Consider the following 54,674-nt stretch of genomic DNA (forward strand, 5'->3'; position numbering starts at 1 on the left):
CCGAGGCTTCAACGGATTGAGGCGTGTTCTGTTCGAGGAGATTAGTGACCGCTAATAGGAGACAACAAAAATAAGTAGTCGACATTGCAACAAAAAGAGAGCGCGATTGCGCGTAAAGTAGTTGATGAGACTTTTCTACCTTATGGCGAGAAGAGCACGTGTTGCCATGCATAGGATTTGTGCCTCCTTAGGGTATAGCTGCTACGAGCCTCCAGGACTCAGTGCACCAAACCCATGGCCATAGCCTCCATAATTCGATGTACCAATCCCGTGGTGGTCGATCAAATAATTGGCAAAGTGTAGCTCTAGTGGGTAATTCCTGTTGAGAGGCGTACACAAATAAGTACTCAGCACTTTGCCCATCATGTGAAAAACAAGTTAGAAAAAATATGTGAAATAATTAAAAAAGTGACTTAGCTTGATTTCGTAGACGTTTGTCGACGAAGACGTGGCGGTTGTCATGAAGCTGCGATGGTTGTTGATGAAGCAGACTAGTCGGAGTCGATTCCGACTAGTTGTTGATCATGTGGAACCTGCCCTCGACAGTTTGTCGTCAAGACGGGAAGTTTTAGGTAGTCGCTATTGTGTCACCAAGCGTTCTGGTGAAGCCAGCGCAAAGTCCCATGTGCATCTTGAGTACGTGTAGTGAAGAGGAACAGATCTCCTAGCGGCCTTGCGGGTACGTGTACTGAAACCCCAAAAATAGCCTTGCATGGAGAGTACTCAAGCTGATAGTTTTCTCGATCCGCGTACAAGCAGTAGATGGAATATTGATTGGCCTTCATTGCTTCAGTATAGGATTCGGCACCTGGAGGCAATTAGCTTAAGATGCATCGTTGGTGACTTCGACTCAAAGATGGAAAAATAATTCTGCCGGTATTTTTCCTTCTCACGAGCGTGGAGCAGTAGCAGATCATCAGCCTTGAGCGACGCATGGAGCCATGGAGGATGATCAGCTATAGCAGTGGAGCAGTAGCAGATCATCAGCCTTGAGTGACGCATGGATCCATGGAGGATGATCAGCTATAGCAGCGTGACCAGTCTACAGCTTTTTGCATGCAGACGAGCTGACAACCGATTGATCTCCTGCAAGCTTCTTGTATCCGCTTCGAATTGGAACTCGGCAACTTGCTTCTCATCAAGTAGATTGATTTTGAAGATGAGGTACTTCAAGCTCGCCCAATGATCTTGATGATCACCCCTACCTAACGCGTTAGATGTCGGTGTTTTATACGTGACAACCTACCAGAGGTATCCCGAGGTAGTAGATTAGTTGGTGGGGAATCGCCGGATCTGGAACTTGATGGTAAAAGTGAGGATACAAGACGGATTTATTGGACGAGATTATGGCGATGCGGGTGGAGATATTGGCAACAGATCAAAACTGAACGCCGCACTGGACATCTTCTGTGGCCTAATTCTGTTCCAGAGTTTATTCGCCTTCTACTACATAGTCATTTTCTGGGTGGATGTTGTATTGGAATCACGAACGGAAAAACATTGTGGGCTTGAAGAAGGCGTGAAGAAATCGTTCGCATCTACTCTTCAGAAACAGCTAGGAAGTTCAAGAAGGACGGGGAGCTGCCTGGCAATTGGAACTTGATCTGATCGCATACGGTGTAGAGCTGCTCCAGTCTGCAACTCGGGATGACCATCTATGGGGAGCAAGGGTGTTAGACCAGTTGTTCAGTAAGGATAAGTCTGTAAGACAGGAGCTGTTATCTTCCAGGAGCTGTATCCAGAATCTGATCGGCATGATTGGTCTGAGAGGCACAGCTGAAAACACCAAGAACAGAGAGCGTGCCGCAAGGATTGTAGCACACCTTGCCAGTGACCTCAATATAGCTCACTTTCCGGGTACACTGCAATGCACCTGTTCCCTACTTGAAAGATGTAATAAGCAATCTTGTGAGCCACAAGCTACCGGTCCGTCGGAGAACCCTGATAAAAAGGATCGAAATGCTGCTGACACAGTACTGCAGATCAAGGACCAAACTGAACATGAATCTGGAGGAGCCAGAGGGATGGTTTCTCAAGGCCTGCTGATTCTCGAGGGGCTCACACAGAACGAAGAGAACTGTGCAGAGATAAGCAAACACCCAAGGCTGCTCTCTAAGATCACATCACCACTGCTGATTTCTCAAGGCCTGCAGATCCTTGAGAGGCTGACACAAGATGAAGAAAACTGTACTGAGATAACCAAACACCCAAGGCTGCTCTCTAAGATCACATCACATAACTTCCTCAGCAATACGGGGGACAACACAATGGTTGAAATGCTAAGCAGGTCACTCACTGTGGTGAACAGGCTACTTTCAGTCCTGGTGATGGCGCCACAAGGCTGCGCCAGGAGATGGCAGGTAACAAGGAAGCTGTCAGCAATCTGGTGGCTATTTTGGGGACTGACAGTGAAGGTGCCCAAAAACTGCATGAACAAGCCCTGGAGATCCTGGCAGAGTTAGCCTTTGATGGTTCTTTCACAAAACCAGCTTTTGGTGAGTCTGAATGCATGCTCGACAAGCTTTTCAAGACCCTGCAACGCATCTTCCTTGAGGAGAAGGATGGCAATGCTGTGGTGGGAGAAGCAGACAGAGAGAAAGACACCAGACTGAGGGGAAAAGCAGGGGAAAGACTCGCCAGATTGCTTCCCGTTCGCGCTGCAAGAGATGCTAATAATGTTGCTGGTATTTTTTCCAAGCAAGATGAGATCAACCTATTGACCAAGGTAACGAGTAATTCGTTAACTCCTTTCGATAATTTACATACAGATAAAAATGGTGGCTAGAGATGAATTACATCAATCTGTATCATGTATGATACAGTTATAACTTGCCGATCCTCTATATATGTTGTTGCAGGTGTTCGATCAAATATTATCTAGTAAAATAGGAACAGCTACAGGTGCAACCATAGGGTCTTGTGCAAGCAATGAAAGGCAATCTGATAAAAGAAAATTGTTGGCAGCCATGTTATCCCTCGTCGTGGTGATATGCAACGAACACATTATCAGTACAGAAGATTTTGTTCGTGCCATCCATGAAGATGCAGCACTGGTGAAGAAGCTCGCGGAGGTACTGAAAGTAAACAAGCAATGCACGGCTGAGTGTTTGAGAGTAGCGAAGCTTACCTGCCAGGTGGTGATAGCTATGGTTCAAGCCAAGCCCAGCTTCGTCCAACATTTCAATGAACATAACTTCAAGGAAGAACTGACCGAGGCTTTGGAAATCATGTCGGAGGTTGATGGCTGCATGCTCTTTGCTTCTCTTGTGAAGGAAGCACATAAACTCCTAAACAGCGCACAAGAACATGGTAAATGATATATCTTCCTTGAACAGACTCATTTCTTCAAATTGAGACCACAAAGGGAAGCTCTTGACAAATGGAACTTTGATAGAGCTTTGTGTACTGTGTAGGCGGTAGCACGTTGACTTTCTGATTACTTATAGTTACTACTATTGATTGTTGCTGTCAGGTGTTCGTCCAACAGAATTTCATTAATTAAGCTACCACGGCCTTCAGGTTGTGTTTGTGATCAACAATCACACTGAAAAACTGAGTAACCTTCAAGAAATTGAAATCCATGAGTTGACAGGATCTGAACATGAAGTTTCTTTTGTGAAGCGACTATTTGATCGGGCAACAGCAGTGAACAAGGTGATAAACTTCAGAGTCATCAACCACTGAAAGCAAGGCCAGGAATATGCATGGAGAATGATGCATCGTAACCACAAGAATGTACGTGTTATATGCACATGAATACTTCTAGTAGTAGAATATGAACCATGGACTCATATGTGTATCAGAATTTCGTAATTTCTATTTTGATGCCTGCTGCAGTGCATGACAACATGAAAATGCTAGCACGCAGCTCATTGAAAAATGTGGAATCCATTTACCTTATGGTTTATTCTTATTAATGTTGTGTTTCTTACGCATGGAACTTTTAAGTGTTCTTTTGACAAACCTTGATGTGTAAAAGATTGTAATGTTCGGATACTAAGACTGGAAATACTGTTTCTTGTTGCCCATCCATAATAAGCATTTTATTCAATTTTTCAATTGTAATCAAGATTTTTCAAATAGAGCATGTTGTATGGATTGCCTCCGGGATAGCTCGTGCAATCAAATATTTTTTTAAAGAGAAATGACATCGTATTTCTCATTTATGGATCACTGCGAATTCATTTGCCCCTTACCATAAATCTTGACAGGTGCCTTCATGTGATGCCATTTTACAAAATCCTGGTTGTGCATATCCATCTTATGTGCTATGTGTCATATTACAGAAGTGCTGATTCAAATCCATATTTTGAACTTCCGATAATTCTTAGTGCAAAAGCATTTTGATCTTCAAGAAAATTTCAGAAATTACCATTAAATCCGTGATTCACTATCAGGTTGCACACCTTTCACAACTCTCCACTCCGCGCCTAGAATGTAATGTGCCATTCTTATATTTTTTAAAAAAGAAAATATTTTTCATGTGGACCAAAATTCGCCATAGTTATGTTATTATGGGTCACTTTGTCAATACCACAGCCCTTCTCCACCAATAATGGCATCTTCGAGAGGCTGGGATGTGGTCAAGGTTTCCAATTTCATACATCATGTCATCAAATCCACTTAGCAATCCTTCTTAGGATGTTAAATACAAGGATGAAGGATTAGACAAGTTAAAGTTCGGTATTGATGATTTCTTAGTTAAGGTGAAATTTGATGATCCAAAGCAAAGTTTAGGGGTGATTTTGTGACACCCGGTCCAATTTGGTTGGCCCAATGTGGCCCATTAGCGCATATGCGCATGTTTAGTACCACATTGCTAGTTTAGCAAGGGTGGAGCCAACTTATAAGTCTTTGTCAACCAGCCATAGCACCTTCAGATTAACCCTTTTACACTAAGCGAGGATGAAAGTGTAAGCAGGGTGCTATGTGTACGCGTGCTTGCCCCTCGGAAGGGCTGGACGGTGCGGCTTTGGAGGACGGGATGTGACAAATGGTATCAGAGCCGACCCTCGCGGTTGCGCGCACGAGTCAGTGTGCGGGTATGGCACATGACGCGTGTGGACCTGCGATGGGACACACGGCATGGCATATAGCGTCGGCACTGAACGTACGGTCGTGCGCTTGAGGGAACGTTTCTGGACATTTGCCCATGCGTGGGTGAGTTGGACCAACGAGGACATCGGGTTCTTTGAGGGGGGTGAATGTGACACCCGATCCAATTTGATTGGTCTAGTGTGGCCCATTAGCGCAGATGCGCATATTTAGTACAATATTGCTAGTTTAGCAAGGGTGGAGCCAACTTATAAGCCTTTGTCAACCAGCCATAGCACCTTCGGGTTAACCCTTTTACACGTAGCGAAGACGAAAGTGTAAGTAGGGTGTTATGTGTACGTGTGCCCGCCCCTCGAAAGGGCTGGGTGGTGCGACTTTGGAGGACGGGGTGTGATAGATTTGGAGTTTTCCAAAGAAGAAAGGGTTAAAAAGGGAATACCAAATTCTACAGCGAAATGCTAAAAATTCCATTCCGTTCCCCACTCTCGAATCTCGATGGAGCTGAGCGGCGGAGACAGCGAGGGCGCCCCCAAGCGTGTGAAGCTCTCCTCCGGCGATGCCGGTGGCGGCGAGGACTGCCTCAGCGTGCTCCCCGACGACGTCCTCGTCCTCATCCTCCTCCGCCTCGACACCACCGTCGCCGCCCGAACCAGCGTCCTCTCCCGCCGCTGGCGCCGCGTCTGGGCTCTCCTCCCGAAGCTCTGCTTCCCCGTCGCCCCCGAGCCCCACCGCTTCCGCGACACCCTCGACACCCACGAGGTGCCCCTCAGCAACCTCCTCGTCGGGGCCGGGGACGCCACCCCCGAATCCCTGGCGATCTGGCTACCCGCCACCGCGCGCCGCGTCTCCGGCGACCTAACCCTTCTCAACTTTGATCCAGGGAAAGATGCCAGGGAGGAGGAGGGGGAGGCCGCGCAAAGAGGCGCCTTTGAGCTCCCCTGCTTCGAGAAGGCCACCTCGATCTCCCTCATCCTGGGGTTCCACGGCCTCGCCATCGCCATGCCACCCACCGGCGTCTTCGCCCAGCTCACAGGGATCTACCTGAGCTGCGTCCGGTTCCACGGCCCGTGCGCGCTCGGCGACGCCATGTCCTCGCCACGGTGCCCGTGCCTGCAGAGGCTCACCGTCGACGACTCCCGTGGACTGGGCGATCTCACCATCAACTCGGTGTCGCTGCTGCAAATGGAGCTCAGGAACCTGCGCGGGTTGTGGCAGGTCACTGTTGTGGCGCCGGCGCTCACGGAGCTAACTGTGATATACTGCTTTCGCAACGATGACACTCAACCGGTTGCAAACATCTCAGCCCCTCAGCTGGTGAGCCTCGAGTGGAAAGATGCGTATGATCCAAGCTCCGTCCATCTTGGCAAGATGGCACATCTCCGATGGCTGGGCACCTTTTATCTTGTATATGGACAAGATCGCCTTAGTCATAACCACTCTTGTTCAACGCTCTTGCAGAGCTTTGAGGCCATTGAAACCCTTTTTCTCACACTGGCATATATGCGAGTGAGATTGCTTATTCTCTTATCTGAAATTATGCCATCGTACATAGTATCATACTGATATGTCATCGTAACATCTTTGATTACCAGCTGGGTACAGTTTGAAATTGGATAGCAAGATCCGTCCATTTTTCTGTGACATGCCCAGCAAGAATGGTCCTAGGACCTAGGCTACCACACTGTAGAATTCGCTCAGCCATGCGTATGATTCTTTGTTTAGAAAAACTTTACATTGAAGCAAACTTTACTGTTTTCTGAATGCGATATATATGTAGAGTTATGTATGTCACTTGTCCTCGTGGTATTCATGTTGAAATATTCTCACTTGTTTTGCTTTGCGACTTTACTGATCACACTCAATTATCCTTCTTTTCCAATATAAACCGGTTGCTTGTACTGGGAAGCTAATCAAGGAATTGATGTAATCCACTTCAAATACTGTCAACGCGTCTAACGAGGGCGACACTCTCCGCCTCTTGCTTACCTCTCTTCCAATTCCAAGCTCATATATCAGTATAGATTACTAAGTTGGTCTACGGCCAAGTTGAGACAAACAATCATGTCCGCCAACCGGGATGAACAATGAAGCTTGCTTAATTAATTAGCACATTAGTCCTATTCATAGATAACAATATGCCAAGTGGTTAGAGCACGTACGGAAGCAGCTGGTCCGGATTCAACTTCCCGCAGGAGCGAATTACGACTTCACGTGGGAGTGAATTATACGAGTCTAAAATTTAAAAAATAGGTAGGAGTTTCCCCTGTTGATTTCATTAAAAAAACAATCTGCCACCTGGATCACTTGTTATTACTAGTTTGTGTATCTATATTTATTATATTTGAAAAAAAAATACCGTCTTGCGTATGTGTACTGTGCTACGGTTGGCAACTTCCATTAAATAATAAGATTTGTTTGTTCCTCGAGGATACATGTGTATAGCCCACAAAGTCAAATGCAACGCTAGCTTCCCTCGTCATTTGCGTCCATGTACTTTTCGTCGGTGCCTGGACGAAGAGATGAGGCGAAAGTATCTGAAACCCTCAAGTACTTTTCAGATCCTCATTGAGTATCTATCCCAAACAAGCCTCCGAGCGCTTCATACAGCAACCCTCAAGTACTTTTCAAATCCTCACTGAGTAGTTCTAGTACTCTTCGAGTATTTTATCTGGCTAAATCTTCAAAGTGCTTCAAAGATGCCATAAGGCTTTGGTGTGCTCAAGCCCTTCATCATCTTGATCTGTAATTTTCATCTTTGGAATGTGATACGAGCCATGCCAGCCCCCCTCATGATCTATAAGTCAAATGCAACGCCTCTCTCTCGGAAAACAATTACAACGCTAGCTTCTCTCTCTCTACGTGATAAGTTACTATAAATCTCTAATTAACCCGTCGCACCTCTAGAACGTTCTTGTCTATTAAAAAACAATCCGCTGGCTGGAGTATTTGTTTATTGCATCCAAAACTTTATTAATCCACTTGTGCTCCCTCCATTAATTTGGGGACGAAGAGATGAGGCGAAAGTGGGGAGCAGTTTGACCAGCACCACACGGTATCAATAGCGTGTGCTTGGGGGGAAAATCGCGTTGACCCCCGACAGCTCCCACTCCGATTCCCCAATCCCATGGCGATGCCCGCCGGAGCCAAGAGGGAGAGGAGGGCAAGGCTTGACGAGGATGGAAAGGAAGAGCTCGTCGACCGCATCAGCCGCCTCCCGGACGACGTCCTCGGCAACATCGTCTCCTTCCTTCCCACCAAGGATGGCGCCCGCACGCAGGTACTCTCCTCCCGCTGGCGCCCCATCTGGCGCTCGGCTCCTCTCAACCTCGAAATCAGCATCGCCTCCGTCTCGCGCATCCTCTCCGCGCATCAGGGCCCCGGCCGCCGCTTCTGCACTCAGTTCCCCTACCTCGACCCCAGCGACCGCTCCGCGACCCTGGACCGGTGGCTCCGGTCCCCCGCCCTCAACAGCCTCCAGGTGCTCGAGTTCCACCTCGGCAGTCCGCTTCAAAATCCGCCGCTGCCGGCATCAGTACACCGCTTCTCGTCCACCCTTCGCGCCGCCAGCTTCGGCTGCTGCGCTTTCCCGGAAGGAAACAGCGCCAGCCCGCTTCACTTGCCACTTCTCAAGCAGCTAAGCCTTTTTGATGTCAGAATCTCGGAAACTTCTTTCAATGCCTTGCTCGCGGCCTGCCCTACCCTTCAAAGCTTGCTGCTAACTAACATCTCGGGCTGCTCTCGCGTCCAAATTGTGTCCCAGAACCTTAGAAGCATTGGTTTTCTTCGTACTTTTTATCGTGATGGACACACCAGTTTGCAACAACTCATCATCAAGGATGCCCCATATCTAGAAAGGTTGCTTTGTTTTGAAAATGGTTCTGGCATGGAAGTCACCGTTGTCTCGGCACCACAATTGCATGTTTTGGCACTACATAGTGTTTACAACCTCAGACACTACGTTGGCAGCACAACTTTTCTGTTTGGTAGAACAGCTTTTCAGGTATCACCTCCCTTGTCACTTTAATATTCGTGACGGATCCAAGACCCTTTTTTCGAACAAACAATCAAAGTCCCCTTGTCTGATCATGATGTTAAACTTTGTATTATGTACGTGCTTTACTCAGAGATCATGCATTCCTAGCTCGACGACGGTGGTTCACAGCATGAAGGTCTTAGCTTTAACCCAGCCGGATCTTTGTTTGGATATGGTTATTAACTTGTTGAAATGCTTCCCCTGCTTAGAGAAGTTGTACATCGAGGTGATTAAACTTTTCCTCCATAATAGGGAGGTGTCCTCTGCATTCTTTTTCCTCCATTCTAATGCTAGGTCATTACTATTGTCATGTTCATTTTGCCTTTTCAGACACAGAAAGCAGGGAAGAAAAATACTTGGTGTCATAAATACAAGAATCTTATTGGTACCCTTGAAATTCATCTGAAGAAAATTGTGTTGACAAACTATCGGGGCAACACATCACATGTTAACTTTGCCAAGTTCTTTGTTTTGAATGCGAGAATGCTACAGTCAATGAGGTTTGAGTTATTTGATCAAAATCCCAGCACCGCATGGATTGAGAAACAGCATGGACTGCTCCAAATAAAAAAAGCTTCAAGGGTCATACAGTTTGATTTTGTGGCTAAAAACAGCTGCTCTTTGATGCTTTCCATTGAGTTTGCGGGGCAAGTACATGATTTGTTAACAGCTGACCCCTTTGTAAAGCTTCATAATTGGACATGATTCCTTACGACGACCATAAAAACCCTCTTCTCCTGACTTGGAGGTAATGCTATCCTTTTCTTTTCTAAGACTTGAGTCAACATGGAAGTGATGGAATGCAATCTACATATGCATTTCTTGGCACACCAACTCCTGGTCTGCTAGTTGCCCTACCGACCTGAAGTTTATAGCTTCTCTATATGAGCTATTGATAGAACCACGCATAACCAAAATGGTTTATGCCTGAAGATTCAGTTGTAATTTTAGCCAACGTTCTTTGCGGTAAACCAGATAGTAAAACAAGAAGTCATTCTAGCAATAACAGTCATAGTTCTGCAATTTGTTAGAGCAACTCCAGCAATAGTCTATACTTGAGATCCCTACTTTTCTAAGTAGGAGCAGGGGCTCTTCCAACTTTTTGGGGCTGTAATTTTCACCATCAACTCCAGCAACAACCCCTACTGCTCAGCCCCTACTATTGGTCTTATAGGTAGGGTCCATCTGTCGGTGTCCTTTCATCTATCTTCTTCCTCTGCTCTCTCTCTCTCTCTCTGGCACTCTTCCTCTCTACCTAAATTGACGAGCTCAGGGTGTTGCTTGCCTCTACGCCGGCCAAAACGGCTCGGTCGGGCCATGGGCGAGCTTTGCTGGCGGTGGGAGCAGATGTGCTTGGAGCCGGCGCAGTCGGCCCGCTCGCGATAGGAGCATGAGCTCCGCCGCTGCCAAGAGCTCTCCCTCCATTGCTTCGGCCTCGAGCTCTCCATTGGCTACCTGAAGCTCGAGTTCTCCCACCAACCCGTCCTCGTGGGATCTGGGGCACGCACGCTAAAGGACGAACTAGGAGGAGCTCCATCGCGAGCTTGAGGGAGAGTGGCACGGGCGGCTTGACTGGATTCGGCTGGGCTGTGCCGGCGACCACATAGGCCAAGGTCCGTTAAGGAAGAGGCGCGCGTGATGGTGGCGTTCATGGGAAGGTAGATCTAGAGGAGGGGGAGGGGAGATGACTGCCGATTGCGATTTGGAAAGTGGCGGAGCTCTCGAGCGGCGGCGGTGCTCCAGCCGTACGAGCGAAGGCAAGACAGGCGGGAGGAAAACGACTGCAACAGAAAAGTAGGGGCCTCCCTAGCCACCCGTGGGAGGAGGGGAGGGGAAAAGTAGGGTCCTCTCTAGAGTAAGGACCCAAGTAGGGATCCTTTTGGAGTGGGTTTTTTCGCCCTCGGCCTCTACTTTTGAGCAGGGGTTTGAGTAGGACCCTTGCTGGAATTGCTCTTAGCTTTTGCCAACATATCTGAAAAGTAGAAATTCATGAGTTCAAAGGATCTGACAATGATGTTTTATTTGTTAATTTTACTAAGATTTGGTCCTCTTTGCAGGAACTGCATTCTCATCAGCTTTCGTATTTGTGGCCAGTCATGAAAACCATGGAACTCATCTCCTCGATGAAGAGAAATCCACGAGGGATCTGAACAAGATGTTTCTTTTGTAATTTGACTCTTCAGTCGGTTGGGACTGCTGCAAAAGTTGGCGGTTAGCATTGTCAAGGAACTAACCGCTACTAGTACCTTGTGATCTAAAGCCCCTCTGAGCTTGGTGCGGTATGCTGTGACTGTGTGCCAACGTACTGAAACCTTGCAATGATATGATAGCCCATGTACCTACAACTCTTTATCCCCTTTGGGGCTTTGCAAAACGAATTGAGTTGCATTCTGTAACACTAATGGCAATAGTTTTGGGTTTTAACTGAGTGTTTCACTATTTGGATTGCAAATTTGTGTTATTTTTAAGTTACTGTCAGCCTTTTTGAAATATACGTCAGCCTTTCATTAAAAATAATACATTGCAGCGATCGAGCATGAAGTTAACAGCATTGTTGCATGTGAGGCTTGATCTTGATAACAGAATTAGGAGTTAGGAAATAATAGCATATATGCGTTGGTACATAAAAAAACACTGGCAATAATTTCTCAAATGCCCCTAACTTGTTGAAGTTTCTGTACTTCCATCGGATAACCTAAACCCTATGGTGGATTGAAAATCTTCTTTAATATTATTGACAGCATAATCATACCCCCTATACCATTTTCTCTTAGATAGGGCAATCGTATTATATTCTGCAAACTGACTGCTTCAAACTGATGTCCAGGAGGGATCCTTTTGCAAATATTGTTGGCTTTGGTTGCATATTTGGGCAACCCGATATTGGTCAAATTTCCTGTCTTTATATTCCAATCCAACAGTATCAGTTAATCTCAAAAGGTTAATACCTTGTTCCAGGCACAAACTACATGCCCATCAGGTTGCATATGTGGCGAGCAACAAAACTGGAGAGCCGAGCAACTCTTGTTGAATCGCCTCCAAGAAGTAGAAATCACTCGGTTGAGAGGATCTGAACATGAGGCTACATTTGTGAAGCAGCTATTCAAATGGGCGACCGTATTGGAAAAGATGATGGTAACTTTCGATTATTCAGTTACTGAAAGCATGGCCAAAGAGTTGTGCCAGGTGGCTTCTCTAGTCCAAAAATGCGCATGGAATTTTACATATATCAGGACATGATCAAAGTGTTGTATGCACCCAAAGACCAAGGCGGCCGGATTATCACTTTAAGCGCATTTCCGTAGTTTCCTTCCGGAAGATTTTAATCTATCCATCTTCCGATGTTTAAGATTTGTGCAAACTATACCCACCGTAGATGACTATGCGGAGGACTGGGCGCGCATGCGAATGGAGTGACAGCAGCAAGGGGACATGTGCCGGACTGTGATAAGAGGAAGGTGGGGATTGGATGCTGCACAAGTTTCAACCTTTAAATGATGTTTTCCCTTAAACCATATATCCAATTGGAAATCCGTTTGAACCATATTGAGGATTAATACAACACAATGAGATCCAATATGTTATTTTAATTTTTTTTACTGTAATGTTTCAACATTTCTAATATACTAGTTCAACATTTTCTATGTGTCATTCAACATTTGCAATGTACTAGATCAACAAATAAATGTTGCATTATGTGAAGGAAATGTTGGTGCATCAAGAAGAATGTTGGTATATGTAAAGTAAATTGTTGGAGAGTGTATAAAAATGTTAAAGAGTGTAGAAAAATGTTGGGCAAATATAAGTTGGATTGTGTAGAAAAAATGTTGGGCAAATATAAGTTGGATTGTGTAGAAAAAAATGTTGGAGAGTGTAGAAAAAAGTTGGAGAGCATAGAAAATGTTGAGAAAATACAAGTTGGAGAGTGTAGGAAAAAATGTTGTATGTAAAATAAATTGTTGGAGAGTGTAGAAAAAATTGTTAAAGAGTGTAGGAAAATGTTGGGCAAATATAAGTTGGAGTGTGTAGAAAAAAATGTTGGAGAGTGTAGAAAAATGTTGAGCAAATACAAGTTGGAGAGTGTAGGAAAAAATGTTGGAGAACGTAGAAAAAATTGTTAGAGAGTGTTGAATATATGATATGAGTAAAAAAATAAATAATCACGGGCTCAGTCTCTACTGGTACGGCACCGAACGAGTGAGCACTAGCGATTTTTTTCCTACGTGCAAGGCGTACTGCTGCTCTCTAGTTAGCGGGCCGTGTGCTGCTGCTATACTGGGCTTCCGTGGGCTGTGAAATCACTAGAGTTTCTATCGCATGGAAGATAGATAGGAGGCCCCCACCCAGGGATGTTTACCCCTGAACTTCAACTTGCAATGCAGGTGAAGAAATGAATATGGTTCCTTTCGTTGCGCTGGGGGACTAAACCGCTGCCACTGCCGCCATCGGTGCTCCGCTTCTCCTCCACCCTCGCCGTCGCCAGCTTCGAAGGATGCGTCTTCCCGGATTGTGGAAACAGCAATATTGCTAGCAGAGCGCTGCACTGGCCCCATCTCAAGAAGCTGACCCTTTCCAGTGTCACGGTCTCGGAGAGCTCCATTGCTCGCCGGCTGCTCTGCCATTGAGAGCTTGCTGCTACGTCATAACAGAGGCTTCTCTCGAGTGAAGATCGTGTCCCCTAGCCTCGGAAGCATCGGTGTGATCGTTCTATGTATGTGAGGTGTATATGGGGACTCGATGAAGACAACCTCGTGTTACAACAGCTCGTCATCGAGGACGCTCCATGCCTGGAAAGATTACTGTTCTTCGAAGGGCTTCAAATAGGCTTCACGGTGATCTCTGCGCTCAGGTTGCATGTTCTGGGGGAACTGCAGGGCAGAGGCCAAATGCTTCGATTTGGCGCCACGGCTCTTCAGGTATTGGGGCATCATTATTCTCACCTTCATTCATGATGGATCCATGTCCTATAATTCGCCTGATCAAGATGTGTGTAAATTCTATGCTTAATTTCACTCAGGGATCGTCCGTTGCTAGCTTGACGACTGTGGTGCCAAGCGTGAGGGTTCTAGCTTTATCTCATATGACACCTTGTTTGGATGTGGTTATTAACTTGATGAAGTGTTTTCCCCTCTTGGAGAAGTTGCACACGGAGGTGACTCTCTGAACCAACTAGAGCGTGCATTTGCGATCTTATTAGTATTATGTCAAAAGCTAGGCTGACCAATTCTATGTTGGGTTTGCTTTTCCAGATAACACACGGTGGGGAAGAAAATGCATCATCTGATAAGTACCGGAAACCTATTGGTACTCTTGACATCCGTCTGAGAAAGATCGTGCTAGCATACTTTCATGATAGGAAGCCAGATATTGAATTTGCCAAGTTCTTTGTAATGAATGCAAGCGTGCTGGAGTCAATGACGCTTGAGTTAAAACTTGGAAGTGTTGGCAACGATGCATGGATTAGAAGACAACGTAAGCTGCTCCATGTCAAAAAGAGGGCTTCGAGGGGTGCACAATTTGATTTTGTATCTCATAATGAATCATTTACTCTTCCTCGTGCTAAGCAAGTACATGAAATGTCAATACTCAACCCCTTTCAAAGGGTTTGTCAGTAGATCTGGTAACACCAACGAGAGATATTTGGTTTCCATTGCTTGACATTTGTTACTCTTTTCATGGAATATTGTAATTTGTCATCCGATTTGGTTGCTATATGTTTCGTTTTTTACGGAGAAGTGCTCTTGAGATGCCCATTCTTCTTTTCCACTTGGTCGTCATTGGGATGATTGCAGCGACCAAATGATATTAGAGCGAGGTGTTAAGATTTACTACCTCCATATTGATTTATCTGACGTTGGCTAGTTCAAAAATAAACTAAGCAATGTCGAATTAATTATATGAGTTGGAGAGAGTATTTTGTACTATTCAACTATCTATGGATTGTAGCAAACCGTGGATTACCATAGTTTCTCCTTATAACAGTTTATTTGAAATATTAAAAGCATCCATCGTTTCAAACTTATACATTATCTCTATATACACATTTAGAAAAGTATGACTAGAGCATGTGCTTAAAGGAAGTACATAGACTGTACATGGCTGATCTTTATTTATGACCCTAAGATCAAGTATAGCTGACAACTGTTGAATTGATCATCATCTTCAGGAATAGCAGGCTACAATTACTTTTGGCATGCAAACTTTGCCAAAAAGAAAATAGAGTGCATATATTGGCAACAAAATTTGACACCTCTCGTATGGGTGATCATGTGATTGAGCAATGTTGTGTTTTGAATATTTTAATTTGACCGATTAATTGATCCATGAAGATGGTGATCGGCCAGTCAAGGGTTTCGGTCATCGTCTGGCAACACATTGACGTGGCGGCCGTCGTCAACGTGTGATTGGGCCAGAAATTAGAGCTGCGGTGGGCAAAAAAAAACGATTGGGCCAGAAAAGCATGTGCAGAAGCCGAACTACACATCAGTGTACTTCGCGGGAGCGGCCGCATCTTTCTTCCCCACCTGCCAAGCCGCGCCGCCAGCGCCATGGGGGTGATCACGAGAGCCAAGAAGAGGAGGCTGGAGGAAGAACAAGAGCTCGTCCACCGCATCAGCCGCCTCCCGGACGGCGTCCTTGGCGACATCTTTTCCCTCCTCCCCACCAAAGACGGTGCCCGCACGCAGGTCCTCTCCCAAAATCCCCAAACAACCCTCTCCAATCTCCCATGGTGCAGGGCAGCAAGGAGACCGCCGCCAAGTGCGCGAAGCACTCCGGCACTGGCGAGGACCAGCTCGGCGCGCTCTCCGATGATGTCTTCGTCCTCATCCTCCTCCGCCTCCGCACCCCTGAGGACGCCCGGACCAGCGTCCTCTCCCGCCACTGGCATCGTGTCTGAGCACTCCTCCCGGAGCTCTGCTTCCTCTTCGCCCCAGATCCCCACCGGATCTGCGACGTCCTCGAGGCCTACAAGGCGGCCCTCCGGTACCTCGAGACCCGTGACGCGGCCCTCAACTCCGTGGCGACCTGGCTCCATGCCGCCACGCGCCACCTCTCTGGTCGCCTCTTCTGTTGGACCTCCCAGGACCTCTCAGGTGCACACACGCACCCAAACGCTCAAGCAAAGAAGCAGAGGAAGGAAGAAGATGAACAGTAGTATGAACTCATTGTTGATGGTGACGAACACCCGCAGCGCACACGCACTGGAGTTTTTCTTGCTGTGTTTACAAACGAGCAGTACATAAGGTTTTATAGTTGGGCAGACGTCGGTAGAACGAACTCAACGCTGCCCTTACTCTACCGATTGATCCGCATGCTCCGGCCGTGCGCACAACGCACACCAACACGCTCGATGCGGCTGCCTCAAGCAGATCGCAACAGTCCCTACTGCATGCAGCTCCTCCATGCTACATACGCGGCAAGCTGCAGACAGTGGCAACTCGACAGTTGCGGCGCTCACCACCGCGACCGGACGCAGTGAGCTGCTAGAGCCATCATCGTCGCCAAGGTCGATACACTGCTTCTTTGGCCCAAGGGACGACATCTTCGATCACCTTTGCTCTTAATACCACCTGTTGGACCTCCCAGTCGCACACACGCACCCTAATGCTCAAGAACAGAAGCAGCGGAAGGAAGAAGATGAACAGTAGCACGAACTCACTATTGTTGGCGATGAACGCCGTGTCCTTGCCGCAGTGCCCGTGTTTAAGGTCCACGCATTTGTGCAATGTGAACAGGAATGTCCTAAAGGCCATACAGTACACATTTGCACAGTATATTCCATGGAAGATAGATAGGAGGCCCCTAAACTTGCAATGCAAGTGAAGAAATGAATATGGTTCGTTCGTGTTTATAAGTAGCAAATGAGCATCTGACATCTTGTGGCTTGAAATTTGGTTGCATGGAATAAACTGAAACTTGAAATTTGGCTTGTAGCAAATGTCTCATGCATCCAAATAAAACCATCACTACGGGAGCAAAGTCCTAAAAACACTCAGCAAATCCTTTACTGAGTGTAACACTCGGCAAACGACATTCGGTAAAGTTTCCACTGGCAAAGCGTTGTTTGCCGAGTGTCCTCTGAGATCGTTGGGGGAAAAGATCATTGGACAGCTTGCCGAAGTGTCCTCCGAGAATAAGAAATGGGCCAAAATAAAAACTGGGCCACAAACATGTGCAGAAGCCCAACTTTTTTAATACATATACTTCGTGAGCGCACGCGGCAGGCGCCTGCCCTATCTCCACTCCACCTGCCGCGCCGCCGCCATCGCCATGGGGGTGGTCACGAGAGCCAGGAAGAAGAGGAAGCTGGAAGAAGAACAGGAGTTCGTCGACGACTTTATCAGCGGCCTCCCCGACGGCGTCCTCGGCGACATCGTCACGCTCCTCCCCACCAGGGACGGCGCCCGCACGCAGGTCCTCTCCTCCCGGTGGCGGCACATATGGCGCTCCGCTCCCCTCAACCTCGACCTCCAAAAGCCATTGCGGCACACCCCCGCCAGAGACTTCTCCCGCGTCCTCTCCTCGCACCCCGGCCCCGGCCGCCGCTTCACTATCGACATGCGCTACGTGCTGAGCAGAGACTCCGCTCCCCTCGAGCTTGAAGCCTGGCTCCGGTGCCCCGCCATGGACAGCCTCCAGGAGCTCGAGTTCCACCTCGGCCGTCCGTTTGAATTTCCGCCGCTGCTACCCGCATCACTACGCCGCTTCTCGTGCACCCTTCGCGTCGCCAGCTTCGGCGCCTGCAGTTTCCCGGACGGGAATGCCAACGCGCTCCACCTGCCGCTTCTCAACCAGCTGAGCCTTGTGAGTGTCAGAATCTCAGAGACCTCTCTTCATGCATTGCTCGCCGGCTGCTCTGTCCTTGAGAGCTTGCTGCTAGAAGACACCAATGGCTTCCCTCGAGTCCAGATCATGTCCACTAGCCTCAGAAGCATCGGTGTGTGTTCTCCTTGGGGAGACGACAGGTTGACGCAGCTCATCATCGAGGATGCTCCATCTCTGGAAAGATTACTAATTTTCGGAGGCAGGGAGATGGACATCTCGGTAATATCTGCGCCAAGGTTGCATATTCTGGGGGAACTGCAGGGCAGAGGCCAAATGCTTCGATTTGGCGCCACGGCTCTTCAGGTATTGGGGCATCATTATTCTCACCTTCATTATGATGGATACATGTCCTATAATTCGCCTGATCAAGATGTGTGTAAATTATATGCTTAATTTCACTCAGGGATCGACCGTTGCTAGCTTGACGACGGTGGTGCCAAGTGTTAGGGCTCTAGCTTTATCTCATATGACACCTTGTTTGGATGTGGCTATTAACTTGATAAAGTGCTTTCCCCTCTTGGAGAAGTTGCACGTGGAGGTGACTCTCTGAACCAACTAGAGTGTGCATTTGCGATTTTTAATTTTGGCGCTTATTAGTATTATGTCGAAAGCTAGGCTGACCAATTTTATGTTGGGTTTGCTTTTCCAGATAACACACGATCGGGAGGAAAATACATCATCTGATAAGTACCAGGAACCTATCGGTACTCTTGACATCCGTCTGAGAAAGATCGTGCTAGCATACCTTAATGATAGGGAGCCGGATATTGAATTTGCCAAGTTCTTTGTAATGAATGCAAGCATGCTGGAGTCAATGACGCTTGAGTTTATTGGAAGTGACGCGTGGATTAGAAGACAACGTAGGCTGCTCCAGGTCGAAAAGAGGGCTTCGAAGGGTGCACGATTTGATTTTGTATCTCGTAATAGATCATTTAGTCTTCCTCGTGCCAAGCAAGTACATGAAATGTTAATACTCGACCCCTTTCAAAGGGTTCGTCGGTAGGTCTGGTAACACCAACGACAGATATTTGGTTTCCATTGCTTGACATTTGTTATCTCTTTTCGTGGAATATTGTAATCTGTCATCCGATTTGGTTGCTATATGTTTTGTTTTTAACGGAGAAGAGCTCTTGAGATGCCCATTCTTCTTTTCCACTTGGTCGTCATTGGGATGATTGCAACGACCAAATAATATTAGAGTGAGGTGTTAAAATTTACTACCTCCGTATCGATTTATTTGACGTTGCCTAGTTCAAAAATAAACCAAGCAACGTCGAATTAATTATATGAGTTGGAGGGAGTATTTTGTACTATTCAGCTATCTATCACTGGTAGAGAACTCGGTATTAGTTCTGGTTGGTAGGATGCAAATCTCCCGAAAATCCATCCGGGATAAACTAACCAGGACAAGGGGGGTGTCTTTTGTCCCGGGTCACTCAACCGGGACTAAAGACCCCTTTTTATCCCGGTTGGTAATACCAATCGGGATAAAATAGATCACCATGCCAGGCGCTGAAAAAAAAAAGAAATCACGCCACAAGTTACACGCGAAATATGCGTGTGCGCGCTGCGTGGGATTCGAACCCACAACCTCCAGCCTCGCGCGAAGCTTCCTTGCCATCCCACCTACACAACACATCTGACTATATAGGGGATGCAATCCTTTTGTATTAACTCGTGGGGGACCCTTTTATCCCGGTTGGAAACACCAACCGGGATAAAAGAGGGGTCTTTTATCCCGGTTGGTATTACAAACCTAGATAAAAGGGTTCGAGGGATTTAGTCCTCTTTCAGCTACCCCGTTGGGGACCCTTTTATCCTGGTTTGAAACACCAACCGGGATAAAAGACCCCCCTTTTATCCCGGTTGGTATTACAAACCGGGATAAAAGACCCCCTTCCCCTTTTATCCCAGTTTGAAACACCAACCAGGATAAAAGACTCTTTTATCCCGGTTGGTATTACAAACCGGGATAAAAGAGTCTTTTATCCCGGTTGGTATTACAAACCGGGATAAAAGCTCTCGACCCTTTTATCCCGGTTGGTGTTACCAACCGGGATAAAAGGGCGAGTCTTTTATCCCAGTTGGTGTTTCAAACTGGGATAAAAGGCCTCTCAGGGTCTTTTTTTTCCACTAGCCTTTGCAACCGGGATAAAAGGTCGCGGTTGGTGAGCCCCCCACCAATGACCGAGCTTTAGTCCCGGTTGGTGAACCTTTTATCCCGGGCCAACTTTAAACCGGGACAAAATGGGGCGCATGGAAGGTGAGTTCTCTACTAGTGTATGAATTGTAGCAAACCATGGATTACCATAGTTTTTCCGGTTTACGTATAACAGTTTATTTGAAATATTAAAAGCATACATCGTTTCAAACTTATACATTATCTCTATACATTTAGAAAAGTATGACTAGAGCATGCTTAAAGGAAGTACATAGACTGTTCATGGCTGATATTTATTTATCACCGTAAGATCAAGTATAGCTGATAACTGTTGAATTGATCATCATCTTCAGGAATAGCAGGCTACAATTACTTTTGGCATGCAAACTTTGCCAAAAAGAAAATAGAGTGCATATATTGGCAACAAAATTTGACACCTCTCGTATGGGTGATCATGTGATTGAGCAATGTTGTGTTTTGAATATTTAATTTGACCGATTAATTGATCCATGAAGATGGTGATCGGCCAGTCAAGGGTTTCGGTCATCGTCTGGCAACACATTGAGGGAACTATATCAGAGCATGCAGCAATATATGGTGCTAGTATAGTTCTAATTGCGAATGAAAAGAGAGAGCGCTAAGGCGGCCCCCCGCCAGTGACCACCCGGTCCCGGCGTCCACCCCTCCCGACGGTGAGCTTCCCCTCCCCCTCCCCTGCTCGTCTCCATGGATATATCCAATGTGGATCTCCGTCCAGGGCTCTCTTTCTCCAACAAGGTACGGTCCCTCTTGGGAGCTCGGGTTTCTGCTCGCTCTTCCTCTGCTTCTTCGTGCTTCTGGCTCTTGGCTTCCTTCTCTCGATCAAAGATCAAGCTTTCTGAAAGTAATGTGGCCTTTCTTCTCCAATCGGTTCTTGGAGGATCCTCGGATCTCTTCCAAGTTTCTGAGGTGGATGCTTGGATCTTCAAGTTCTGCGTCTCCTGCAAAGAAGTTGGGCTTCTCATTTATCAGATGGGTTCTTCTCAATGTGATTTTTTCAAAGTGGATTTCAACCTGTTCAATGATCGAGGTTTGCACTTCGCCAAATTGGTTATAGCCAATGCTCAAGGAGCTCACTTTCCATGGATTTCGGTTTCTTCGAGGAAGTCTCCTGTGCTTTTAACTGGGGCCAACTCTCTGCCTCTTGGTCGATCCAAGTTTCGCCGCTGCTCATCACCCTTACAGAAGCTTCATGATGGTTGTTCTTCAGTCGTGGATGTCTCTGATAATCGTCGAACCCGGAGCAAGGTTCTTGATGGGCGTGCCCGGACTCATGAACAGAGAACACAGAAATTTCAAATTTCAAATCAGACCTCTCGTGGCATTAATTTGGACCTTAATCTAGGCGCAATGAGTCAGTCTTTTAAGTCTGTCTTAATGGATAAGCCGGGTTTCCCGAAATTGGTTCCATCGGTTCAAAGTTGGGGAGTGAAGCTGGGCCGGAACCAGTGCTCCAGATGTCTCTCTCACGCCCACTCCAGAGGCTCCTGCTTGAGGCCCATTCGCTGCGGATCTTGTTTCCGTCTGGGCCACTTTGCGGCATCTTGCAGATTCCACCCACGCTTCCCTGGGCTCTCCAAAGATACAGCCTCTTTCCAACCACCATGCCTGGATAACTGGTCTTCCTTTCCGGTGCACACCTGGTTCCAGAATTCAACCCCTATGACTGGTGGGTCCTCTAATGCCCAGGAGGTGGCAGTTGGCACTTTTCAAGATTTGGGTCTTTCTCTGTTGAGTCTACCGGCAGCTGCTCCTAAGGAAACTATTTTTTGGAAACGTCCCTTCAGTGTCGCGGTTCCAGAGGGAGTCCCTTCGTCTTCCTCCCCGGCCTCGGAGCCCACGCAAAAAGCTCCGCCGCCTCCGCCGTCTTTTGTAAACAGTGCACCCTCCTCCAGCCATTCCCCCCAGCCTCACCTCCAAAGCTTCTCCGAAGAGAACCCCTCGTCTTCCTTTGGACCATCGCTTGAGCTGGCCGACCTTCAAGAAGCCTTCATGGCCTACAGGTTCGTTAATCCCGCACCCTTCATGCCAAGGGGATGTCAGCGTCAGATTGTGGGCTTCCGTAAGCCAATGTCTAGGGTGGTTCTCGGTGGAGCGAGGCGGAATCAAAGTGATGTAGCCATTGCAAAGATTGAACCTCTCCCACAGCTACAGGTATCTTTTCAGTCCATACGGGAGCTTCTTGATGATTTTCTGCGAAATCATAAGGGGCTTACTATTCATTCCATTCAACCCTGCCCGTATGGTCAAGCGTATGTTCGATTCCACTTTGTGCATGAAAAGGATTTTCTTATTGGGGGCGGTCAACATCAGTATGGGCAATACAGAATAACCTTTTCTGATCATAATCGGGGTTGGAATAACAGACTCACCACCATGAACTGTGAGGCTTGGGTTATGCTTCTAGGCCTCAATATCGATTACTGGACAAAATCTGACATTGAAAAAGCAGTGGCAGTCTTTGGAAGATTGTTAGTTTGGGAGGAGGACCCGAATAACCTGGCCCGGGTCATTGTTAAAGTCCGAGTAGTGGATTTAACTGAGATCCCCTGGTTCCTGGTCTGCTCAGAAGGAGAGGATTTTGAAGGTAATTCATGGACGGTGCAATGTGAAATTTTACAATACAGGTTATTGGGAGTGGGACCTGAAGATGAGAACCAACCCCCTGATGAAGTTGATCCGCTCTTGTTCGACTTCTTTGGATATGGCCAACCATCCAATGCTGGGAACCATAATGTACCCGGTGCAATGCCTGTGCAAGCCCCGGCTCAACAATGGGGTCTCTGGCCTGAGGGGCCTCAAGGACAAAATGATGCCCCGTTCATTGGGCCCCAGCTGCCACCAGATGTGCCTATTGTGCAAGGTCTCCCAGCCAATCAGGAACAACAAGTCCCACCCCAGGAAGATAATCTTGATGCTTTGGTTCAGGAGGTTCACCCTAATGGTCTTCAATTTGATTTAAATATGGCACTGGATGATGACCTAGGTGGCATTGACAATCTAATTCAAGCAGCAGCTAATCAGGGTGCTGATGATCACATGGAGGATAACATGCAGATTATTGATGGAACTGACTCCTCAGGGAGTGAAGGCCACCCTCCACATAATTTTAATATTGAACCCCCTCAAGTTGATGTTTTCATCCCCCAAGATAATGGTCAGCCACTGCACATGGTTCAGGAGGAAATTAATGAGAACGAGCTCCTGGATGGTAATCAAGATCAAGATCAAGCCCTGGACCAGGGGCCTCAAAACTTTAACATGCAGCTGGGCTTTGTCCAAACTCTTGGGCCTTGTCGAGATCCTGTCTTCTCCCAGTTCCAGAATGCTAAACAGCTTCAAACCACTCAAACACCTGCAGACCTCTACAATCTCTGGGCGAAATACCTTCCACCAGGCAAGACAGACTCCCAGGTGAATGTCCCCCTGTCTTGGTCTCACTTTTTTATGGCCCAACTCCTGAATCCCATGAGCTTTGCCTGGGCCAAAAGCTTCTTGTCTTCACCAGCTATGTCTTTCCTTTACTCTGAGCCGGCTTTAAAAGTCAGCCTACCTAATGTATGTCCAAATGAGATGTCTCCTGACTGTCCTTCCAAGGATTCTTCTAATCAGAATATGGGGTTCAAATCCAAGGGCATTATTTTTGAAGGAAATCTGCATAGTGACATTGCCAGCTCCTCAACCATCCCTTTCGCTCCTGATGTCTTGGAACAAAACTCTCCTGACCATGATGTTTTCAGCCATGAGCCCACAAAGTCACCTTCCACACCTCTAGAAAAGATCATTCAAAAGGTCTCTGCTACCTCTGGTCCTTGGTCCAAGGCCCTGCTCAAGAAGGCACATCACATGAATGATCTAGACAATATTGACTTGGGCTGCACAGTTAATGATGAGGAGCTTCGTAGGAGTAGTAGGAACTCCAGTCACAACCAGGGATACAAAAGCTCTAGCTGTAAAAACAAAAACTGCATTGGTTGTTCAGCAGCCCCTCCTGCCTTATCAAGGGAAACTATCAGAAACCTGGGTGAATCATTCTGTAAGGTGGAAGCCTCCAAGCTAACATCTGATGTTCTGGTCAAGAAGAAGGGCACAGCTCCGGTTGCAAGGAAGCTAGTCAAGAAGAAGTCTGCTGCAGATGCTGAAGATGCACAGGAGCCCCCAAGAAGTAACAAGAAGAAGCCTAAGAAGCAGTAATTCTGGAGGGAATCGGTGGCATCCTTCTCTGCACCTGACCTGTTTTGCCAGAAACTTTATTTTGTTATATGTCTCTCTTATTTTGGTTATGTTTGATGTCTGTGACTGCACCCAGATATTTTGCCTACCTCGGTTTATTCAGAATTGGTTCAGGCATTGTCTGCTTGATGCACGGCAGCCCCCCTTACATAATCTTTTATGAATCACTCTGTGAAAACAAGAGTTTGGAATGTTATGTGTTGGAATGTCAGGGGTATTAATTCTGACAAGAAATGGTTTTCAATTAGAGACAAAATAATTGACAGCAACTGTGATGTCATATGCCTGCAAGAAACTAAGAGAGAACATCTTGATAGCAACTATATTAGAAAATTCTGCCCCCGTGCCTTTGATAAATTTGAATACCGGCCCTCTGTGGGTGCTTCAGGAGGCATTGCAATCATATGGAAATCAAGACTTTTCGATGGGGAATTGGTTTTTACTAATGAGTATGCATTATCAGTGAAATTTTTATCCACAATGTCTGATAATGAATGGATTCTCACAAATGTCTACGGCCCTTGTTTGTTGGAAAGGAAGCAAGACTTCATTAACTGGCTTAAACACGTACAGATGCCTGATGATATTGACTGGTTGATCTTAGGAGACTTTAATCTAATGAGAAGCCCAACAGATAGAAATAAACCAGGAGGCAATGTTACAGACATGCTCTTATTCAATGAAGCTATTAGTTGTCTTGGCCTTATTGAGATTCCACTCAAGTCAAAAAAATTCACTTGGTCAAACAAGCAACAATCACCCCTGCTGGAAAGACTAGATTGGTTTTTTGTCACCCCTTCCTGGGCTTCCTCATACCCAAATACCTTTGCCTACCCTCTTGTGATGGAAACTTCAGACCACACGCCATGCATCATAACCTTTGGTACAGATATTCCGAAAGGAAAAGTTTTTCGTTTTGAGAACCACTGGCTACAACATGATCAGATTATGGATATTATCAAACACGGATGGTCGGTCCCTATACAGGAAACAGATAAAGCTAAGGTTATTACCGCCAAGTTCAAAAACCTCAGAAGGGTGCTCAAAGCATGGCAAGCTCAGTTATCCAGTCTGAAAACAGTCATCTCCAATGTGAAACTCACTCTATCCTTCTTGGAACGAATAGAGGAGTGTAGAGACCTGCTCCTAATTGAATGGAATTTCAAAGATATTTTACAGCAGCACTTACAATCCCTCCTAAAACAGCAAAACACATACTGAAAACAACGTGGAGTTCTTAAGTGGGTAAAATTTGGAGATGAATCTACAAAGTTTTTTCATGTCAATGCAACAATTAAGCATAAAAAGAACTTTATTAGATCCATTGAAGACTCTGATGGTATCCCCCAAACCAGCCACAGGCATAAGGTATCAATTCTCTGGGCGGCCTACAAGGAAAGATTGGGGTCTTCCAATCCTCAACCAATGGAGTTTGATCTATCTCAGCTAATGCACATAGATGATAATTTATCCAGCCTGGAAGCACCTTTCTCCACAGAGGAAATTGATGCAGTCATCACCTCTCTGCCAGGTGACAAGTCCCCAGGACCTGATGGTTTCAACACTGATTTTATCAAAAAGGCATGGCCTATCATTAAGCAAGACTTCTATGCTCTCTGCCAATCCTTCCATGAAACAAATCTATACCTGCAAAGTATCAATGGCTCATACATTACTTTAATTGCCAAAGTAGAGGGAGCTGCCACTGTGTCAGACTACAGGCCCATATCTCTGCTAAATAACTCAGTCAAGTTGATCACCAAATTACTTGCAAACAGACTACAAGGGGTCATAACAAGGCTAGTGCACACCAATCAATATGGATTTATCAAAACAAGAACCATACAGGATTGCCTTGCCTGGGCTTTTGAATATATCCACTTATGCCATAAGTCAAAAAAAGAAATTGTCATTCTGAAATTAGACTTTGAGAAAGCTTTTGACCGCATTGAGCATAATGCAATGCTGGACATTATGAAGCATAAAGGTTTTGGATCACGATGGATCGCATGGATGCAACAAATCTTTGCTTCAGGGACCTCCTCTATTTTACTGAATGGAGTTCCAGGAAAAAGATTTTCCTGCAAAAGAGGAGTTAGGCAAGGTGACCCTCTATCCCCTCTCCTTTTTGTTCTTGGGGCAGATCTGTTACAGTCGATTCTCAACAATGCGAAGGAACAGGGACATCTCCATTTACCAATTCAATTTAATCATAATCAGGACTTTCCAATCATACAATATGCTGATGACACTCTTATCATCATGGAAGGATGCCCTTTGCAACTGCTTCACCTGAAAAACCTTTTACAGTCCTTTGCTACCTCAACTGGGCTTAAGGTAAACTTCAACAAATCCATGATGGTGCCAATCAACATCTCAGAGGAAAGGATACAACAGTTAGCTCAGATCCTTGATTGCACAGTAGGGAAAATGCCCTTCACATACTTAGGACTACCACTGGGTTTGACAAAGCCAAAATTTGAGGAATTTCTCCCTATGGTGAGTCGATGTGAAATAAGATTACTGTCTACTTCAAATCTCCTCTCTGAAGCGGGGAGATTACAGCTAACCAACTCAATTTTCTCTGCCTTGCCGATGTTTCATATGAGTACCCTGCTGCTACCTAAATCAGTCTATAAACAAGTGGATAAGTATAGAAAACACTGCTTTTGGAGAGGCTCGGATATCAACAACAGGAAACCACCTAAAGCTGCATGGGACATGGTAACTTTACCAAAAAAGGAAGGTGGACTAGGGGTCCTGAATCTACAGACACAGAATGAGGCTCTGTTACTCAAATTCTTGCATAAATTTTACAATAAAGAAGATATCCCGTGGGTTCATCTAATATGGGAAAAATACTATGGAAATGGTAAACTGCCAGGCGCTGCTTCTAAAGGATCCTTTTGGTGGCGGGATATCATCAAACTCTTGGACAAATTCAAAGGTTTAGCCTCAGTGTCTGTGAAGGACGGCAGTACATGTCTTTTATGGCATGATCTATGGAATAATAAGGTGCCAGCACAAGTGTATCCTCACCTATTCTCCTTTACTCGGGACAAATGCCTATCTCTGAAGAGAGCTTATTCGATCACAGACTTACAACATCTCTTCTTTCTGCCCTTGACACCACAAGCCTATGATCAATTGATTAATCTGGCTGAAGACCTAGAAAGCCTAGAGCTCTCGCCTGATTCAGACTATTGGACATACATCTGAGGTAATGCTCTTTTCTCTTCATCAAAGGCATATAAGGCTCTCATTGGGCATAGAAGCACCCACCCAGTTTTTAATTGGCTATGGAAATCCCGGTGTCAAAAGAAACACAAAGTCTTCTTTTGGTTGGTTTTGAAAGATAGACTTAGTACACGGGATATCATGCGGCGCAAACATATGGTTATGCCTTCTTACAATTGTGTCCTGTGCTCTCACAACAAAACTGAGACTCTGTTTCATCTCCTGCTTGAATGCCCCTTTGCTCAAGAATGTTGGATCCATCTAGGCATTTTCGCCGACTTACAACTAGACCCTTATTCCATTTTGACCTCCTTCAAAATGCAGCTTCAGGTTCCTTTCTTCATGGAAATAATCATAATTATGAGCTGGTGCATATGGATGACAAGAAATAATTTAATCTTCAGAGGTATACCACCGACAATGCAAGGGGCCATCTTGAGGTTTAAATCTACTTATTCATTAGTCCTACATAGAGTTAAAGAGGCCTCCAAACAATCAATGGTTGAATGGCTAGAGCTTATGTTGTAATCCTCATGATTTTCTTTTTATCTTTTTTTGTTTCTTAGATTCGAACTGGTTTGCTCTTTGTAATCCTTCTACTTCTTTTCTCTTTAAGTAATATATAACCAGCAGGGCTAAAGCCCTCCTGTTTCCATCAAAAAAACACATTGACATGGCGGCCGTCGTCAACGTGTGATTGGGCCAGAAATTAGAGCTGCGGTGGGCAAAAAAAAATGATTGGGCCAGAAAAGCATTCGCAGAAGCCGAACTACATCAGTGTACTTCGCGGGAGCGGCCGTCTTTCTTCCCCACCTGCCAAGCCGCGCCGCCAGCGCCATGGGGGTGACCACGAGAGCCAAGAAGAGGAGGCTGGAGGAAGAACAAGAGCTCATCCACCGCATCAGCCGCCTCCCGGACGGCGTCCTTGGCAACATCTTTTCCCTCCTCCCCACCAAAGACGGTGCCCGCACGCAGGTCCTCTCCTCCCGGTGGCGCCACAGCTGGCGCTCCGCTCCCCTCAACGTCGGCGTTGTCATCTACGAGGACGACCCAACAATTCCTCTCGACGGCATCTCCCGCATCCTCTCCTTGCACCCAGGTCCCGGCCGCCGCTTCTCTATCCGCTCCGACAGCTGGGCCATGGCATGGCTGGCTCCGGTTTCCCTACGTCAACAACATCCAGGAGCTCGAGATCCACTTCCACTGTTGGAATTAGAGGCATTTTGCGATTAATTTTAATCCGAAATATAGAAAAATATGACAGTAAGGATAGCATAAATAGGAACTTGATCTATTGTATTTGCAATGAACATAAAGCATGCAATAGATACTATGAAACGCAAGAACTGAACCAGGACGTTCATAAGGGAGTACCCTGAGGCGGGGCTAGTTCCGGAGAAATCAGATACGCCATTACCCAACATCATTAGTTGAGTTTGTTCGAAGTAGGTGATTAGAGGTTGATGCTGTGCAGGTGAACGCAGTGCATTTGCGCCTTCAGGAAGTAAATGTGCACAGCAAGCAGTCGCGCAGATGCGCTCCCCAAAAGCTTGATCACCCTAATACTCCTCGGGTGCAGAGTCTCTGGCAAAGGGCGCAGCTTCGAAGGTCTTCTCTTCCAGCGAAATCCGTGCACACAGATCACCGGAACGGAGACAGCAAAAATGTAGCGCAACAATGGAGGAAAGCTCTGGTGGTTTGTGTTTTCGTGTACGAAAGAAGGAGAAGTAGCACCTCTCTTGTAGGCACCAGAAGAGCCTTGGATGCCCAGGTTAATGCAGCAATCAAATGGTCAGTTTCTAGTAACTGCCAGCCATTAGCAGTCGTCAGTTACTAGTCATTTGTTATCAACTATTCAATCATCAATTACTAGTCACTAAATGTGTGTCCGTTACTTTTCATCAACTATGATCAAAAATTGCAAAACCTGACCAAGCCCACACATCACATCATGTCCAGTCATGTCACGTCGCGTCTCGGCTCGGCTCGGCACGGCACGGCTTGGTGATGAGAGCGAGCGCGCGCGTGTGTGGCATCCTGCTATCCCTCCCTCAACTTGTCAACATGTGCAACACGGCTCCACCTTATAGGTTGGTTATAGATCCTCTCAACTTCCAAGTTGGTTTTATTCTATTTGTAACTACCACCACTAATGGGCCTTGGGATATATTTGATCAATTAAATAATGGGCCAAAAACCCAATTATGCTAACAATCCCCACCAAATTCCAAGGCTCATTTGGGAATTTGCTCCATTGCTGTTGGATATACCAGTGTTTCGATGGAGACATGAATAAGGTTGAACATCCACCTAGAACATAAGCTACATTTATCCACAACTGAACAATGGACTATACCTTGAATTGTCAGTTTTGTGCAAGCAAGTTTCACTTAAGTCCTTTACCGATACTAGGCTGCAAAATGCATCTCCTCTTGTTGAAGCATGTAAGTCTTACTTTTGGGCCTTTCATGAGTCTCTAGAGATTACCCAATCTCATAGACTGTGACTAACAATCAAACTCATATAGGTGTGTTCCTCTAAAGATGTTTCTGCAGATTAACATCTTTGCTTAGGCCACTCGGATCATATTAAGGTGTTTACCAACCTGCCATGCAAATTTAGATAAGATTGCATCTCCAACGGAGTGGGTTCCTACAATAGTACTCCCCTTCTCAGTTAGTCAAATAGCTTGTTTCACCATTCTAGTTCACAGGATCTCCGATCAAATAGAATAGGTTACCACTATGACTTAACTCTCATGTGGGTCTCATTCCCATCTCCCTCGATGCCTCGTCTATCACATTTTGTGAAAGACCTTTCGTGAATTGATCTACCAGATTTTTAGCTGTTTGGACATAGTCCAGTGCTACCACTCCGGAGTTTCTCATCTTTCTGACAGACTTCAGCCGCCTCTTCACATGTCTTGATGACTTCATATTATCCTTAGAACTGTTCACCTTGGCAATCACTATTTGATTATCACAGTTCATTAGAATAGCTGGTATCAGTTTCCCAACCACTGGCAAATCCGACAAAAGATCACGAAGCCATTCAGCCTCAACTGTGGTGGTATCCAGTGCTATGAGTTATGCTTCCATTGTTGACCTCGTTAAGATGGTTTGCTTGCAAGACTTCCAAGAAACAGCACCACCTCCAAGCATGAACACATATCCACTTGTGGCTTTTATCTCATCAGCATCTAATATCCAGTTTGAGTCACTATAGCCTTCCAGTACCCTAGGATACCCAGCATAATGAATTCCATAACTCGTTGTGCCTATTAGATAGCGCATTACTCTCTCAAGAGCATGGCAGTGATCATCTCCAGGATTTGAGACAAATCTGCTGAGTTTGCTCACAGCAAATGAGATGGCAGGCCTCATAGCGCTAGCTAGATACATTAGCGAGCCAATGATTTGAAAATATCTCAATTGATCCCTTGCGATTCTACGGTTTTTCCGCAATATCACACTGGAATTGTAAGGCGTGGGAGCAGGCTTGCAGTCACTATAACCAAAGCAACTCAAGATCTTCTCCACATAATGGGATTGCAAAAGTGTAATCCCACCATTACCTTCTCTCAGGTTCAAAATTAGATCAGCCACTCCCATATCTTTCATCTCAAAACTTTGAGACAAAAATCTCTTAACCTCCTCAATCACATTGAGATTGGTATCAAAGATCAATATGTCATCAATATACAAACACAAGATCACTCCTTTTCCCCCACCAAAATGGTAGATACGCACTTGTCGGCTTCATTCACAACAAAGCCGGCTGACTTGAGAGTCTTGTCAAACTTCTCATGCCATTGCTTAGGAGCCTGTTTCAGTCCATACAAAGATTTTAACAACTTGTGCACCTTTCCTTCATGACCTTCTACTACATAACCATCAGGCTGATCCATATAAATTTCCTCATCTAACTCTCCATTAAGGAAGGCTGTCTTAACATCCATCTGATGGATGAGAAGCCCTTGTGAGGTAGCTAAGGATAGTAGTACTCGAATCGTGGTCAATCTAGCAAGTGGTGAGTAAGTATCAAAATAATCTTCGCCTTCTTTCTGGGTGTAACGCTTGGCCACAAGTCTTGTCTTGTACTTTTCAATAGTACCATCAGGTCTAAACTTTTTCTTAAACACCCACTTACATCCTACAGGTTTGCACCCGTATGGACGATCAACAAGCTCCCAAGTCCCATTAGATATTATGGAATCCATCTCACTTTTGATTGCTTCCTTCCAATAGTCAGCATCAGGAGATCCATAAGCCTCAGCAATAGTTCTAGGAGTGTCATCTGCAAGGTACACAACGTAGTATCACCAAAAGAATTTGCAGTCCTTCATCTTTTACTCTTTCGAGTCCTTTCATTGTCATCCTTCTCATGATTCTCCTCAAGTGGTTGTTCAAAGTGTACTACTGTATCATTACATTCAGGGGAATTAACAGATTCATAACTAGAGTTGCTAGATGTTTCATTCATAGGAAAAATATTCTCAAAAAATGTGGCATCTCTGGACTCCATGATTGTACCAACATGCATGTCCGGTACTCTAGATTTAATTATCAAGAATCTATATCCAATACTATGAAAACCAAAGCCTAGAAAGACACAATCAACTGTTTTCGGTTCGAGCTTGTGCTTCTTAGCAATTGGTGCATTAACCTTTGCCAAGCAACCCCAAGTACGCAAGTATGAGAGTGTTAGTCTTTTATTTTTCCATTCCTTGAATGGTGTTTTCTCTTTGTTTTTCATAGGAACTCTGTTAAGAGTATGACAGGCAGTCAACATGGCTTCACCCCATCATTCCCAAGAAAGTCTAGCTGCTTCTAACATGGTGTTAACCATCTCAGTTAGAGTACGGTTCTTCCTTTCAGCCACTCCATTTGACTCAGGAGAATAAGGTGGTGTTTTTTCATGAATAATGCCATGTTCCTCACAGAACAAATTGAACTCATTTGAAAAGTACTCTCCACCTCGATCCGATCTAACACGTTTTATCTTCCTCTCAAGTTGATTTTCAACTCCAGCCTTATAGATCTTGAAAAACTTAAATGCCTCATCTTTCGATTTAAGCAAATACACATAGCAATATCTAGTAGAATCATCTATCAAAGTCATGAAATATCTCTTTTCACCTTTAGTCAACACACTATTTATTTCGCTGAAGTCCGAATGAATTAATTCTAATGGTAACAAAGTCCTCACCTCAGCATCCTTGTGAGGCTTGCAGGGTTGCTTAGATTGCACACACACTTGACATTTAGTAATTTTTACCAAAGTGAATTTCGAAATTAAACTCAAATTAGCTAGCCACAACATACAATCAAAATTAACATGACAAAATCGTGAATGCCAAACATTTGACTCATCGTCATTACATACATGATTCACAAATTTATTACAAGAGTCTGATAATGATAAATGGAACAAACCATCACAATCATATCCTTTACCAACAAAGGAGCCAACCTTAGAAACAACACATTTGTTCAATTCAAACACCAACTTAAAATCATCCTTACAAAGAAGGGATCCGCTAACAAGATTTTAATTTATTGAGGTGACATGCTGCACATTCTTCAGCCGCACGGTCTTTCCCGAAGTAAACTTCAGATCGACCATACCAATACCACGAACAGCAACACGTGAGTTGTTCCCTATCAACACAGATCCAATCCCTGTGACCTGGTAAGAGGAAAACAAAGAAATATCAGCACACACATGTATATTAGCACCGGTGTCAATCCACCAATTTGGTAAATGACTAACTGAAAGAACAAAAGTACGATTACCATACCCTGATGTTCCCTTCTCAGCATCACTAATAACAATATTAGCAAACTTCTTCTGCCCGTGTTGTTGCTTGTCCTTGCGGTCCTTGCAGTCCTTGGCCCAATGGTCAGAACCATCGCACACAAAGCACTTTCCCTTGTTGTTCTTCTTTTTCTTAAAGTTGGTAGTCTGAGTAGACTTGTGTTGAGACTCAATTTTCGCTTTTCCCTTATTCTTGTGGGATTGGAAGTACCTTTTCTGCACCATATGAGCGATAGAACCTCCCTCATTGCTACGCGCACGTGAATCCTTTGCTCTCGCCTTTTCTTCAACATCAAGAGTGCCGATAAGACCGGCTATGGTGAACTCATGTCTCTTATGTTTCAGAGTAGTAGCAAAGTTCCTCCATGAAGGAGGCAATTTGACAATGATACCACCGGCCATAAATTTATCCAGCATCTCACACCTAACATTCACAAGATCCTTTGCAAGAGCTTGTAACTCATGAGCCTGTTCAACTACAGAACTGTCATCAACCATCTTGTAGTCGTAGAACTGCTCTATGATGTACAACTCGCTCCCTGCATCGGATACCCCAAAATTTGCCTGGAGTGCATCCCACATTGCCTTGCCAGAGGGAAGCTACATATATGAATCGATCAAGTTCTTAGCAAGAACACTGATCCTAGCCCCTTTGAACAAATTGTTGTCAGTAGACATGTATACACTATCCTCCGTGGAGGTGTGCGGTCCCACAGGACGCTCATGGGTAATGAACAACACGTTCATAGCCGTGAGCCACAACTCAAGTCTGCCAACCCATCTCTTGTAATTCGTTCCATCAAATACATTCGGTTTCAATTGCGCAGCAAAGCCGACTACCGAAAAAGCCCTATCAAGTTTTTGGATTGTTGGAATTAGAGGCATTTTGCGGTTAGTTTTAATCTGAAATATAGAATAAAACATGACAGTAAAGATAGCATAAATAGGAACTTGATCTATTGTATTTGCAATGAACATAAAGCATGCAATAGATACTATGAAACGCAAGAACTGAACCAGGACGTTCATAAGGGAGTACCCTGAGGCGGGGTTAGTTCTGGAGGAACCAGATGCACCATTACCCAACATCGTTAGTTGAGCTTGTTTGAAGTAGTTGATCAGAGGTTGATGCCGTGCAGGTGATCGCAGTGCAGTTGCACCTTTAGGAAGTAGATGTGCACAGCGAGCATACGCGCAGATGCGCTTGCTAAAAACTTGATCGCCCTTCTACTCCTCGGGTGCAGAGTCTCTGGCAAAGGGCGCAGCTTCGGAGGCCTGCAAAAATGCAGCGTAGTAGTGGGGGAAAGCTCTGGTGGTTTGTATGTTCGTGTACGAAAGAATGAGAGGTAGCACCTCTTTTGTAGGCACCAAAAGACCCTTGGATGCCCAGGTTAATGCAACAATCATATGGTCAGTTTGTGGTAACTGCCAGCAATTAGCAGTCGTCAGTTACTGGTCATTTGTTATCAACTATTCAATCATCAGTTACTAGTCATGAACCCCACACATCACATCACATCCGGTCGCGTCGTGGCTCAGCGAGGTGTGGCCATGACCTGCTGCTCCTGGGGTCGCTGCTGCTGCCGGCGTCGCTGCACCGCTTCTCGTCCACCCTCGCTGCCGCCAGCTTCGACACCTGCGTCTTCCCGTCGGATTGTGGAAACATTGCCATGCCGCTTCTCAAGCAGCTGACCCTTCTCCATGTCATGATCTCGGAGACCTCCCTGCATGCCTGGCTCGCCGGCTGCCCTGTCCTGGAGAGCTTGCTGCTGCTTGACAACGAAGGCTGCCCTCGAGTAAAGATCATCACGTCCCTTAGCCTCAGGAGCGTCGGTGTGGGTTCTAGATGGAGAGAGGGAGGCCTCCGGTTCGAACAGCTCGACGTCGAGGATGCCTCATGCCTGGGAAGATTGTGCATTCCTATTATTTTGCCACTTACGACTGTTATACTATATCTATGGTTGTTCTAGAGCTAGCTAGGTTGACCATGCAATGCATTGGCTGATTCACACCATTTTCATGCTTGCTTTGCTTTTTCAGACAACACATACATGTTGGGGAGGAAAATGAACCATATGATGAATATTGGAAACTTACTGATGATGGTACCCTTAACACATTCGGCTGAGAAAAATTGTGCTACCATACTATCAGGACAGCAACTTGCATGTTAACTTCGCCAAGTTCTTTGTGAGAAATGCGGGCGTGCTGGAGTCGATGAGGTTTGATTTTGTATCTCATGTTGGGTCATTTAGTCTTCTGCCTGAGGAGCAAGTGCATGATCTGTCAATACTGGACCCCTTTCAAAGGACTCCTTAGTAGGCCTGATAACACCAATCAGAGACATTTTGGTCAGTTTTTCAGACAAGGTTTAGTCAGTTTTCAGTACCTTGACATTTGTTATCTCTTTTATTTCTCGGAATATATACTTAATTTGTCATCTGATTTGGTGATATTTTTCGTTTTAAACGGAGAGGAGCTCTTGAGATGCCCATTGTTCTTTTCCACCTGGTTGTCATTGGAATGATTGCAACTTGTACGCTGTATAGTCCATTCAGTTTTCTTGAATCACAATTGCCAATGTTCAGTCCAGCAATGTTCAGAATTCAGAGCTTGTTTGTTCTTGAGGAATCTGCTTCCAGGTATACACTGAAAAATGAAGTTATGTCTTGCTTTCACGTCGACTGTGATATGAGCAGAAGCAGAACAGGTGGAATGGCATATTCCCGTATTCCTTATTTCAGAACAACTGCAATGTTGCAATCCCTTGGTCTCAAAACTTTTTTTTCTAGAATACGCAGGAGAGCTGCGTATCTTTGTATTAAGAAGAAAGATCGTTTGAAACGTTACAATGCGGGCCAACCGGGCAGACGCACACGGTCTGAACAACACTATTGTATGGGTAGAAAACATACTGCAATCTGATAGTTTCCTAGTCTCCTCTCTTTAATGCCATTCAACAGGATCATTTAACCTTACGAGTTAATGTCTAGTGCCAGTGCTAAGGAATATCAAAATGCCAGCAGATCCTTGAAAAATTTATAATCCATCATCATACTATGTTTTCAATTAGTTCATGTTTTATTTTTTCACTCCTGAACCTCTGAAAGTCCTTTCCACCTTCATGAGGTTTTACATTCTCGAAGCTGTTAGATTGTTGAAGCTACAACTTGTTGGCCCCTGCTGTTGAGTGGAAATTTGATTCCAGAACCTGCTGGTTTTACTTAAAAAAATGTTTTCCCCCTACAGAATTTGGAGCAGCTTTTACAATTCAGAGACCAAGAGGTGGTGCTTCAAGTGCTTCTCAGTCGAAGAGGAAATTGGTTAGTAGGAATGGAAAATAGAATGAGCGAGCATTTGAAACTGAAACACTACAAACCACTACATTGTTCCCGCCTGAGTTTAGTTTGGTTCAACATCTTGTGCCTTGAAATTTGGTTGCATAAAGCTGAAACCTGCTGACTTCTGTTGATATCACACAATCTGGTAAGCATCCAAACACATCTGTCATTTCTGAATCAACAATGCATTGGGGAAAAGATCATGGGACAGCTTCAGCCTGAGAGGTCCTTACCCACAGGCAAACCACAAGCAGAAATAAAAATTACTGACATCACCATCAAAGAATAGCAAGTTCAGATTCTGAGCTTTTGGCTACAACAAAAACACTCTGTCACCTATCATCTTGATTTCATCAGCTATATAAGTAGAATGATTTATTCTACGAAACATACAGGTAGTATATAGGATGAATCGACCATGTATCATCTACCTGAGCTGCGTCCGGTTCCACGGCCCGTGCGCGCTCGGCGACGCCATGTCCTCACCACGGTGCCCGTGCCTGCAGAGGCTCACCGTCGACGACTCCCGTGGACTGGGCGATCTCACCATCAACTCGGTGTCGCTGCTGCAAATGGAGCTCAGGAACCTGCGCGGGTTGTGGCAGGTCACTGTTGTGGCGCCGGCGCTCACAGAGCTAACTGTGATATACTGCTTTCGCAACGATGACACTCAACCGGTTGCAAACATCTCAGCCCCTCAGCTGGTGAGCCTCGAGTGGAAAGATGCGTATGATCCAAGCTCCGTCCATCTTGGCAAGATGGCACATCTCCGATGGCTGGGCACCTTTTATCTTGTATATGGACAAGATGGCCTTAGTCACAATCACTCTTGTTTAACGCTCTTGCAGCGCTTTGAGGCCATTGAAACCCTTTTTCTCACACTGGCATATATGCGGGTGAGATTCTCTTATCTGAAATTATGCCATCGTAGTATCATACTGATATGTCATTGTAACATCTTTGATTACCTGGGTACAGTTTGAAATTGGATAGCAAGATCCGTCCATTTTTCTGTGACATGCCCACCAAGAATGGTCCTAGGACCTAGGCTACCACACTGTAGAATTCGCTCAGCCATGCATATGATTATTCTTCGTTTAAAAAAACTTTACATTGAAGCAAATGCCCTAAATAAATGGATGTACCATTTCAACTGTTTTCTGAATGCGATATATATGTAGAGTTATATATATAGTTGTCCTCGTGGTGGTGGTATTCATGTTGAAATATTCTCACTTGTTTTGCTTTGCGACGTTGCTGAGCACACTCAATTATCCTTCTTTTCCAATATATCTTGGCGATACATGAGATTTGTAGCATTTTCTAGACAACTAGTGCACAGTTTTTTGTGGCTTGCAATGGCTAGGTTTTGTATAAGAAACCCAAAGTGAGCTTGATAGCTGACAACACCAATTTTCTGCTTGCTCACAACAATAGGCAGCCTGCGACAATCACTTGAAGTAGTGATATGTTTCTTTCTCTTTTTAACTTTCGTATATGACTTATTCTTGTACTGTCTATGGACATGCAGGAGATAGAGAACTACCCATACTTGATGGAGGACATGACGGTGCTCCCTGACATTACATTTTTGTGTCTGGTTGTGATTGCAAGTGGACATGCCTTTGGGGCCAGCTCATTCCATGCTCTCAGACTGTGTACTGGTATAAGAAGACTGACGCTGCTATTTGCTGCTCCTAGTGGCTTGGAGGTAAAGCTGTCCTTTTCAACAGGGCAAAAGCTATCCCTTGTTTATCTAATATTCCTTCTAGTCACAAAAAAGAAGTGGCGTTTGGGGGTTTTGCATTTCCCCTTCTTTTTTTTTTGCCATGCTAAGGTGTATCTGTGGTAACTATGTGGCCCATTTATCTCCTAATAATTAAAAATTAATCTATAATTTTAACTGAGTGATATACTATTTGGAATGTAAATAGTTGTTATTTTAGTTGTTGTCAGCCTGTTTGAAGTATGTGGCAGTGTCAGAAATTTGACTGTGTTGTTGAATGGCAGTTTGACAGTTCAGTGTTGGTAATATAAATAGTTGAGAGATAATAATATGGCAGTGGACAAAGTTGAATTAGTCGTTTCTTTAGAAGTTTAGGTATATTTTTTCTTTAAAAAATAATCTTTCCTTACTTCCATTGACAACGTATGCCCTAAGGTTAACTCAAAATTTTCTTGAATTTGGACTACTGATTGCATGTTATGGTGGTTTGTGGGAATATTGTGATTTTATAAGAGAAAATATGCCCTAGTTGATGATATATTGACATATCTCAAAAGTATCAAGGAATCTGTCAAATTAATATTTCTCTGTTTTTGCCAGTCATGATCAATTGATCTTATTAACTTGATATACTCCTTGTGTCAGGCACAAACTGTATTGCCCATCAGGTTGTATCTGTCATCAGCCAGCAGAGTGGGAAACTGAGGGACTCTCATTGAATCATCTTGAAGAAGTTGAAATCCGTCACCTGAGAGGATCTGAACATGAAGTTGCTTTTGTAACGCGGTTATACAGTTGGGCGACAGTGCTAAAACAGATTAAAGTAACTTTCTACTATTCGATCCCTGAAATCAAGGCCAAGGAATTGTATCAGATGTTTTGGAGCTTCTCTAGGCCAGGAATGCGAATGACATTTTACATCTATCAAAAATTTAGTATGGTAGTATATGTGCCTGAAGACTAGTGCACCAGGTTGGTGAACTGCACTGCGTGTGAAATGCTAGCAGATCTTTATTTTGTTAATATATCCAGTGATTATGTGCTCCTGTTTGCTGTTGACATTTTACAAACATAAACAATCTCATGATAATTTAGAGGACAGATAACATATTTCCACAAATGTAAAATGCAAAATCTGACCTGTTTTGTACACAGATAAGCCTGTGGACCCCTGATTTTTTTGGACAAATGAATAATCAATGATACAGCGAAAATATGATTACATGGAAGCAGCAAAAGCAACAGAGCTGCACCTAATTCCTATTGGCCGAAAAATTGGGAACTTACAGTTTTACATACAGCTAGACCTATTTCTATGTTACAGAAAAAATGCCATCAACAATTTCTGGAGATAATTTACATCCGTGCTTTCACGGATCTCTCATACAAAAAACCCTGGTAAACTGTACAAATTCATATCGTTATGTATCCTTCCAAAAATGGTTAGTTAAGATAAGAAGCTGCATCAAGCGTCCTGCAGGTGAAACGCCATAGAAGCTCCATCTCCGGGCTGTTAGCCGAGTCCTTCTGGATTGCAGTGCTCCCTGAGCAGTCAGCACCTTAACTGCACAGGATTCCGCAAGCCACTTTTAGACTGGAACTGCTACTGATAGAAATGGCACTCTAAATGGCATGCAGCATCATCCACGATTAGAACAGAACTTCCTTCCCGTTAGGCCTTGGCAATGGACTAGGCTGAGGGTTTGCACTTGGAAAATGCATGGTGTTCACAAAATTTGCCGTTGAACCAGGATTGTTGCCGAAACCTAAAGGCCGAGGCGATAAGTTTTGAGTAGCTTCCTGGATTGTTAGTGGAGCCAATCGAAATGTTGATTCAGAAGACCTGGCAGCTCTGCTTGGTTCACTGGCAACAAAAAGAACTTGTTAAGATCTAGTGATGAAAAACTAGCAGTTTTTTTAACCACGACAGCACAACGATAATTCAAAGGGAACTACTCACATATTGGTATTTTTTCCTTTCATGCTCGAGTCACTCTTCGAGGTTGGTTTGTTGTCTCTTAAACTGTGAGCAATATTCTGTAATACAACAGTGGCATTATATGTATGCCATTCTCAGGTTTATTTTACCCCTCATTGGTCATGCAAGAAAAAAAAAGGTACCTACATTGACTTTAATCCCTGCAAATGAATGTATGGAGCCATGTTTGTTGTAGTGACTTGAATTGCGGATGAATGGATGATCCAACAGCTCGCTTGCAGTTGGCCTCTCTGCTGGATTCCTCTTGAAACAGCATTGCAGAAATTCTTTGCCCTCAAGGGACAAATTTTCTGGAATTGGTGGGTCCTTATGTAAAACCTTAAACATCGCGGCAGGCTGTAGGACAAAAAGGGGTAAAACTTTAGAATCAAAGTTTGCTGTTAATACCAAGAAAACCAGTGACAAATAAAAACACACAAGGTTGTAGTGAGCGAGGTTAAGAGGTGACTAGTGACTCTAGCCACAGTATGCTTGTCTCACCTTTCTATGCCTTTATGTTATCTGGAACCCTACTTTGAAATTTCTCTATAACAGCATAATCAGACTATCTAGACCCAGTTTCTTCAGGCATGAAAACAAAAACTTTATCACGCTGGCTTTTTCTGTATAGAATGCAAGGCATCATTGACATGATAGTTTCACACATTCTTGATGTTTTGAGCAATCAGATGGCCTCATCTGTTATGCAAACATATATAGGACTATTAGCATAGCGAGCATGTAACTTAAATACTACCTCCATACCAAAAATTTTGGTTGGCCAAGGATCCCGATCACTATGGGGCAAATACTGTAAGTCTGTAACGAGAGGAGCTCAGATGCCACAGCTGAAGGACAGAACCTTAGGAGAAAGATTTGCATAAACTTTTTGGGAATAAAGAAAAAAATTATCCTGCATAATAGAAATATCCATATGCCCTTCTCAAAGTAAAGAGTGTCCTAATAACTTGGTCTAATAGATAGAATGCAGTGCAACATGAAGTAAATAATCTTTTTGAAAACTAATCTTATTGATGGACATCACGTGAAGGGTAACAGTACCACAGCAGCCTGCATATCACAGGGGAAGTGCTCCATTTCAAGTGAGCTTAACCACACTAGGAAGGCTTAAGCCATGCAATGCATGCTGTAGAATTTACTGTAAATACAAGCATGCTTCAAGTCATTACCCCTTCAAGATCACTCCAAGGAGGCTTTCCATCAAACATTTCTATAATGGTGCAGCCAAGACTCCATATATCAACAGCGACATCATAGCCTACATCTTTCAATAGTGTAGCCTGAACCATCTGAAGAAGAAACAAAATTTCGTCAACACAACACTACAGCTAAATTTATATAGTCACAACCATGTTAACTAACTTTGGTATGAAAATTAAAACATGAAGTGGCAAAATAGCGTAACAGGCTCATTTGTGACAAGACAAATTGACTTTTGAGGGGGGGAAGTGATGTTGTTTTATTTTGTATGTCTGTCGCTGCCTGCCTAACTGATTGCAAATCTTAATTCATTTCGTACAAAATGAAGAAAAACTCCCTACCTCATCATCTTAAGATTTGTTACTTAAGTTGCACACACTGACTTTAAGCAGCCAATGCAATAGGCTGTGGGAGTGTGGACTCCCACTGTACTTTGCAGTTTCAGTAAGTACAGAACTTAAAAAAAAAACAGTGGGCTTACTTATTGTATCATGCAACATTACAACTCTATAAAGATCAAAGGCATTTTTTGTACATGTTTTGCATAGAAAACTTGGTACTTGGTCACATGAGAAGTTGGTAGTAATACAAGGAATATCGAGAATACCTCTGGTGCCATCCAGTATGGAGTTCCCTTCAGTGAAAGATTTGGAGCTGCGGTACTTAGCTGATAAAAGGACAAAATACTGTCAACAGTGCCACATGAAAAATGTTACTGAACTCCATATGATGCTACTCACATGTTTGGCCATTCCAAAGTCAGCCAATTTGACTACACCTTGAACATCAACTAGTAGATTTGCTCCTTTAATATCCCTGCAAGTGTAGATTTTTATTTACCTTTTACAAGCGTGCATAGCAGCCAAAACAATTCTGAGAAGTTCACTCAATGTTACTCTATTGAAAGCTTGATTAGTTTGAGGTTGCTCAACATCGCTACATGTTGTCTTAAACACTTCAACAAAGTTCCTATCTTTATGTACTTCCAGGAGTAAAAAAAAACAATTTGGGATCATAGTTCCTCCATCTCCAATCCTATATGTTCAAATGACCGGAGAAATGACAAGGTCTCATGATACACAATACATAGTTGATCTCAGATGCAATAAACAATTTTCGTACATCAGACAGAACATACTGACATGAACTAAAGGAGGCAGTTAGAGTATGAACATTCATGTGAGAAAGTTTCAAAAAAAGGGGGGGGATTTTTTTAAGGAAAGTTTCTCCTAAAGAAGTTTTATGTGGGAAAATCTAAAATAGCAAAAGTTTACTGAAAGCTCCCAAGCAGGCAGAAGAAGCAGGAAGAAAGCCACGAGTTAACACAACAGTTGACCTGGCATTAAAAGAAATTGCATTTGAACAATGACAGAGATTTGCACACCTATGCATAATCTTTTGGCCATGCAAAAATGCTAGACCCCTTAGGATATGGCGGGTGAAGTTCCGAACAACTGATTCTGTCATTGCTCCATAATGTTGTTTGACATACTTATTAATTGAACCCGGATGAACGTATTCCAGGTAAATGTAAAAACGTTCTTCAATCTGCAAGACTCCACAAAGATTACATGATGAACTAACAAGCAGAGTTACTTAATTCAGATTACAATTGGGAACTTACAATGTCACTCCCATAATACTGCACTATGTTTTCATGCTTAAATTGGCTTAAGAACTTTATTTCCTGAAACATATGAAAGTATGTCAGCAAAGGCTACTGTAAAACTTGCATGTAGATCATTAGTCATTACAGTGGAGGAAAAGGGGATTTCACTAAACAACTATTACAAATTATAAGGAGAATTAAGATGACACTCTCACATACTCCCTCCATCCCAAATTACTATTCGTTTTGGTTTTTCTAGATACATACATTTTGATATGCACCTAGATATGTATATTATGTCTATATACATAGAAAAACTTATATATCTAGAAAAGCCAAAACGAATAGTATTGGGACGGAGGGAGTAGATGGTATAACTGGAGTTGTCTAGATATACCATACAGATGCTGCAGGTAATATTTAAAAGACACAATATACTCAAGCAGCTAGAGGCTTTTCTTGGCATAAAGAAAACACTCAACAGGAACAATAACATAGAAAACTATTCAGATAGGGAACAAAAGGTGCGTATAAAAAATTAAATATTACTCATTTCTGCAAACGAAAAGTACGTATATTATGAAAGATATACTGTCAAATTCTAGTAACCTGCTCTAACTGCTTCAAGGACTCAGCAGATTTAGCATCATCAGGAATTATGTTGACTTCTTTCATTGCACAGAGAGCTCCAGTGTGCCTGCAAGTAAATGGCAGTAACAACCTTCAGAAGTTCAGAGTTTAACGTGGCGTGCTAGCTGCAGTGATATACCAAATACACTTCCATACCTATTGGTAGCTTCATACACACAGCCAAATGTGCCACTACCTAGAAGCTTTCCTTTTTGCCACTGACCAGCCACTGAGGGCATTTCGACTTTTGGAGCAGGCTGATTGCTGAAACCTGTTTGCATTGGGCTTAAAGCACCAGGAGGGAGTGGTAATGGGTGAAAGCTGACATTCCCATTTCCTTCATTGCGTGGAACATTGTTTTCCGGGTACAATTTATCATTGCGTGGAACATTGTTATCTGGGTACAATTTAGAGTGCATAGGTGACGGAGGGGCACTGGTATTCCTTGGAATAAGAATAGGACTTCTCAATGGACTAGAGAAAGAAGATACGTCTGGAACCCCTGCATATTTTTCAGGTGAAGTTCGAGGGGATGAAGCCCCCATAAAATCTGTAGATTGGATAGATGGAGCGGACCATGCTAGGTGTCCTTGAGCAGGTGCCACAGTAGATGAGAAGTCAGCATAGCTCAATTTTCGAGGACTGCACGCAGGACTTGAAAAGCCACTGCTTGGAGCACTTTTAGCAGGAATGTTCAATCGAAAGTCCATAATTTCTGCTGAACTCTTATCCTGGAACTTCTCACGGAATGCATTCTTGTGGTGACTAAAGGTAGCCCGCTTTGTTCCATTTGGTAGTAATTCATTTTGCTCAGGAAACTTTTGTACAGTCTGGCTTGTGAACCTATAACCGCAAAACTCGTAAGGATCAGGGAATAACTCAAAAGTATTGAAAAAAAATAGCTTCTGCTGAGCTCAAGTATATATAGCAATTATGAAAAAAAGGTGCAGGTTATACATGAAAAGGAAAAGGATTAGCCAGAAAAGGGGCAATCAGGTGATGCTGTGCTATTTTTCATCTGTCTAGTGGCTCTGTGTACAACTGAGCTAAATCAATTTATAGAAACCTCAAACACCATCACAAATGCTCTTTCCAAACTTCTGTCCAGGACAGATGGAATGTGGGGCCAGAGGATGGATGTTTGTTTTGAGCAATTGTCAAGGTGCTGTCAATCCTGTTGAAAGTTCAGTTCAAGCAAACATTCTAGTACGGAGACATTTCTGATCCCCTGTTCCTACATTTCCACAACACAATAAATGCTAACATCCCCGAATAATCATAAAAGCCCCCTTTCTTAACTACTGAAAGCAACATTTCCTCCTGATGGTTGCAACCAATCAATCTGATGTCTTGAGTATATTTGCTAATTCGTGCAGAAACTTCGCTATATTACTACCATGGTAAAATGCCAGATGCAAATTGATTGCAAATGCAGCACCTTCCCACAATGTTAAACTGGGAAACAATTGCAATTGCCCATAAACAACAATCTCTGAGCAACAATCAATCAATTCAGACCAAATTGGGCAAAAATAAAGGAGAGACGGACTCTGAAGAAAGGGAATCGACACGCACTTGGGCGCGTACGTGGCCCTCTCGCCCCACCCATCTGCGACCCCGGCGGGCGGGTCCTGCGCCTCCAGGTCGACGGGCCTCGGCGACGGCAGCGGCAGCGGGTGCAGCACGGGCGAGGAGGCGGACCTGGGCGGCTGCGCGACGGCCTCCCTGGTGCTGGAGGACCTGGAGACCGGGGTGGATGCCGGGATCCCGACGGCCTCGGATGCGCGGCCCCTCTGCAGCGGGGGCGAGGAGGATGCCCTGCGGTCGGCCTCGACGACGACGACGAGGTCCCCGAGCGCGACGTCGATGCCGCCGACGTGGCGCAGCTTCCGCTGGCGCGTGAGCTTGGGCGGCGCGGCGAGGAGGTCCCTCTCGGCCTCCCCGCCGCCGCCGCGCCTCCCGCCGGGCTGGGCCCGCGAGGTGGACGCCCGCGCGGGGGAGGCCGGCGTGGAGGCCGGGAGCACGGAGGAGCGGTGGAACGCGGACTTGGAGCGCTTCCACCACGACGGCATCGTCACGCGGGGAGGCGGGGATGAGGAGGGGGAGAACGCGGGAGGAGGAGGAGGAGGAGGAGGAGGAAGGGACGAAACCCTAGCCGCCGTGCGCGTAGGGTTAATGGCATTGGAGGCGGGGGCGGGAGCCGAGGAGGGGGCGGACGGCGACGGCGACGGCGGCGACGACGACCTCCTCCTCCATTCGGGCGGCTGGGTGGCGCCTTTTCTTCTTTTCTTAATATATTTTTTATTATTATTATCTTTTTTGTCGTTTTGGGAGGCGGTCGTTGGTTTCGCGGGGTTCCGTTAGGATCGCTGACATTTCCCTCCCGCGGGGGGGGGGGGGGGGGGGGGGGGGGGGGGTGCTCACGCGGCGTGCCGAAAGAAAGTCCAACCAGTCAAACACTTACGTTCATTCCTTCCTTCCTTTGGTCTTAAATAATTCGGCCTTCACTCCCTGTCGCGTTCGCACGTCTTTGCAGTTTTTTTTTAAAAAAAAGGATTAAAAAGCCTACTATTCATTCAAAATACGCCAGCTTCGAAACGAATAAGGGCGTATTTGCTTCGAATTCAAACTGTGTCAAACCTAGTTTGACTTTCTAGGATGTTGGTCTGTTTCCGCTATTTTCAGTTGTGCGTAGCGTATTGTGTTTGTGGGCCATTTGTGAAGAGGTCCACGGCGGCCACTTTTTTCTTAGCAGGCTTTTGGGAGACGACGGGCAATGGGCCAACTGAAACTTGCAGGTCCAGCATGGAATTGTTAGCAGGCAGGCTTCTACTGGGCCGAACGTAGCACCTGAGCCCAAAATCAGCTTATTGGCCGCAATGCAGGATGGATGGATGGATGGATGGTGCCGCGGCGGCGAGTCGTCGTTGTCGACGGCGAGCTGCGAGGGAATCTGCTCGCCGTGTAGAGATTCGTAGCCGAATCCATCCACTGTGGCAGATGGATACACGCCACGCGCTGCGCTGTCGCCGCCACGAGCTGCGAGGACGAAGTGGGCGTTGTCGCCGCCACGTGAAGTGGGGCCGGCCCATTCTCCTTCCTCCCCCAGAGCCGGAGATAAAATGGATGGTCACTGAACAAGGTGATAGAATGGGAGCTGGTTGGGGGATCATTCATGGCCGGGTCGCTGCTGGCTGGCTGGCTGGATTCTAGCGATTGGGTTGGATGTCCACGTCGCCGGAGATTGCATCGGGGGGCCATCCAGCTCCAGAACGTGAACAATGCCTGGCGATGCCCTACTTGCTGGTCCCATCTATCTGCTATCCAATCGCAAGAAAACCCAAAAAAAAAAAGAAGAATTGGAAGCATCAGAACCAGAGTGAAAAGAATCCATCGCTCCTCCCAGTTGCAGCCTGCAAGAGCGACCGCTGGGTGCGACGCGGCCGTTCAGGTGTCCCGCGATTTGGCCGTCAGTGCTCGATAGCACTCTCATTGTTGCAGCTAGCGCACGCTCTGTTATTGGTGCTTCTTGCACCAAATCGTCCTGTGATTCTTCTGGTATTTGATTCTTGTGTCCATTTTTTACGGCGAAAGCTACTCATCTTTGTTTGGTGCAGATCGGACAGGTTCTTACTGAAGCTACCTTATCTCTGCATCTGAGTCTACTACCAAAACTGGCTCTATTCTCGGTCAGCTCGATCTGTGGCGCTTGGCTGCTTGCAGTTGCAGCTACAGTTGTAGGCTCATCAGGCTAGCAATGGCAAGGCAGCTGGATGAGAAGAAAGATTGTGCCTGGTGCAGTCCAGAACAGAGACACTGGCCAGGCCTGCCGCCGGGGACCATAAGACTTCACCAGAGACAAAGGCAAATATCTTCTTGTACCTGAACAGTACAGTGCAGCAACTGTTCACCAGGACACATGAAGATCTGGTGGCGATCACTTTTCAGGCCCGCAAAAGCCAGATAAAAAGGGGCCTCCGGATCAAAAGCCAAAAGGGAGGGAGGTCTGAAAACAGTAGCGCCTCCCTTTCAGTTACTCCCCCACTTGCGCAGTTGCAGGCAGCACAAGGCGAAACGGCTCCTTTTCTCTCATCTTCAGACTTGAGGGTTCAGGCCAGGGCCACTGACTGCCCCTCTTCTGGGGCTACTTCGTTCTTGGTGATATTGCAGGCAAAGTCAGCAGGCTCTGGGAAACATTACACTAAAAAACCTGTGTGTTTCGTTGCTCATTTTTGCCAGCTCTTTTAGAGTCGTTTTCAGTTCGATGCCACACGAGAGGGATGAACATGGATGCTAAACCGGTTAAATGCAGGATGAATGCAACGAGCCTGCTGCTTGTTCCTTAAGTACCACCTTCCCACTTGCTCACCACAACAATACATTTTATCTCGTTAGTCACTCACTCATCAAGAAAGTAAAGTCGTTTCAAAGATACGCATCTCCGAAAGGATACCTAAATGGATGAAGAAACCAGGAAATGCTAATATAACAACAAAGGTCGTGCTCACACGTGTCACGACCAGGCAATTAACAAGCGCGGTTTAACCACTAAACTATTTTTATTCTGAAATTGGTGTGTGGTTTATTTTTTTTTTAATTTCATTTATAGTACTACTAGGGGAGGGAGATCAGATTCGAGAAGCATATAAAAGGAAAATGTGCCAAGCTTGGTCAAAGAGCCGGACTTTCTTGATCAGATAAACTAGGCACGGCGCGATTCATCGTCGTCGTCATCTTCCTCCTCCGATATGAATATAAATTCGCTGGCCCTCGATCGAATCTCCACAAGATATTCCCATGATTCTAGGCCGCAAAATTCTAGATTATCGCCTTGTCGCTGTGCAGAATCTTCGCATAGAGATCATCTGATTAACAATGGCGCGAGGCGCCCGGGTCAACACAACCATCCGAAATTCCAAAGAGAGAATGACTCAAATGGTTTCTAAAGGCCAGTTCAAGCTGGTGATGGGACCAAAATAGTGCACAAGAGGCATTTGTGTCTGGGAACGTCCGGAGCATGTGCCCCAAGGGTAGCCTCCAACACGGAAGCTAGGATTCCGATTCTGGGGGCCGGGCAGCTGGGGGCCAATCAGCAACCAGTGCCAAGTAGACCTTAATTTAAGTTTTAACCCAGTAGCCCTCTTAAGATTACGTATTCACTGACAAGTGCCTAATTGCAGGGGCGGACGAAACCAAACAATTTGGATGCGGTGCAAATAAAATACTACCGAATTTACTCCACACCCTCCTCCGTTTTTAAAAGGGCTTGATTAAATCTTTTTGAGTATTTGTCGGTGTTTTTCCTTGATTAAATAAAAGAAAATGAGGGGGGCAAATTTCTGGGACGTGAAAAAACAAATCGATATCCAGTACTCTCTGTCCTTTTTTATCATATCAATGCGATGGAAAAACTGCCAACAGGTTACCAGAATACGATGGGCGTGGACATGCATGAGTCGATGTGGAATCTCTCTACTCAAGTTGCAAATTTCCACAAAGTGTGCCACAAAATGGGGGGCATAATTAGGTCCTGGAACAAAATGTGCAAGAGTGATAACATTAAACTAATCATGATCAAAGCCATGGCTGTCAAGGAGAAGCTTCTCCTCTCCTCCTCATCTCGTTGGAAGAGTGGCACAATTGTGGAACACGACACATGCCGGAGGGCAATCAGGACAAAACGAGGAGAGAGAGAGAGAAAGAAAGAAAGACAAATAAAGGAGAGAGAGAGAGATTAGTACAAGTCTTACTGGATACAATCTTGGCGCCTGGCCACGTGGAGGGGTCAGATACTCGAAGATACCTCTGCCTCCTCGAGGCGCCGAGGAGCCGTCTGAATTCCATGTGAAGCTCGTTAACCTGACCCTGATGGCCCAGCACAACCTGTGATCGTACAACGTTGCTGTGCAGCAGCTGCCAACTACCACGCCCTGGACTGGCAGCTAGCATCCATGCAGAATATTCCTTGGATTCTATTTTATATATTTTTTGGGTCCCTTGTGAACAAGGATGATTCACCGGCGATAAATATTCGGATAGCTGTACTCTGACTTGCTCCGTCCTCTCTGCAGTTGAGTCACTGACGTGTGGGTCCGAACGTATATATCAGTGAGGGTAGTATATCAGGCAATCTCGTCTTGGATATTCCGGAACACCTTTGGTTAGGTGTGCCTCAATTATTTGGTTGATATTGTAGCGCCGAGCCATGTTTCTCCATCAAGAATTAAAAGCCAGTCGACGTGCAATCAACGTCGCCCTGAACGAGAAAAAGGAACTCCTTGGCAAGTTCTTGGCTCGAAGGATGTGCAAGCGGTACACCGATAAATTTTGTACAATTCCCCATGTTTTGAAAAATAATGAATGAAGAATTTGGATTCCACCTGCAGAGATTTTAAGGATCATAATATTGAAACTACAATTTTATTTATATTCTTTGATGTATAAAAAAAACTCAATAACTTATTGGTCACAACCCGCCACTTATTAAGTCCAAGTTTTATTCGCCTCAAATTTAGGTGTGCATACAATCTTTAAGTATACATAAACGTACATCACTTTAACATAGATAATGTGCTTCCATGGACTATAGTTTATTGTCTATATCAGGATTGGAATAAAAACAGTTGAGTGGCGACATGCTTGCAACGGAAGATCTGATCAATTCGGTGTCAATAATTGCAAACAAATCATACATGTTTGTCTCTTTGGCTCATAACCATGAGCGCATCATGTGGAATACTTGAAAGAAGAGAGCGAGAGAGAGAGGGCCGGGATCGAATCCTGTACTGCACTAGCAAGAAAGGGACCAACCAGTGCAGCCCAGGGGTTGCCATCACCACAAAGCAGGGCATCAAAACCACTGGCTAGTCCTCTCATCCATGCATCACTGCAATTGGCATCACAGAAAGGTGCTTTTTTTACTAATTAGTGGGAATCTAATTCACCACTAATCTAATGGTGTGCTGCTTTTGCTTTCCTGCTCCCTGTGGGCACAGTCCACACATGCTGCATATATGCAGTGTGTCCTTGATGGTGGCTTTCTCCTAGCAGATGGCCTCCTTTTGGGTGGTGGGATGGGAGAGATTCCTCAGCAAGTGCACACATCCAAATTCTAAAGTGTTGATATCCTCTGGCATCTTTGCTTGCCTTAGAATTCACCACTTTGAAAGGTGGCAAAAGATACCATCATGTTGTTCACGATTCTCTCTTTTGGTTGGGGGGCACCCAAAATGCACATTGGGTCAATATGGTTTTTTTTAATTCATATATAGTAGTGTTTTTTTTGTAGTGCCTTGCAATTTCTTTACTTTTTTTCCTGAACAAGTTTTGCAACATCTATTTTTTTATGGGAATGCATAGATTCTTAAATAATTGATTGACTTCAAGACTAGGATAATAAATAAATAAATTTTTGAATCGCGCGGATAATCGAGGCCTTTGGAACGTAGAGCATGCTGAGACGTTCATGTCTTTGTTAGACCTTCCTCCGCACATAGAACTTCTTAATTAAAACCGCTTGTAGTATTTTTCCTCGCCGTTTTTTTACCAAGATTGTGGTCTTTCTATTTTGGTAAATTAAACAACAATATATGTGCATTTGGCATGCTAAATTAATGTAGTAATGAGCTAAGCATGCACGAACCTGGGACTGGGATTTTATAAAGTTTTGTCAAGCAATCTTCTTAATTCTTCTCTGAGCTCACATATATAATCCCATTGTTTTGCATGAAAAAATATTTCTTTTTACTAGAAGATGGCATGCATGCATGCATATGACCTCAGAGTAGGCACGTCCTCATTTATGAGAAATGTCCACATCCTAGGGTGAGTGGATAAGGGAGGGCACGTCCCATGATTGGACTCCCTGCACCTTCTCTCTCATTCTTACCTATCTCAAGAAGCTAGTATGAAGGAGTGAGGCCTTGTTTACTTGGCCAAATTGGAAGGTGCCAAAATACCTGTGCTCGCACTGTAGCACACTGTAGCGTTTCATTTGTGTTTGTGAATTATTGTCCAAACATTGAGTAATTAGGCTCAAAAGATTCGTCTCGCAAAGTGCAACAAAACTGTGCAATTAGTTTTTAATTTCATCTACATTTAGTACTCCATGCATGTACCGCAAGTTTGATGTGATGGGAAATCTTCTTTTTGCATAGTGCCAAAGTTGGGAGTTGGGAGTAAAGTAAACAAGGGCTGACATGCCCACCGTCACTTTAGGAAAGGAAAGAAGACTATTCTCCGTAGCTGTGTTGATACAAAATCTAGACCACAGGACTCTGCGTCAACAACACATGAGAATCAGGAGATCTGTTTAACTCCATTACAGACTCCAAATCAGCTCCCGTAGGTGCGCGGCGTGACACTCAATTTGACATACAATTGACAAGGGAAACGTAAAATTCATGAGCCGATAGGCAGCGAAGCCTTCGAGCTCATAGGTAGGTGTTCTTTAAATATACACCGTTAAGATATGTTCAATATAATCATGCGGTGTAAATAAACAGAAGCATTAATGGCATGTGCCATCGACTATATGAGCCGACAAACTAAGAAAAAGCATTGTAACACAACAGACATAAAAGGGAGCCCTTGTTAACCACGCGCTTATCAGATAAGCTGACAGATCTAGCCAATGTCTTGATAAGTGTATTGAACTCAGACAAGGTAACACGAATGAGAGGGTATTGTCAACAATCTACTAACTTAAAAGATTAGAACATAGCAACAAGGACCAGCCGATGCTGACTGTACGCAAGCCAGATACATTAACAAATCTTAATTAATATCTTGAGAAGTGTATTGAACTTAGATAAGGCAACACGAATGAGAGGGCATAACCTCGACCTGACAATATAAAATACTAGAGCACAATCACCAAATACATCTTGCCTACCGCTTGCAAACCAATTAAGTAACAAAATCTAATCGATGTCATGACCGTGTAATTGAACTTAGACAAGGTAACACGGTGAGGGGGCACTAACTCAGAAATAAAATAGTGCTGCGAAGTGAGCATATCTCAAAGCTGATATTGGTTCCTCAGAGTGAAACCTACCCACATGTCAAGTTTTCAGCTCAGCACGAGCTCCCACATTATCATGGATTTTTTTCCAGAACTAGACGATACTGTTACAGTGGTAGACGACGTGTCCGTTGACAGGCAAACGCCAACAAAAATAAAATAAAATAAAATAAATATTGCTAGCGCATGATGTGGTGGCGTCAAAAACTAATAATCTAGGTTTTGGTGAAGAGAGAGGGAGGGATGGTGCGGATAGGGAGGAGGCTACCAAATTGTTGTCAGCGAAGCACCAAAGGGAGACGGGGACGTGATGCGTTATTGCACATCCTGGATGGGATGGCAGGACGCGGAGAACACTGCGTGAGTAGAGAAGAGAAGAGGCCACTGGCCGCTGCGGCCGCGATGCGGCGCACCGCGCCGGCCTGGGGGGACCCCTGCTGCCGCCGCGTCACCCTCCGCCTCGGCGTCCACGTTGTCGTCGCCCCATTGCTGGGCCCACGCCAGGGAATCTTCTCCTCGAGCGAGCGCACCATGCCATACCATTAGGCCTTCTCCAACGGGAAAGCCGGCCAGCTAGCTCATAGCACGATGTGGCGTTTCCATGTCACCACAAGAAAGAGCTCGTCCACCCATCGGTCTATCGTTTTGCACGCGTCTCGAGTTGCTGTAGGACCCACGTGTAAGCAATTTTTACTCCAATCTACTCCCGCAAGCTGCAACATCTTCGTCCTCTCGCACGGAGGTGCTCGTCGCCGCCGCCTCACGCGCTTGGGCCGGCGCCCCGTCGCCTAGTGCTTCGCCGGCCGCCCTCGGTGCTGCGACCTCGCGCCGTGCGGGCCAGCAGCTGCTTCGCCAGAAGCCCGCAACGGCCGTCGCGCCGGCCGCCGGCGTGGGTTCTACGCTCCGCCGGCAGGTAGGTAGCGAGCAGCCGAGCAGGAGGCCCTGGTCCACTCCTTCAGGCAGCCATGGGAGAGCGAGAAGGAGCAATGGGGCCCAGGAGCATCTCGGGGCACGTGAATAAGCTTATCTCCTATAATAGTCCTATTCCCACGCTAGCATTGGAGTTTTGTCCCTTTGCATGCATCCCCACTCCTGCACGTGTCGACACGCTGCGACGCTGGCACTACCCCTCCTACACATCGTCGCCTGGGCTGCTCCATGCTTGGTGAGCATAGCAAAATGTTACTGGACGGTAACAGTCTCGGTAGTTTGTAGCTAGATTGTTATTTTACAATCTACGTAAGAGACTTGTTTGTTCCTGCTTCCGAATTATAAACAATTTACATACTCCATCCGTTCAAAATTGTAGATTATTTTTAATTTTTCTATATATATATATTTTACCTAAACATACACTATATCTAGATGTATAATAATATCTATAAATCTAAAAAAAATAAAAAAATAAAACATATTATGTATATAAAACCACCCTTATTCCCTATCAACAAGATGGCGAGAGATGGCCACCTGTCTTGGTATTAAGAAAAAGCAATACCCCCTGGTTCAACCCGTGTAATAACGTGGGGATGTGGATCTTGACGTGTAATTAACACCGTACTAAGCCGGAACTTTTGGCCGCCATGACAGCAATACCCTGCCTTATAGATAAGATATAAAATATTTCGTGTAGCAACAGAAGAAGGGAGAACGACAACGGCGTGTACGGACCCAACATGGATGCAGTGCATCCGTAGTTGCTCCATTGCATTATGTGTTTAATTTTCAGCCGCTCAAACCTTTGAC

At 45.1% G+C, this 54,674-nt stretch overlaps 5 protein-coding genes and 1 pseudogene across 5 annotated transcripts; 4 read left to right on the forward strand and 2 right to left on the reverse strand.

The window, feature by feature from the left end:
- The first annotated feature begins 2,353 nt into the window (after positions 1-2,353).
- LOC117844747 (uncharacterized) lies at positions 2,354-3,825 on the forward strand. Its single transcript, XM_034725523.2, has 3 exons — positions 2,354-2,725; positions 2,859-3,309; positions 3,473-3,825. Exons 1-3 carry the CDS (start codon positions 2,354-2,356, stop codon positions 3,496-3,498), a joined length of 849 nt encoding a protein of 282 aa, XP_034581414.1. The 3' UTR covers positions 3,499-3,825.
- A 1,693-nt stretch (positions 3,826-5,518) lies between these two features.
- On the forward strand, positions 5,519-6,662 carry LOC117842674 (uncharacterized). The gene is given in 5 exon segments (XM_072291725.1): positions 5,519-5,868; positions 5,936-6,052; positions 6,055-6,369; positions 6,514-6,561; positions 6,648-6,662. Coding segments are annotated over 5 exon segments (813 nt in total). The 5' UTR covers positions 5,519-5,550.
- A 1,399-nt stretch (positions 6,663-8,061) lies between these two features.
- On the forward strand, positions 8,062-11,512 carry LOC117842799 (putative FBD-associated F-box protein At1g50980). The gene is made up of 4 exons (XM_034723313.2): positions 8,062-9,055; positions 9,180-9,314; positions 9,419-9,836; positions 11,146-11,512. Exons 1-3 carry the CDS (start codon positions 8,180-8,182, stop codon positions 9,791-9,793), a joined length of 1,386 nt encoding a protein of 461 aa, XP_034579204.1. The 5' UTR covers positions 8,062-8,179; the 3' UTR covers positions 9,794-9,836; positions 11,146-11,512.
- Positions 11,513-30,340: 18,828 nt separating this feature from the next.
- Positions 30,341-35,073, reverse strand: LOC140221772 (uncharacterized; annotated as a pseudogene).
- Positions 35,072-39,173, forward strand: LOC140221773 (uncharacterized). The gene is made up of 6 exons (XM_072291726.1): positions 35,072-35,313; positions 35,442-35,506; positions 36,651-36,724; positions 37,138-37,638; positions 38,274-38,453; positions 39,114-39,173. The coding sequence occupies exons 1-6, from the start codon at positions 35,072-35,074 to the stop codon at positions 39,171-39,173; spliced, it is 1,122 nt and encodes a 373-aa protein (XP_072147827.1).
- A 417-nt stretch (positions 39,174-39,590) lies between these two features.
- On the reverse strand, positions 39,591-46,187 carry LOC117846214 (mitogen-activated protein kinase kinase kinase 5). Its single transcript, XM_034727339.2, has 11 exons — positions 45,482-46,187; positions 44,063-44,749; positions 43,886-43,973; positions 43,292-43,354; positions 43,052-43,215; positions 42,408-42,483; positions 42,275-42,334; positions 41,637-41,756; positions 40,594-40,803; positions 40,429-40,505; positions 39,591-40,332 (listed from the first exon to the last, which is right to left on the reverse strand). The coding sequence occupies exons 1-11, from the start codon at positions 45,976-45,978 to the stop codon at positions 40,119-40,121; spliced, it is 2,256 nt and encodes a 751-aa protein (XP_034583230.1). The 5' UTR covers positions 45,979-46,187; the 3' UTR covers positions 39,591-40,118.
- Positions 46,188-54,674: the final 8,487 nt, after the last annotated feature.

This window comes from Setaria viridis, chromosome 2 (genome assembly GCF_005286985.2).
Source record: "Setaria viridis chromosome 2, Setaria_viridis_v4.0, whole genome shotgun sequence".
Taxonomy (NCBI): Eukaryota; Viridiplantae; Streptophyta; class Magnoliopsida; order Poales; family Poaceae; genus Setaria; species Setaria viridis.

What these genes read in the sequence shown, in the direction of transcription:
- LOC117842799 (XM_034723313.2), top strand. Translation starts at nt 8,180, where the DNA reads ATGGCGATGCCCGCCGGAGCCAAGAGGGAGAGGAGGGCAAGGCTTGAC. An exon ending in TTGGTAGAACAGCTTTTCAG is followed by an intron (nt 9,056 to 9,179) that starts GTATCACCTCCC and finishes TGCTTTACTCAG; the next exon opens with AGATCATGCATTCCTAGCTC. An exon ending in TAGAGAAGTTGTACATCGAG is followed by an intron (nt 9,315 to 9,418) that starts GTGATTAAACTT and finishes TTGCCTTTTCAG; the next exon opens with ACACAGAAAGCAGGGAAGAA.
- LOC117844747 (XM_034725523.2), top strand. Translation starts at nt 2,354, where the DNA reads ATGGCAGGTAACAAGGAAGCTGTCAGCAATCTGGTGGCTATTTTGGGG. An exon ending in AGATCAACCTATTGACCAAG is followed by an intron (nt 2,726 to 2,858) that starts GTAACGAGTAAT and finishes ATGTTGTTGCAG; the next exon opens with GTGTTCGATCAAATATTATC. An exon ending in AAACAGCGCACAAGAACATG is followed by an intron (nt 3,310 to 3,472) that starts GTAAATGATATA and finishes TGTTGCTGTCAG; the next exon opens with GTGTTCGTCCAACAGAATTT.
- LOC140221773 (XM_072291726.1), top strand. Translation starts at nt 35,072, where the DNA reads ATGCCGCTTCTCAAGCAGCTGACCCTTCTCCATGTCATGATCTCGGAG. An exon ending in CTCAGTCGAAGAGGAAATTG is followed by an intron (nt 36,725 to 37,137) that starts GTTAGTAGGAAT and finishes CGAAACATACAG; the next exon opens with GTAGTATATAGGATGAATCG. An exon ending in TCACACTGGCATATATGCGG is followed by an intron (nt 37,639 to 38,273) that starts GTGAGATTCTCT and finishes ATGGACATGCAG; the next exon opens with GAGATAGAGAACTACCCATA.
- LOC117846214 (XM_034727339.2), bottom strand. Translation starts at nt 45,978, where the DNA reads ATGCCGTCGTGGTGGAAGCGCTCCAAGTCCGCGTTCCACCGCTCCTCC. An exon ending in AGGGCCACGTACGCGCCCAA is followed by an intron (nt 44,750 to 45,481) that starts GTGCGTGTCGAT and finishes TTGCGGTTATAG; the next exon opens with GTTCACAAGCCAGACTGTAC. An exon ending in CATACTGGATGGCACCAGAG is followed by an intron (nt 41,757 to 42,274) that starts GTATTCTCGATA and finishes TTTCTTCTTCAG; the next exon opens with ATGGTTCAGGCTACACTATT.